Source organism: Hoplias malabaricus, chromosome 12 (genome assembly GCF_029633855.1).
Source record: "Hoplias malabaricus isolate fHopMal1 chromosome 12, fHopMal1.hap1, whole genome shotgun sequence".
Taxonomy (NCBI): Eukaryota; Metazoa; Chordata; class Actinopteri; order Characiformes; family Erythrinidae; genus Hoplias; species Hoplias malabaricus.
In genome coordinates, this window is record NC_089811.1 from 22,236,538 (window position 1) to 22,307,557 (window position 71,020).

Below are 71,020 nucleotides of genomic sequence, written 5' to 3' on the forward strand. Positions count from 1 at the left end.
AAGATAGTCTGGTTCAACGCAGAACAGAATGAAAATGTAAGGCTCCCTCGGATCTTTACACCAAAGGGTCGCTGATTCGCTCATTTCGCTGTCAATCAAAAAGGGATTCAGCCTCAGACAGATCATCCAATCATCATGCAGAAGCTGAGCGTCCGGGCCAGCCGAGGCCAGCCCAGTGCCTCATAGACCCCCAGAGACGCTGAGCGTTCGATGGGCGGGACAAAGCCCAGCCTTTATCCAATCACTCGTCTCGTTTCGCTGCACTTAGCTGCTTCCCCATTGAACTCTGTGGACGGTCAGCGTCCGCACTGTTTAAATCACTGTGAATCTACGCGAATGATTGAGAGGAAAGCCGCGTCTTTACCAGTGATAAGAAGCTGATTCTGAACAAAGTTTGAGTGCGTTGTAGTGCATATTTATTCAATGACATGTACACACAACAGTATATATTTGATCACTTATTTTTGACATTTTAGGGGAAGCTGAGCTTCCCTTGCAGTCTTAGAGCAATCGCCACTGATACAAACATACATACTGTGGCGTGCTGGGTGAGGAAGGAGGCTTAGAAGGATTCAGCATAACGCAGAACTGTTGTTTATTCCTTTTTCAGTGAATAACATAACACGTATTGAATAAAAGAAAAACCCTCCTTACAGAGCCAGAGTGGCTGACCACACCAAAGCATTACCACAACACGAAAATGGTAAGTCACATAATTAATCAAATTAACCAAATACAACAAAACAGAATGAAAGCCAAAAAAGACGATGCACAAGACCCATAAACTACTACATAAATTGAAACACTCAAGGAATTATTACAATGAAACATGACTATATACAACCCAGGTGTTTATGGGTAGTGACATTGTATGTAGCCCACTCAATCCACATAGCCCCCCCCCCAAAAGGTCAGCCGTCCCGGCGACCAAATTACCCACACGGGTCCAAAACAAAGTCCCGCATGTGACTCGGAGGCCTTCGCACCCGTTGCGGTCTAGCCAACACAGTCCTGGGCGAAACCGAGGTGGATGGAGGTGCCGGAGGATCCATACACTGTGCAGAGCCCGAGAGTCTTGGCCTGTATGGGGCCAAGCGGTCACGATGCACAATGAGTCGCCGACGGCCCCAGCGAACCCTGTATACCACCTCCCCCAAAAGTGAAAGCACAGAGCAGGGTCCCACCCAGGCAGACTGCAGTTTCGGACACAGTCCTTTCTTTCGCTGTGGGTTGTACAACCAGACGTTCGAACCCACAGATAGAGGCTCACCATAGCAGTGCATGTCATACGCTCGCTTCTGTTTTGTCCCCGCCCCGGTCTGGTTCAATCTGGCCAGTTCATAAACTCCATGGATTTGTGACAATAGTTCAGAAACAAAAACAGGTCCGGGCTCGGTGTCCCCACGCTCGTTCGGAGGTGCGCCGAAAACCAAATCCACTGGTGTCCGTAACTCGCGGCCGAACATGAGCATGGCCGGTGTAAATCCATTAGTTTCCTGAACTGCAGAGCGGCATGCCAACAAAACAATCGGCAAATGTTTGTCCCAATTATGCTGGTGTCCCTGCGTAATCATGGCCAGTTGCGTTGCCAACGTCCGGTTAAAACGTTCGACAAGTCCGTCACTTTGCGGGTGAAGAGGGGTCGTCCTGGTCTTATGGATGCCCATCAATCGGCACACCTCACTCAAGACCTCAGATTCAAAGTTGCGACCTTGGTCGCTGTGCAGTTCCTCTGGTACCCCGAACCGGCAGAAAAACTCTCTCACAAGCACGTCAGCTGTTGTAACTGCGCTCTGGTCGGGCACAGCATAAGCCTCAGGCCACTTGGTAAAATAATCCATAGCGACCAGCACGTAGCGGTTACCCAAGTCGGTCAATGGAAAGGGACCCAGTATGTCCAAGGCCACCCGCTCCATTGGACTGCCAGACTGCAACGGTTGAAGTGGTGCCCGCGCTTGTCTCGATGGTCCTTTCTTCGCCGCACAACAGTGCACGTAAAGTTCCACATCCGAGCGGAAGCCGGGCCAGTAGAATCGTTGCCGTATCTCGCAGAGCTCGCGGAACCACCGTTTGTGTAATTCTACGCCCATTAGACGGGTCTTCCCAGACGCGACACAAAACGCCCCGCACCAGCTTTAAACTGTCCCAATTGGACCGCAGTGCCTTAGCCACAGGGCCAAACGGCAGCACGGCGGTCCAATCCGGCTGATTAGATGACTCTAGCCCATGCAACGCCCACGCGATCTCCCGGTCCGCCATTTGTGCTTCACTGAATGTTTCAATTGGCACGCATGCCAATCCAGTAGGTTCGGGAGCAGTGGGTGTGACCACCGCACACTGTCCGATCTCGACAGATTTCTCCTCAACACGCCAACAATACTTGCAATCCGAACTTACACACGGTCGGCGCGACAGAGCATTGGCATTTCCATGGCTGCGAGCCGAGCAGTGTTCAATAACAAAATTAAACTCCTGGAGCCTAGCAATCCATCGCGCAAGTTGGCCCTCGGGTTCACGGAACCGCATCAACCATTGTAACGAGGCATGATCGGTGCGCAGCAAAAATGGAACCCCATACACGTATGGCCGGAAATGGTCCAAGCCTGTTACCACAGCCAACAATTCCCGTCACGTGACGCAGTAGTTACGCTCTGCCTTGTCTAAGCGCCGGCTGAAGTATGAGATTACACGTTCGTTCCCGTCCTGAATTTGTGACAACACGACCCCTAACCCATGGTCACTCGCCTCCGTGTCCACAATGAAACGCTCGTCCAGTCTAGGGTATGCCAGAATTGGAGCACTGCATAGCCGTTGCTTTAGTGCACAAAATGCCCGTTCGGCATCGTTGGACCATCGAAACTTAATGCCTCCACCCGTTAGGCGGTGCAACGGGGCTGCAATATCTGCAAACCCCTTAACAAAACGGCGGTAGTAGGATGCGAAACCAAGAAAACTGCGTACCTGTTTTACATTACATGGAGTTGGCCATTTACGAACTGCATCTGTCTTTCTTGGGTCGGTTTCTATGCCTGCACCGCTCACAATGTGCCCGAGAAAAGCCACGCGCTGCTGCAGAAAATTACACTTGTCTGGGTTCAATTTTAGGTTCGCTTTCCTGATTAGGTCCAAAACTAACTCCAAATTGGACAGGGCGGTCTCGAAATCGGGCGCATGGACCAAAACATCATCTAAATACACAACGCACTTGTTTTTTTGAACCCCGGTTAAAACACGCTCCATCAGACGCTCAAATGTGTCCGGCGCATTACAAAGCCCGAACGGAAGAACAGTGAATTGCCACAACTCAGTGCCAATGGTAAACGCAGTTTTCTCCTTACCTGAGTCTGCTAACGGTACCTGCCAATAACCACTGCGCAGATCCAACGAACTGAACCATGCAGACCCAGATAATTGTTCCAATGTATCGTCAACGCGCGGGAGAGGGTACGAGTCCACCCTGGTAACAGCATTTAACCGTCGGTAGTCAACACAAAACCTCCAATTTCCATCTTTTTTCTTTACGAGAACTACGGGCGCGGTCCATGGACTACTCGATGGCTCGATGATGCCAGCGGCCGCCATTTCGCGAATTTGTTGCTCCGCTACTACACGCTTTGAAAATGGGAGACGGTGCGGCCTGAGCCGGACCGGTAGAGCATCTCCCGTGTCAATTGAATGGGTAGAAAGCCCCGTTCTGGTGCAGTCCCTTTCCGAAGCAGCAAACACACCCCTGAATCTAACAGGTCCCAAAGCCGACTTTTTTGCGGTTCAGACAGCCCCTGGCTGCTACGCTGCCACAATTCATGTAATGGACTGACGCTTGTCACAGCAATTGCTCCCCCAGGTGTAACACTCACGTCCGCTACGCATGATTCCACAACCGTTTGCTCGCGCATTAAAGTTTCATCACAAACCTCGACAGAACGCCCATTTAGCAACAAAGTCCCACGCTCGAAGTCGATGACGGCCCCAACACGCCTCAAAAAATCCGACCCCAAAATGCACGGGTCCTTAATCTGCCCAACCCAAAACATGTGTAAAAAACGTCCTTGCCCAAAGTTGATGGTGATATTTCTGCGCCCCAGCAGCCTAATACACTCGCAGCTGACCGTGGCCAATTCAACATGCTCGGGCGTTACATCAGAAAGCTCACCAAAGGCCTCGGTAAGCAACCTAGGTTGAACCAGAGACACAGATGAGCCCGTATCTATAAGTGCCCTTACCGAAGTCTCGCCGAAGCAACATCTGATGTAGTGTTCACTGTGCCCGACGACTCTTGAAGAAAACTTAGAGGGTAGAATTTCACCAACGGGAGCCACCGCGCCCCTCACCGGGCGGCTCCGGTCACTTAAAGTGTATATAGGGGGTTGTACAGGATAATTTTTTTCCAACAGTGATGACAATATACAACTCAATATATACAATGTGTCAGGACATTAAGAATGTCCAGCTCACTCAGTGAGCCTGTAGTGGTTCAGTACTAAATAATGTTACCCTGCACTGCCTCCTCATCAAGACATTTACACATATGGTACAGGTATTAATATATTTATAGGACACTGTTTACAATGCACAGCCAGTTTATCTATACATTATTCTCATTATTTTCAGCTTACAGTGTGCTCTCATGTGTGTATATAAACATTCAACCTGGTTGTGGTTTATTCATGCACTCTAGTCATAAATTTTAAAATAACATGACATGTACCTGTCAATAACCTTGTCATTGTTAGAGTGGATGTAACTTGATCACTATATAACGATAATAAAGAGGATGTCTCTATACATCCTCTCTACAAAGCCACCTACAGTATTTGTGACTTACTGCACACTGTGTTTTATTTTTGTCTCACTATATCTACACGGTTATCTATATATTTGTGCAACTTAATGAACATTGTGGTTTACTTTTAATATTTTTATTTTAGTTATTTTTATATTATTATTGGAGCTCATTTTATTGTATTTATATTTCAGATTTATTCTATAGCTATTTTGCTGTATCTAAATTCTACTTCATTATACATCTGTAAAAATGTTGTTTTACTATTTCTCTACTGCACTGCTGTAATTGTTTACCTCTCCTCTCGTATCAATTTATCAGTAGTGATTTATCCATATTTCTATAAAATGAATAGGGCTGAAAATTAAAGTTTATATATATATATAGATATATAAATTTATTTACTTGCAATAATAAGGGTTGTGGAAAAATGCACCAATTATCTAAGGCTTGCAACTATGTTATACAAAATGAGAGTACTTCTACACCGCTATTTGAATAGTAATTTGACACATTTTAAATAGTTATTGTTTCCGTAGTGCATCGTTACAACTGAAAAAACTCAACACAAGACACGACACGGAGCTGATGTGTTATCACACAAATTGGGACACGTGTTCTGAACACATTCTGCAGATGAAAACACAGACATTTAGGGACACAAGGGAGTGAAGGTATAGGCACAACTTTGACCCTGGCGGGACTCCTTACCTTTGCTCTCCAGCTCTGACTCTGACCCACAGCAATGTATGTGCGTGTGGAATTGTCAGACCCTGAGAAAGTGTGTCTGTGAACTCACTGTGAGTTAAATGAGAGGAATATATATATATATATATATATGTGTGTGTGTGTGTGTGTGTGTGTGTGTACCAGAGGCGATTGCTCTAAGACTGCAAGGGAAGCCCAGCTTCCCCTAAAATATCAAAAAATAAGTGATCAAATATGTACTGTTGTGTGTACATGTCAGTGAATAAATATGCACTACAACACGCTCAACTTTTGTTCAGAATCAGCTTCTTATCACTGGCAAAGACACGGTTATCCCACAGGTTCGCAGTGATTTAAACAGTGAGGACGCTGAGCGTCCACAGAATTCAATTGCGAAGCAGCGAAGTGCAGCGAAACGAGACGAGTCATTGGATAAATGCTGGGCTTTGTCCCGCCCATCGGACGCTCAGCGTCTCTGGGGGTCTATGGAGCAGTGGGCTGGCCTCGGCTGGTCCGGAGAGCTCAGTTTCTGCATGATGATTGGATGATCTGTCTGAGGCTGAATGCCTTTTTGATTGACAGTGAAATGAGCGAATCAGCGATCCTTGATGTAAAGATCCGTGGGAGCATTACATTTTCATTCTGTTCTGAGTTGAACCAGACTTTCTTTAACCTCTTAGCGGCATTTTCTTTGTTAAAAATGACTAGCGACAAATCGAGCTTCTATTTCTGGTGGGGTTTTTTTTGTAGATGCTTGTGTTTGGAGACTGACTTCTATCACTCTTTCTGACTTCTATCGCAGTTTAGCCCCTCCACCGTCACAAAGCACTCACAGGTGGACACACTTCACATGGGCCAAGGCCGTTTAAGCAGCCTAGCTCTGCTGGCCATTGAGAGGACACTAGTCAAGTCCCTGGGTCAAGGTCAAAGATCATTTTCTTGGGAAGAATTTACGTATATAAATAAACCAACACATTTTAAAAAGTGAAGTGAAAGAAAGTGAGCTTCCCCTCCTTGAAAGACCAGCATCCACCACTGATATGTATGTGTGTGTGTGTGTTTATATATATATATATATATATATATATATATATATATATATATATATATATATATATATATATATATATATATATATATATATATATATATATAATATAATATATATATAGTGCAAACAATTATCTTCAGAAGAATGAATTCCACCTGTGTGCAAACCAAGTGTCAGTATACACAGGCCCCAGAGGCTGCAATACAATTAAGTAAGAGGCACCACTAACCAAGCAAAACCACCTCCAAACATGTCAGGGTTGGTTTAAAAAAAATCCAAATCTGTTCTGATCCCCCGGCGCACCATCAAATCCATTTGGAATCCATTATCATCAAGTAGAAAGAACATGGTACCACAAACCTGCCGCCTACCAAATTTCTCAGACTGGGCAATGATGGCATTAATCAAAGAGGCAGCACAGAGACCAAAAGTAACCCTGAAAGAGCTGCAGAGTTCCCAGGCAGAGACTGGAGTATCTGTCCATATGACCACAATAAGCCGCACACTCCATAGAGTTGGCCTTTATAGAAGAGTGGCCAGAAAAAAGCCTTTACTTACAGACAAAATAGGATGTCTCATTTTGAGTTGGCCAGAAGGCATGTGGGAGACTCCCCAAATGTATGGAGGAAGGTGATCTGGTCAGATGAGACAGAAATTGAACTTTTCTGCCACCGAGGAAAACGCTATGTCTGGCCAAAACCAACACATCTCACATCTCATCACCTCAGGAACACCATCCCCACAGTGAAACATGGTGGTGGTAGCATCATGCTGTGGGGATGTTTTTCCAACAGCAGGGACTGGGAAACTGGTCTGAGTCAACGGGAAGATGGATGGTGCTAAATACAGGGATATTCTTGTTTCAGTCTGTCAGTGATTTGAAAAGTGGGATGGATGTTCACCTTCCAACAGGACAATGACCCAAAGCATAGTGCTAAAGCAACGCCTGAATGGTTTAAGGGGAAATGTGTAAATGTATTGCAATGGCCTAGTCAAAGCCCAGACTTTAATCCAATTGAGAATCTGTATTCAGACTTGAAGATGGCTGTTCTCCAGCAGAAATCATCTGAGTTTAAGGAACTGGAGCAGTTGCAAAATGTGGAGACTTATCCAAAGCAATTTGCAGCTGTAATCGCCACAAAAGGTGGCTCTACAAAGTACAGAGTTTAGGGAGGTGAACAGTTTGCTTTACAATGGAAAGAAAATCAAATGTTCAAAATTTTAGACATGTTCTGTAAATGAAATGATGCAAACCCTCAAATAATCCATTTTAATTCCAGGCTGTGAGGTAGCAAAATACGAAAAATGCCAAGGGGGTGAATACATTTTCAAGACACTGTATACACAAAGTTCATTCAAAGTATCACTTTTTCTTGTATATATTCCATGTACTTTCTGTTGTCCGCCCCATGTTGATGTCCCTTTAATTCATTGTATTGAAATCCTAGTATCTGTGATCTATGCAACACTAATGAACACTCTGTGGCATATAACTGCTTAATTATGGCATGCACTACATCTTTCTGGAGCACTGTTTCTCTACTCATGTTCAGGTGTCTCGTTTAAAGGGCAACTGTTCAAATATTTCATAGTCTCTGTGTAATTAAATGGCTAGATTGTAGACAAAGTGGTTCAGAGCACCAATCTAGAGATTCTTAAAGCAGGACTGTTCAGAGTAGTGATTGATATGCACCACTAATGTTTCTGTAGAATTTCATGCTTCCAAAAGCTAGATTGAATGAAATAGTTGCAAACTTCATGCCATAAAATTAGCATGTGCCAGAGGTCAACCCATTAATCCACATATTTTCTCACTCACTCTGAGAATTTTCACATGCACTTACTTAAACATACACTCACTTAGTCAATGAATAAAAATAAAAAACTCAATCTCTCGTTCAGGCACAAATTCACTCACATATTCACTCAAGTGCCATCATTAATTTAGACATTAACTCAGACTTTCACTCAGACATTTACTCTCACCCATACACTTGCTTTTTCAGGCATTCTCACTCACTCAGACATTTACACAAAGAGATATTCGTGCACTTAAACATTCAGTCACTTATTTATTCTCTTTACTCCCTCATTTGCTGTGACATGTAAAAACTCAATCGTACTTTAAATGTTCCACAGTGAGCTATTAATATGGCGCCACATCAGTGTCAGTACTAGAGGGCGCAAAAACACCAGTTGAAAAAATTAATCTGCAAGTTGTAGCATTTTTCTTGTGTAAATATCCCCCTCTAGAGCGCAAACGTAAAATTCGGGAGCGCTATCGATTAATTAGTCTTTGTTAAACGTGACTGCATTTATTCATTTATTATGTGCTCCAGTTGTATAGGATAGTAACTGAATTTACTCTAAGATAATATTTGTCTTAATATTTTAAAATTCTGAAAACGCTTTGTTTACATCTCCACAATCTCAACCTACTCCACGAAGCTAGAAGTTTGCTTATTGGGCAATGTTCCCATTTGTCACCCAACAGGACTTTATTCCGACTCTGCAGTGTGGTATTGTCATTGCTGTTAGTAGTAAAATCATAATTATTAACTATTATTACTATTAACTGTTATTATGTAGCAAATATTGTAATTTCAACATAACTGAGAGGTGGAGAACTGGGGAACCCCCACCGTTTGATTAAAGGTTCTGTATAATTCAACTGTTAAGTAATAGAGTGAGTGTAGGTAGTATTGGGGGCCTGTAGGTTGCGCTGGTGGTGCGTTGGTGTGTGTTCTGCCCGGCGCTGCGGACTCTCCTCGTGTTTGTGGGAAACTGGAGGATCCGCTCGCTCTACAATGTCATGGCGACCAACGTCCAGCAAGTTTTGCGCGGTTTCGTAACTGTTATGGAATCGGGGAGCTGGAAATAGAGGTAAGTACATTTGCCTCATGTCACCGTGATGGGTTAAAGCAGTGAGATTTGCCTATAGTCAGCGTTAGTCAGGGGTATGTGCGGGTAAAATCTTAATAGTAAGTACTAGCGTGTTTAATGTTGAATTGCTAGCGCTGCTAGCTTCGGGGCCGGCGGTGCCTTTGTTAGAGACAAAACCGACAGTACTGTAATGCAATAGATTTTTATGCCAGATTATTATTGATTTGTTTTCAGTTCTTCTTTGCGCACGCTTCTAATAAAACATCGGACTTTTGTTTAGGGCGGGAAAACCTCAAAATGTGTCGCTGATGTGTTAGCCACGGTTGTGTGATTAGCCCGAGCTCAACCGAATGTGCTCTCAGGGCCTCATCAGATGTTTACAATCTCTGGATTCGAAATATACACATACCACAAACCGAAACGTTGCTATAAATGAAATCCTCTGTCTGTAATCGTTGTTTTGTGTTACAGTGTCGTCAAATGGAGGTGTAAATCAAATATGTGCAGATAACGGTCGAATGAAGCTCCAGATAGCTTCTAATTAGCTGGCTTCCTTTTCTAGTATTCCGTTCCACCTTAAATTGTGTAGAAGCGCTGTTGCATTTCGGGAACAGAACGCGCCACAATATAAATGCTGTGCCGTTTAAGGGGGATCGGATCATTTGAATGCTAACTTTAGCCTCGTTCCCGCTTAATGGGTAAAGCTAAGGGGTAAAGCTGAAGTGTGTGCGGATCTTTATCCGCATCCAGCCGCTTGCTAACACAGTTTGGAACGCAAATATGACCGTTTACTAACAACTTTTTTCAGTCGTTTTCTGTGTAGATAATTTTATGTAGAGTCGAGATTTGTTTTCTAGCCTCTGATTGTCTCGTCGAGTTACGCGAATTCAATCTTACTTTATGAAGTGCTTGTGAACGTGAAGAGCAAATTCACAACTAGAGACCAGCATTAAGGTTATCTGTCGTAAATCTGTACCCTGTGCGTTTTTAATGATCAGGGAAATTAAAATCAGTCGTGCGTTCGTTCTTAATTAGTTTGTAAATGTGTGTGCGTGTGTTTAAAATAACGTTTTTCGTAATGAAACACTCTGAATCAGAACATTTCTACTGATTCAAAGGTTAATGCCACCTACAATGCAAGTGTTGCTGATGTTACAGATAATTGATAGAAGAGGCTGTTTGTAACTATTGTAGTATATGAATGAGAGTTATGTAAAATAAATAATATAGGTAAAATTAGTAAGACAGATAGATAATAAAAAGGATAATGCAAGCAAGTTAGGTGTTACCGTAACTTGCTTTGACAATGACATATCAAGAGCTGCATTTTCTTCATGTAGGTGAACAGTAGTGTTACCATTCAAACCGATCAAACTTTGCATCAGTTCTAAGTGCCGTGCATGTATTTATATTTAAAGCTAAACAGAGTATGATTGTGACGTCAGACGAATTTAAATTGGGTTTGTAGAACACGACAGCTACCATAAAGTCTGACTAGTTAAATAGACGTTGTTGTAGGCTTATTAAATTATTCAACATGAAAACACTGAAATGGTGAATACTTCCTGTAATATCAACTGGTGGATTAATGTTGTGTGCTGTGCTTTGTCTAATATCTGCTTCTGAGTTATGAATTAATAAACCTTGTATAATATATGTAAAATGCATGTTACATTTAAAATAGTATTCGTGGGTTGCAGGGTTTTATTTTTTATTTATTTATTAATTTTTTTTTTTGGGGGGGGGGGGGTGGTTTCAGAGCACAGCACTAATGTAAACGAATGAGGAAGGAAGGTAAATTTATCTCATTCACAGCTCTGGAGCTCTTTGCAGTGGAGAGAGTCGTATAGCACCTAGAAGCATAAAAGTCTGCCTCGTCTTTGTGTTAGGGGGTAAAGGATCGCACTGTGTAGTGTAATGAGAAAAAGATTGAAAATTGGTTAGCCACATTAGCACTTTCATCACAGGATCTAATGGAAAGCTCTACTATTACTCTAATGCATTTCTATGCTCTTCTGCCTGAATCTGAGTGTGTTATTCATACAAAGGTATACATGGCCTAGTAATTGTCTTTTCATAAATTTAATTTGTGTGGTGTTTTAACGTGTGAGGGACTACAGACAAAAGCCACTTGTCTTGATTTATCTGATCCAGCTGTCCCTGCACTCTGAGAGATTTCTTGGACAGTAATGTTTTAGTGCAACTACCTAAATTATTCCTCTGGTTTGGCTTAATGTTAAATGAAGTAGTTCTGCATGTCTGAAAGTACGAATGATCAAGTAGAGGTTTCGTTGCCGCGGCAGAGTCAATGCTGAATCCTAAATACCTTCCCAAATGCTCCGTAGGGCACAATCGGTCTTACATTTTTTTTTCAAATGGGTCAGGGATCCCTGTTTATATTTATTTAAGTGTCTAAATTATCACTACAAGTGTTGACAAACAGTAAAAATGTAACTAACTAATAATAATTTTTATTAATTTTTTATTTTTTTTTAAGTTGTGTTTGAGTAATGAGTAGGATCCTAATATGAAAATATGAATCTCTGTTTTTGTGTATTTTTCATTTAATGCATCATTTGAGCACAGTATCTGGTCTTCAAATTATGTGAAAATATGATAACGAATGGATCAGTAGAAATGCTCGTAAATTATTTGTAATAAAATATTTTTTCATTGACTAGTGTTACATTGATTATTAAGAAGGTTATTTTCCTTCTGTGTGTGTATGTATATGTGTGTGTGTGTGTGTATATATATATATATATATATATATATATATATATATATATTCTCTCTCTCTCTATATATATATATATATGTTGCCTACCACATGTAGCCATAATATATGATGGAAGTCTGCTTAAGTAGCTAGTCTCTTTGTGTAGTAACATTAATGAGTGCTGTGCTGATGTAAATGTATCAAGTTCACCTTATAAATAAGTGAAATGAACTGCAAGCACATTAAGAAGCAGCAGTGTAACCTTCAAGGTAATGACAAGTCAAAATGCAAATAAAGCCAAATTGTATAAAAATCAGTAAATAATTTAACCAGTAAAACACAAAAACAAAGAGCCCACAGACTTATCACAAAAGTGATTACTCTGTGATAACTTTTTCTCAGTTTAAATTCAGCCAATGTTTGCACATCTAATTTCTCTATGGGTTTATAATATTGCTATAACTGCATAGAACACATTGAAGAAAGCATGTTGCAGCCCCAGTTTATTTCATGGCGGAGTGTTCAAGAAGCTCACAGTCTCAGTCTAATAACTGATGATAAAACCCAGTTCAAATCCTGCATTTGATTGATGAAACAAATTTGCTATTCAGTGAGTCTTCTCAACTTATGTCTGTGTCTAATAGAGAATGAGGCATGACCTAAAATACATTGCACACTACCCAGAATGCAATGCCTCATTACGTAGTTGCCCATTCTCTATGAAAAGGAGATAAAAGATATTTAAATAGAATTTTTTGAGTAACGTTTTTATTGTAACGCAAAATTAAAACATTCTCCTGCTCATTTGTCATTTTTCATCTTTTTTTTTGTCATTTGTCGTCATTGGGAGTTGCTGCTTAGCATTGAAATAACAATTCTCATTTTATTCATCAAAAAAAATAACCTAAAAATTAAATATTTTGAAGATGACAAATGAGAAGGATTTGTTCCTCACTGCATTCATTACGAGATCCATCAAGGAAAAAGCTCTGCAAAAGTGTGTGCAACATTTTGTTTTGTTTTGTTTCCTGTGGTAATATTATATCCAAATGTATGTGAATGTGTTGGTTTAGATGACTTTATTAGCTGAGTGCACAGAGCCACCAGCTGTAAAATGACAGTACTCTAAATTTATGTTGGAATTGTTATTATTATTGTTTTCATTTTAGTTATGACATTTTCTCTTTTTTTCCCCCCCACAGAGTGAACTTTGAGAATTCTGTTAACATCCCTCACCTCACAAAGTCAGGCTGAAGGATAATATTCTCGGTTTCAACCAGGGTCAAGTTGTTTCTTTCTGAGTTGCACAAATGGAATGTGCAGCAAATCCCAGTATTGGTATGTCTAACTTCAATATATAATCAGTAAAAGTATAAGAAATGTGAGCACCCCCTACCTGTAATTCACGTTTACGGTACTGTCATTAAATCAAGTCTCTCACATCTCTTGCTCGCTTGCCCACTCATTTATATATATGACGCAGGAAGAAAACAGATAGACAAATTCCTTGCAATGCATGACAAGTTATGGGAGTCCTCTATACACACCGGTGTTTAGCAAACATTACAATTTTTAGTTTACAAGACTTGCCCCAGATAATTGTTTGAAGTGGATTTGAATCAGCTGCAGTCTTAAGTAGGATCCTGCTGAATATGCAAAGATTTGTATTATTATGGTTTAGATTGTTTTAAAATCTATAAGCCTTTTGTGTTCCCTCCACAGAGGATCCATCTGAAACTACTCTACATGAAGATATTGCTCTCAGGGATGGTAGTGAGACACCGCGAAAGAAAAATAAGAAACATAAAAAACACAAAAGTAAGAAGAAGCGCAAGAAGAGAAAGGGTGAAAAGGAGAGCAGCTCTGAATCTGGAGTAGAATCGGATGGAGATTCTCAAGCAAAACTGAGGTAAGAATCTTCTGTGTACAAAAAGAAAATTGTTATAGCACATTTTTATTAACGTTATGGCAAAGCTAATTTTTGGAGGTAAAATAATTTTTTTTTTATTAATCTAGTGTGAAAAAACAAGGCTTGTCCAACTTGGAGACTCGCAGTCATGAAGATAATAAAGAAGCCACAAAAAATTCAGCTGCAGGTAATTTTTTTAAAAATATAATAATGTTTTAAATACAAAATATTGTGGTTTGATTTTGTGTGCCCTTATCATATTTGAGTTTTATTAAAATTCATCTTAAGAAATTCATTTCCATATATTGTGATATATGTTTCTTAGCAGAGCGTCATGACGCAGATGATGGTAAAATCAGAAAAACAAAGCGGCATGCAGGGAAAAAAAAGAAGAAAAAGAAGCGAAAAGAAGAAAAGCAAGAGAGAAATTCTCCTTCTCATTCACAGTCGACCAGTACATCCGAGTCTGGGTCAGAGTCAGAATCAGAATCAAAATTGACACAGGCATTGCCAGTAGGCTCACCAAGCTTGGGCAGGAAGTCTCCTATAGGTGCAGTGAAGCTTTCAAAGGACGATTATAAAGAGAAAACTTCACAACCTCATGAAGTAAAGGGAGATGTAAGTAGCAAACCTGATAAATGTGAAGAGAAACATGCAAAACCTGCATGGAAGAAACAGGAGTCTCCTGAGGTTACACACAGTCAAGCTGTAAGTAGGGAAACATACAGTGAGAAGAGCACACAAATGGAGAGCCGGGAGAAAAATGGAAGCTTTAGCAAAACCCAGGAACTTCCTGATATTATCCCGAAACAGGAGAATGTCCAAAAAGAGCAAGTTGACCAGAAAGAACCTAATGGAGATAAGAGAGGAAAAAGGAATGTTGAGAGGTCAAAGTCTAGATCAAGGTCCCGATCACTTTCATACAATAAAGGGAATAATTCAAGCCGTAGTCGATCCAGAACCCCAAAACAATCATCTTGTGTATTAGCACATCGAAAAGACAAATCACATTCAAGAGAAAGATCTGTGTCTAGCCCAAGAAAAAAAAGTGGCATGCAAAAACGAATCTCAAGGTCTCCTTCAGAAAATCATAGGTCTAGATCTAGATCAGTCACTAGAAAGAGACGCAAGTCAGCATCCCCCTCTGGAAAGAGAAGGAATCGTTCTGACTCTAGGTCCCGTGCCAAGACCAAAAGATCTAGAAGCAGATCTCCAAGGCGCAACCGTCGAACAAGGTCTAGGTCTATAGTAAAGACACGCAGATCAAGGTCAAAGTCTAAAGGATCAGTTTCTCGCAGAAAGATTCGTGTTTCCAAATCACGCTCCAGATCTGTCAGAAGAGTAAGACGCTCACGGTCACGTTCTCGAAGAAGGACACCAGTGTCTCGTATAAGAAGATCTCGCTCCAGGTCTGTTAGGAGAATGAGACGAACCCGTTCAAGGTCAGTCGTGATCCTCAGGAGGTCTAGGTCTCGCTTGAGGAGAAACAGAAGGTCTAGATCAAAGTCCATTCATAACAGATCAAGGTCTAGGCGAAGTAGATCTCCTTCTCCTTTACGTTCCAGGCGCTCAAAATCACGATCCCCTGCTGTTCGACAAAGGAAGTCAAAGTCTCCACGGAGGATAAGGTCAGAATCAAGGTCTCCTAAGCGGAGTAAGCGTTCAAAATCAAGGTCTCTCTCTCGTCATTCAAAGACTGGTTCATCTAGATTTGGTAGAGGAGCGAAGAAAATTAAAAGTAAGAGATCAAGATCTCTTTCACAAAGAGACACATCCAAATCAAGGTCTGTCTCTCGTCATTCGAAGACTGTTTCTCCTAGACGTAGTAGAGGAGCAAAGAAAACTAAAAGTAAGAGATCAAGATCTCTTTCACAGAGAGACACATCTAAATCAAGGTCTGTCTCTCGTCATTCGAAGACTGCTTCACCTAAACTTAGTAGAGGAGCAAAGAAACCTCAAAGTAAGAGATCAAGATCTCTTTCTCAAAGAGACACATCAAGATCCAGATCTAGATCCAATTCAAGAGAAAAACATTCCTCAGATAGAAGCCTGTCTCCAGCTAAGAGCAGGTCTAAATCTCCTGCGGAAGAAAGAGAGTCTTCAGTGGAACACCAGAAAGATTCTGAAAGTGATATTAAAGGAATATCAATGTCAAAAATTCAGAAATCTGCCTCTGGAGATGATCAGTCTATGACTACAAAAGGTTGGAAACCACTGTCACGTGAATGTGCATCCCCACTCAAAAGTGAGGGCTCAACACAATCAGATCTTGAATCAAAAAATGAAAATGCCAAAAAGGACTCAAAGACCACCTTGGAATCAACAGGGAGGCAAAACAGATCTAGATCAAGATCTTCTTCATCAGAACCATTACCTCAGGGTGACAGTACTGGCTCCGATGATAATGAGCAGTCTGATAACTCAAGATCACCATCACTTAGTCCAGCAAAAAAGGAATCAGGGTCAAAACCTAGGAGAAAATCCAAGTCGCCTATTCATAGAAAGCGTTCCAGGTCCATTTCATCTACCCATAGGACACGGTCCAAATCAAAGTCAGTTAGTGGTAGGGAAAGGTCCAAATCTCCTGTAAGAAAACGGAAGTCTAGATCTCCCTCACATAGCCAGAGGAAAAGGTCAAAGTCAAGGTCACCAGTCCGAAAAAGGAGGTCACGTTCAAGATCAGTCACTCGTAGGGGAAAATCAAGGTCTAAATCACACACAAGAACCAACCGCTCAAAGTCAAGATCACCCAAAAGAAAACGATCCAAGTCTCGATCTCCAGTCCGAAAAAGGAGGTCTAAATCACGCTCTCCTGCCCGAAGAAAAAGATCTAAAAGTCCAGAAAGAAGCAAAAAATCTAAATCCCGTTCCCCTGCCAGAAAAAGACGGTCGCGATCAAGGTCAAAATCGCGGCCACGACATTCACGTTCTAAAAGATCTCGCTCTCCTTCTCGTCGGAGAAGACCTGTGTTTCGAGGTCGTTCTTTTGATAGACGGGATAGATGGAAACGTGAACCAAGCCATTCACCCATTCTCATTCTCCGTAAAAGAAGGTCTACTTCAAGAACTCGTCGCAGCTCAAGCAAAACACCACCACGCTTGACTGAACTAGGTAAGGACAATCTTGCATTGAGTGCATGCAGTTTAAAATATTATGGACTTATTATTCATATGTATTTTCAAATTTCTTCTGTACAGACAAAGATCAGCTATTGGAAATTGCTAAAGCCAATGCTGCTGCAATGTGTGCTAAAGCAGGGATGCCCATCCCAGAAAGCCTCAGGCCTAAAGCCATCCTCCAGTTGCCTTTACCGACTCCTACTTCAGCCCCCCTATCTTTGCCTCTGCCCTTGCCCGTTCCTAGCTTGCCCATGAACCTGCCAATGGGCATACCTGGTATGCCTGCAATGCCAAACATGCCTATGAACGCTGCTATGGCTAGCATGACAGCAGCTACCATGACTGCAGCTCTATCCAACATGGGAGCCCTGGCAGCTATGCCCCCTATGCCTCCGCTGCCCACCATTACCAACAAACCTCCTCCAGCACCTACACCTAATCTGGCCAATATTGAAGAAGTGAAGAGAAAAGTGGCGCAGCAGGCTAACAGCATCAGTATCAAAGAATTAACAGAGGTGAGATCATTTTGAGTTCAACAGATGCATTTGAGTGGCAGTAACTGGAAGTTTGAAGTTTACCTAAACTATGCTACTTTAATACAAGTGAATGGACCAAGTTGTATCAATTTAAATTAGTAATTTACCATAAATGTGTCCATTTGTTTTGATTTTTAGAAATGTAAACAAATTGCTGAAAGTAAGGAGGAGATGAACACTGCAAGGCCACATATTTCGGATGATGAAAAACGGGTAAGAGATATTTTTCCAAACTGTTGATACTGTCAATGTAAAAGCAATTTCTAACTATTGTTTTAAATTTAGTTCATACTTATTTCCTTTTGGAATTTAAGCATTTTTAAAGACCCAGGGAATCTAAATCCATGATCACTTTCTAATATTTGTGTTGCAAGTTTGCCATTGTCAAATTTGCTCTGTGAATTAATTTCCAATGACCAATTACTTCTTTTTTAGAATTAACTCGCATTGTCCCTACTTGAGTTAAAGCTGCTGAAAGCACCACACACAAGGCTGATGATGCTCATTTCTTCTACAACTTTCTTCCACTCTTTTCAATTTGGAGGCGATTACCCCATGTTCAGTTTATAGGTTGAAGTGGCCAAGATCTTTGTATTGTGTGTGTGTGTGGGGGAGAGAGATATTGTTAAAAACAAATGTATTGGCTAAGATTATTTCATTTTCAATTTTGACCACTTCTGTGTAAATTATGAAGTAACATCCTGTCAGAAGTGGACTTACAAAATTACATCACTATATTGTGCACAAGAACACCTTACAGCAGCAGATCAATCAGTCATTTTCCTTATTTACATTCATATCAGAAAGAGCCAGAAATCAAAGAGAAAAAGTGTGCATATGCTGTTGCTTCTCCTGCCCCATGCTCTGCATTTAATTAACAGTTTTGTGTGCATCAGCTGCTAAAATGGCTGCCTTTTAAGATATTGCTTTACATCAGCAAATAAGTTAATAGCTACTAATTCAGGAAAGGTCTGCTGATTAAACCTTGCATTTGCAAGTTTCTCTTTTGTGACCTGAATTTATGGTCACCTTGTATAGTCACCTGAATATGTTACATACGTGATCAATGTAATCAATACGGCTATTACTAGGGTTGCACTTTGTTGTAATAATCGGCTTGGTGCTTTATAGTGAGGAATCAAGAAAAACATCTTTTAAAAATCATAATTAGTTCAAGTATGTTTTTGTAGCAATATAGCAAGATTAATGCTTAAAGTCAGGGAATAAAATTGATTCTCATTACAGCAATGAATCTCATTAATTAAAGTAAGGCCCTGCCCACGTGTATCTGGATCTTTTTAAAAGCTCAGGTTTTTGTCTACTTTTTTTCCCAAATAAAAGATTTAGTCCTCAACAGCATGTTTTACTTTTCTCTGAGTTTGCAAATTTTGTAAAATAAAGACAAATGAGTTGTTTCCATTCACTACACTACATATTTGTGGATATAAATGATAGGGGGTGTCATTGAAATTTTGCATTTTCTTAATTCACAAAACCTTTTCTTTATATTTCCTTTAGCGTGCTCCTCCACCTACCATCTCACATTCCTCTTTCCCGTACTGTATCTATCCTTCTTTAAACCTTCAATAGAACACTTACGATAGGACCGGCAGCAGACAGATTGATAATGGCCCTTAAGTCACTCACTGTTGTATGCATGTTATATGCAAAAACATCACATGTATTGTCTGTGCACCCCACTCCCCTCTACTGTACTTTGCAGTAGAGATGCAAAGTACATGCATCTCTACTTTTTTTTTTTTTAACAAATTTTAATTACTATGTAATTTGAAATGTAAACTGAAAGAGACATGCCCAAACAAGCATTTTCAAGAAGCACCTTTGAGTTTTCAAATTTCCAGCTTTTCAGTGACCTACAATGGCATTTTAATGTGTGTGGACAGAAGGCCAAAAATACACAAACATCCATTTTTAAAAATGTGGAGCAGGGCTCTTCACATTTTTTATTTTTAAAATTAACTGTATAAGTTGTACAATGTATTAATTGTCTGATCTCTCTTTTGCAGTAACCATCTATGCTGCTTTAATTACTGTATCCCTAACACGTAAATAACAAGAAGAGATATCAACATGGGATTGTAATTCAGGAGGCTGATTGCTGCTTCAAGTGGATATTTCAACCATCAAGACATTTTCCTTAGCCGGTGACATCGCTGTAGGCAAAAGATTTCTTTTTGCCTCAGGATGTAATCCACTAGACAAGATCATTTTGTGTCTTCAGGCGGAATAAGGGGCTTCCTCTTACAGTGAAGCAAAAGCACTGCTTGGTCAGATTCAAAGTGAAGTATTATTTGACTTTGGTGTGATCTCTCTCTATAGTTGAAAGAAGCAGCCTATTTCAAGTTGCTCTTTTGAACTTTCTGGTTAGAAAGTTAAGTTTGTCTTTTTACCCCACCCAGCCTCATGCCTCATCTCAAATGTAAATCTCATTTATATTAAGTAATTTTGTGATCAGGAGGATTTTTTTTTTAAGCAATTAAATTTTCAGGAAAACATGGCTTCATGGACAATATTTTCCTTAGTGTGCAGTTGTACCTGACAGAGTTGGCTTGTAAACATGGTTGGTCAGTGTCTGCTGGCTGTTGACAGATTAAGCCTGATTGAAAATACATCTGGGATTAACTATATTTGAAGACCTGTTGGGGGAGGAGTTGATTCAGGTGTTGATTTAAAAGGGGCATACTGTCAGTTTTAGCAGGTTAGGAAGTGTACAGTACTGTTTTATCTTGTAATTTGAGTTGTTTGAAAATTGTATGTGCTTTTGCCCAGTAGGCTTTGTGTTGGGGTGCTTTATGATAGCTGTGGAATTTTGCATCAACCTTAAAGGCAAGGGGTGATATGAACAATAAGAATGCATAATATTTACTGAGGACAAAAGCTGTTTCTTGTTGAGACACCTGTACTTTATGCTATACGCTTTCACATGTAACCTTGATGTTAATTTTCATTATTGTTATTTGTTAATTCAAAAAAAAATTTTTTTGCATTTATCCTGTTTGTTTTGTTACTGCTTCAGTAGTCTGAGCAGTGATGCTCATGTCCTGTTAGTTAAAGAAAATATTTGTTCTCGATAGGACTAGCCACTGAAAGATTTTAACCCTTAATATAAATCTCTCAAGCTGTCTCTTCAAGCTTCAGATTTATCCTAGTAACTGCAATCTCATAGATCAGTGTTATGTAAACAAAATGAATACACATGCACATGTGCTGTTTTCACTTGTCTGTCATCCCTAAAGGCAATAGCAGTGAAATGGTGTGTTTTACACTAAGGGCAAAATGCCCTTTGCCACTTTCAGCACTTCCTCCACATTGGTACAAAACTATACTTGTATTCACAAAAGATGGACTACAGATGCTAATCTTGTTTATTCCGTAACAGAAAATAAGACAGGATTTGTACAGTAAGGTTAAACCTGGATTTAAAGTGTTGGATATGGAAGTACAGAGACCATGGTTAGCAAAGGTTAACAGACGAATATCTTAGGTCTATAGACTACCCAAATCGGTGACCAAAATTGTTTCAGGTTTCTTTTTTTAATTGATTTGCCTTGCTTGATCTTATATAGAAAGATGGAAGATACTTCACCACAAATATGAAATTTGTTTTATCATTTAGGACACTGGGCAGAATGAGACGGGATTTCAAACATAAGGCAGTATACTTTTGTATTATTTGTATAGGCCCAAGTACCACCTTCCTAATGTGAAGTGTAGTATCCACAATTTTGATTAAACATTGCAGTTTTTCCTCTGCCATAAGATTGTCGCTTGCTTTGTATATAATGCAACCTTGATTGTTAAAATAAATTACCGTGATCACTTTGATGTTTGTTTTTCCAAGAAAATGGTTAACTATAATTTAACCATTTTCATTAATACATTTTTAGTAATTTTTAGTCCATTATATAGTTTTGCTAAATCTCCCTCAATCACATGATTCTACCAAGCACAGAAACAAAGCTCAGCACATGCTTTCAGCTACCCACCTCCTTTAACATCTCACGTTTTAAAATTTGATCAATTTAAAGATCTAAGAATAAACAATGAATATATATATACTAGAATTTTTAAGGCCACGGAATTAATTGTGATGCCATTTTCCCCATAGCATAATTACAGATGGATAAATTTCTAAATTCCCTAAAACAGAAGTTGTTTGAGAATATCATTGAAGCTGAAGTGTTTTCTAATTTGTTTGATTTCACAATCACAAAAAAAAAACAAAAAAACATTTATACTGGTGACATTGTGGCATGGCAGAACAGACCCTAAATTACTACACTCCTGATTAAGTTCAGAAGATGAACAGTACAGAGCTGACCTATGTCCAGGTGAGATTTGAGCTTGATGAGGATTTTCACAGCTAAAGAGTTAGGGGAAAACAGCTTTGTTAAAGGAACACTAAGATGCATGGTATTTTTGCTCCTGGGTTCCCCCTACAGTTGCAGAGTGTGATTCAGTTTTACAGTACTGTCCAGTAGTTGAGGGTGCACGAAGGGGTGGTTTTATACCCTCAAAATTGTCTGCAGTGCTGAGCATGGAGTAACCGTGACAGAGACTCTGTCCTCCCTAATTCAGGTGAGTGGAGCATCACATTGATCTGAAGTGGCAATTTTACAGTTAAAATGCTACCTAGTGTTCCTTTATTGGTGCGATTAGTCAGACACCTTGTGTCCAGGACGTATCCAAGGTTCTCTACTAGACATTTTAGAAATGGCTGTCCCTTTCTGGGACATTGACACCTTTACCAAATATGTACTGATCACTGCCTACAGGGACTTTTACAGCTTACAAAATATTTAATGATTTATTATCAGAAAAATAATTCTGTTCAGAAGCACAACACAAACTACTGCTACTCTTAATAATCGCATTAATAATAATAATACTGACATTGGTTTATAGGCATATATTGCTTACATATGTAATGAGCCAAACAATATAATTGCCCCTTATTAGCATTTTCAGTTATTTAAATAAGTGAAAATATAATCATTAAATAAACAGTAAAATGATTAAAATATGTAAATTGTTTCCGTAGATGAGGAGTCACATTTTATTTTAGTAAATCAATAAAAGCATGTACATTTGAGAGTTTGAGCATTTGTATATGCCTGATTGTGGGGGAAACGCAGCTCCGCATATTTTAAGGTGGAATGGTATTCATTCTTTGCCTGTAAAAGCTTATCGGATTTTGGGTTCGGAGACTACCTGGAATCAGTCTTGCACAGGGCGGTGGAACGGTAAGTTTGAGGGAAAATAACCGTTGATTGTACGTGGCTGAAGTACAAGTTTTTATTCACTGTTTGAATTACCACAGAAACTCATTATGTTGCGCCAGCTGCTTTAGCAGCGCACAATATATTGTTGTTCTTAAGTCATATTATTATTTTTATTATTCCGCGTTTCCTTGTCCGCTTAACTAGTCCCGCAGCTTTCGAGCTATCGCTCCACCTGGAAATCGTGCATCCTATAGCGACAATGTGGGCTTGTATACAGCTTTCCGATACCCGCACTCGTTCGTCCGCTACACTCGTTTTTCGCTCCGTTTTTCCCCTGTCATTTCTATGGAATTAATTTTTGAAGTGCTCTAACTCAGTCAATTTTCAAGCTACGGACACGAGATTTCAGATGGTCGGACCCGGGCGCACCGGGACCCGTCACTTCCGTTTTCGGACCTCTCGCACTCATCCTTCTCTTTCTATCCCTCCTTGAATATCCCTCCATTCACTTGTATGGAAGACATTTAGAGTGGGTGACGTCATAGCCACTGTAGGTTCACTGGCCAAAAAACGGTTTTTCACTTTTCAGCTGAACAATTCACCATAACATCCTAGAAACTTCATTTCAGAGGCAAATACTGAGGGGGAGAGCTGTGAAGGACATAGGCAGTCTCTAACACTTTAAAGGTTATTTTTAAGGGGGACTTCTTAATTATCCATGGTTTCTTAAGGTGGAATTTTTTAAGAATACCTCATTCACAATATACTGGCTGTCTTTTCAACATTTTAAGCTTCATTTCACGTGGTCATTTTTAAAGGTGGACGTCTCAATACAATTGTGGGTTTCTTAAGGTGGTATTTAAAATGTATTGGCCATCTTTTTTTGCTTTTAAGACTCTTTTAGCCTGCGATGTGGACATCTCAATACAATTCTGGGTTTCTTAAGGTGGAATTGTTTTTAAAGGTGGAATTCAAAATGTTTCGTTTTCCAATCACGGCCTACGGAGCTCCATGGAGTCCAATGCAAACTGCTGTGGAAGAGTGCTCTCTTAACATCCCACTACCAACAGCTTAGCAGTCAACTCCTTCACCATAGCGTCGCCTAGGACCCACGCGGGTTTTCCGTACCGACGGCCTCGCTTTAAGCGGGAAAGACGCGGATCGGGGGACGGGGGTTTCGGCGGCGCAACATCTCACGTTTCCTCCTGGAAATGCAGACCTCTAGTTTGTAACTTGACCTGTTTAGTTTTGTAGCACTTTCGATAATGCAGTTGGCCGATATATCCACCTTAAGTGTTCAGAAACAGCAAATTTAAGTCAATATTACCCACACATTGAGCAGGAATAGAGCATAATCCTCAATTCGATTTGTGCCTTTCAACGTTTGGAGTTCTGTCCATTAAAACATCTCCAGATGCCCCTGCCATGAGTAGAAATAGCATACCGCAAAGAGTCTGTTCGTTTTTTCATTCATTTATAGACACAGACTGGAGAGATATAGCAAATGGTAAGGAAACATCTGAATATGATATAAAAAAAATCGTGGACTATACATTTAAATGTTGTAGAAGTGATCATGCATTGAGTTGACTTTGAATGGAAAATACTGGAATGGATGTGGAAAATAGTAATAAAAGTAGTAACATTGCCTAAAGAGATACAGGAGCCTGTTAGAGAGCTATAGTTTTAGGGGGCTGTATTCCACTGCAGGTGGACATAGCTGCCCCTCATGGAGTGCCAGGAGAAGACAAGCGCCAGTGTGAGTGAACCTGAAGAATTTCATAATAGCAGTTCTCCCAAGGACTGAATAACGTTGAGGGATTTCAGAAGAGTACACACTCACAAATCCAGTGAAACATTGACATGTGCTGCTAAATATCTCCCATGGTTTCACACTGAGTGTTGTGTGGTGCTGCTCTGGTGTGTTTCTTTCCCTCTCTTTAGGTCTCAGCCCTGACTCCTGTATCTCACTGGGTCTTAGTTCAGTGGTCTCTGGACCCCAGTCCTGGTTTGGCTGCCAAGTGTCCCAGTTGAAGACAGAGGATTTTTATTATTTTGTTGTAAGTGTCTCTGGTGAAGTGTCCTCAAAAGGCTCTAATTGTAAATGAAGATACTTAAGAGGAGCTGCTCTTTGTTGTTTAAGGGTGTGTCTGCTGTTTGCTTCTCCCCTGTTTGGACTCTACTCTCTCCTCTCACCTGTTCTCCTGTCTCTCTCCTTGTCAGACTCCCCCCACTCCTACTACGTCTAATCCCTCCCTTCTATCGCACTCTCCTTCATTTTTTCCTCCTCCTCCCTACTCCTTTAGCTCTCTCCTCTTTTTATTTTCTTTCCTCCCTCTACTCCACTTCTGTTCCTCTTCTCTCTGCTAATTCCTCCTCTTGTACACCATCACCTCTCTCTTCTCTCTCCTCTCCTTCTCTATCCTGTTCCTTTTCTCTAGTCCCTGTTCTCTTCCTCTCTTCTCTCTCTCATCTCCATCTTCCTGTTCCTTTCTCATCTTCTTTTCCCACCCTGTCTCTGTCCCAATTTCTCATCTTCCTTTCTTCTTATTTTTCCCTCCTTCTATATTTTTCTCTCTCCTCCTCCCTCTTCTCCTATCTCCTCTTTCACTTCCTCTCACATCTCTCTTGTACACTCATTTTTTGTCCATTTCATCTTTTTCATCCCTCTCCTTCTCCCATTGACCTTGGCTTAACCCTCTGTTCCCGTCTCTCCTCCCACTCTTCCTGTTTTCTACCTCTCATATGTTACTCATTTTTCCCTCCTCTCCTCTTATATCTCCTCCTCCTCGTTTATCACATTTCTCCTCTATTCTCTCCTTTCTCTTCTCTATTTCATCCATTTCCTCACTTGCCTTTTTCTTCTTGCTCTCCTCCTCCCACTTCCCTCCTCTTCCCCTGCCCCGCTACTTCCTCCCTCTCTTTTATTCTTCATTCTCCTCTCTCCCAAAAGGGCAGCAGCAATCCTGCTTCATTCTGTGGTTGGTGTAAAGATGCATTCATGCTGCACTGTGGTCACTCTAGACATTGTTCAGAATTTACTGTCATCAGCAGAACGTCAGGATCCCAGTCCCATTCATTTTAAAGGAGTTTGCCACACTCAAGACTTAAACACAGTGTGTACTGACAAGTGACAGCCTTGTGGATGCAGTGTGTACTGACCAGCTCTGTGAATGCAGTGCAACCATCCTCGCTCAGGTATTTTAGCCAGATGTCCACCTGCCATGCTGTCCACTCCAGAAAGGTCAGTGATGGACTCTGCAAGGGTCTGGACTGGGGGTGGAATTTTGTTGTCTCGTCCTGTCTGATGTGTTTTTCACTCACCGATATGTCTGTCATATAGCTCCAGGATTTCAGTCACCCAGTCCTCCATCTGTACTTTGTAGCACAAATCCACCTTCTTGTTTCCTGAAAAAAACAAAGAGGACTGGACTATAAACTGTCCAATCCACAATCATCAATCTGTCCACTCAGCAGTCATCTTGGCAACCCCTCAACATAGTTATTAGAAGTCACACAAGGCCAGGCTTCCTTCCCTTTTAATAGGGAGAGACCTACAGACGCAAACCAGGGAGTTGAAAGTTGCTCAGGTTCTGTGCATCTGCCTAATCTGTGGGTGACTACAGGTGCTGGTCATAAAATTAGAATATCATGAAAATGTTGATTTATTTCAGTAATTCCATTCAAAAAGTGAAACTTGTATATTACACTCATTCATATGGAACCCAACATACTCTTAAATAATGTTCAGTTATCCTAGATTTATATAAACTATTTACAGGATAAAAGTCCAGAGCTTTAAAATGTAGAATTGAATTAGGATCATAAATATTTCATGAAAAAAAAATATTCACAGATGGTTTAACAATCTGTATTTGTGTGTATGTGGGGAAAAATGCATAGACTTATCTAAATGTGTGAACTTTTAAAGATACCGCTAAGGTTCTGCCTTATGTTCCACATTTTGAAACTACTACTTACTCCTTTGCTATTTGTTTGAACTTTCCTGATGGTGTGCAGCACCTGAACAAAGTTTAAAATGAACTAAGTTTAAAATGAAGGATTTTTGCAATATCAATAACTTATAGCTTGTAGACAGATAAAAATATGAGATAAAATATTAAAATAAAAATTAAATATAATAAAATTCTGACATCAGCACAATATTCCCCAAATTATTTATTTATATATATATATATATATATATATATATATATACACACACACTGAATTCTAAATTGTAATGTTGTAAACTGAATATAGTATTGAATTTGTAACATCTCAAATTGCGTATTACGTTTAAAATGGTTCTCTATCTGAAGAGTTGTTCGCGCTGAGACCTGCAGGCTGCGGTATTAACCCACAGCCCCGTATCGGAGACTTTAATTTTGAAAAAATAAAATGTCTCATGTAATACACTGCTATATTTTCATATACTACAAATATTTGTACTTATTAGAATGTTCTCCTCTATCCTAGACAACAGAACACAACTTCGGGGTTAAATAAATAAAATACTTAGCTATTTTATTGTACCTAGCTGTGTAGTTTGTTATTTAACGTGAGCAGCAGAAACTGAGCCTTAACGCATAGCAGAGTTGAACTTGTAGTGTAGCGCTCAGAAGCTCACGCTTCCAAAACTGCAGTGGTATTGTTGAATTCACTCGCTGTTAACAGTGTTTCGATACAAATATTTCCACTATGGAGCGTGTGGACGTCTTTGGAAACGGAGACACTGTAGGGGTCCATGTGATAGACCAGACAGACGCGCTTATCGCCTGGGAAGTTTCTGAAGAAGTGTTCAGACAACATCAGCTCAGAGTGAGTACCGAAGACTGTTTGCTTATCCAGTATAACAGCATTACCTCATCTTGACCAATTTTACTGAGGACAAAATCAGAAGACCATCCTCCAGGTCTTTAATTACCAATTAAAACAATCAAACATAATGTAATAATTTTCAGAAGCATTTTTCCATCTCAAAAATAGCTACTGACAACACTGGACGTTATATTATTTTTAAACAAATAAAGAAATGGGTCTCCTAGCAACTGTCCAAGAACTGACAGAACACCCAGCCTTCTTCCTCCATAAAATGAGGTCTTAAAGCTTTCATTTTTGACATATAGGAGAAAATCAAGCTAAAAAATCCACAGGTGGTTCTGTTTGACTACTGAGAGAAGACAGCACAACACTGAGAGACTAAAAGGATATGGCTCTGTCAAGATGACGTAGCTGAAAAATATATAATTTATAATCTATATTTATCAAAGTTGTAAAGAAGCAAGAGGACTGTGCAAATTGTTAACAATAACAAGTTAAAAACCAGGGTTGGCATAGTATGGGATTGTGTCAGAGGTAACTCACAATTCTATGATGGCACGATTAATGTTTAAATATACATACAACAGCATGCTTTCAAGTCAACTTTTTCATTGGCACCCATGCATACGTTTACAAGACAATGCAAAATGAACTGCAAAGTCATGGCTGTGGGGGGAAAAAGGGAATGTTGAAACACACAATGCAACAACAAAGACTTATCTGCCATCTTAAGACTCTTTTTAAATATGCTGCAGTCAGCAAAATTAAATTATTTTTAGATATGTCTTATGGACATTTGACTTTAAGTTCCTGTGGCATGCGTCATTATCTCTCCCTTCTGTCTGGAAAACACTGCCTTTCTAAAATCTACTGTCAATTTTCTGGTTTCTAAAAATTCAGAAAGTTCATTGCATGCTATTATTGTCAGCCATGAAAAAATTAATGTTGATAAAGAGAGAGATAGAATTGAAAGTTCATCAGTACAGGTCAGCAGATACCCCATTTGTGAAAATGTCATCGAGTGTTGCTGAATCTTTTGACCAATTGAATGACTGTTTTGTAGTTTCATCTTCTTTATGGCTGCTTTTAATGTTCAAACGTTCTTCTATTTGTCTTTATGGATTCCTTTTGTCAGTAGTCTAGACACTGTAAATTTACCTTTTTTTCCTTAGATTGTAGATATTCAGAATGAACTTATTTTTTGCAAGGTTCACAGGGCTTGCATACAATGTTTTCTACAGAAAAGACAAGGTGTTTATCTTGTTTTATATTTAAGAGAGATTCATCAGTACTGTGATTAATCTTGGCAGTTCTGTGGCCAATTGATTGGTGAATGTTTATTTTAAGTAAAGATGGACTTTTAGCAGCAGGACTTCTCAGCTCAGTTAATGTAGCTCAGTCTTGGCAATAACCAAGCCTACTCTGGCACATTTAAGTGGGGCAGGCATATCTGTTTTTTCCAAGTAGGACAGAAAATCTTGGCTGGTGGAAACTGTGTTTATGAGGAACAGGAAAATAATCTACTGACACAATGTGAGATATTTACATTCTGAATGGAGAAACAGGCAAATGTGTTCCAGTGAGTGTGGTGCTGTGGAAAGAAGAATGTCTGTACCCTGTCAACTGTGAAGGTGAATGTATTTTCCTGTAGATTACTCTATATTTTTGTCTCTTTCTCCTTTTGACAGGTAGATAACTGGATCAAGGCATAGGGCTAAAGGTTGAGGTATAAAGTTCGATTTTTATGAAGGCAGACATGTGAAGTACAAATTGATTGCATTTCATTGGTGAACACTTATTTGGATTATTTGACGTGTGACATTTGACGTAAAGTTGATACCAATCTGTTTTGGAGGGAAAAAATCTGGTCAAATACATTAAATAATGTAATGAGAAATAGTACACATTCAGTAATATGCTGTTAGCTATGTATTTATTTTTGTACATTATTTGGTGTGAGCACAATAGACAACTTTTAGATACTCAGCAGTGAAATGTTTAAACTAAAATAGCTGATTTTAAAGAATAAATGATGGGTCGGATGACAGTCAAGTTTTGAATGTTATTTTTACTATCTCTAAAGGATATGATTTATCAGTTGAGATATTAAAACAGTATGTAACGCAATACATTTTTGTTAATGGTCATTTGATGTATCCCATGTAGTGTCAAAATATGCAAATATGGCTACCAGGGCAGCCAGTGGGTCTGGATCCCACCCAGAACTGAAAGGCATCACGTAGGAAAACACACCAGACAGGGCAACAGTCTGTTTTCTGTGTATTATATATTTTTTTTATTTATCAGCTTTTCTGTTAGTGATGTTTGATAAGATTAGTTAATGAGACATCATTATCTCTACTTAGCACACATGGAACTGTAGCACATTACAGAAAGATATGAAAATATTTAATGATTAGACCATATTATCAAGACAGAACATTTTTATCTTGAATGAAATACTTTTGGTCATTTTGATAATAAAAATCTAAGTGAAGTAGGCCTTATGTTGAAAGATATGTGCTTAGGCTGGACTCAGCTGATTGCCTTGTGATGGAAGATTCCACTGCAGTGTCTTCCATGGAAAGTCTGGAATGCACAAATGGAAAGCTGAAGTTCACCTGATTTATGATTTGGGAATGTCCTGGGAGGGATGATGAGAATATGGGCTAGTAAGAGTAATTTAGACTTAAAACAGTGAGTCATAAAGGAACTTGACATTAATATGACGAAGCAAACTTTCCTATATGAGCTTAGTAGTTCTGCACTGACCAGTTGTAAGCAACATATTGTGGTTTATATGCTGAATGGGGGGCTTTAAATGACTTACAAAATGAGTCATCCCAGAACTCATTGTTATACCTAAAACACAAAAGCTATAATTATTTTGTGCTTGCCTGTGTTTCTGAAACATTTATCAACCACCCATATTTCTCTGTGTTTCTAAGACATGTAAATTATAGAACAGACTCTGTTGTTTTCCTGTGTTCATCATTTATGTGCCTAGAACACTCTAAGATTTTATTTAAGCATGGCATTTTCTTATTATCTTTCAGTATAGTTTTCTATGTTACTGAAAAATTGTTTTCAGACCATTATCTTTGTGTTAAATTTGATTTATTTGTCAAGCATTTACGTGCTTTACATTCCTTTCAATAAAAATGATGGGTCTACAAGAATCAGAAAATAGTGAAATTATATAATAGAAATATTTTAAATGATTTAAATCAAAATTCTGTTTCATTAAAAAAAACACATTTACATTAGGGCCAGTATCTCGACAAAATTATTGATAGATGTTTATGGTTGGATTTTTATTTTATTGCCAGGAAAAATAAATAATATTTTGTATCTAGACCATTTTCAGTTTTGCTAACATTACTACTTGGATCTTTTTTCCTCATCATCATCTAGGTGCTTTGTAAAAACATGCAAATGTTTGTAAAACAACGCTGTCAGAGACAAGATTAAGCTAACATTAAGAATGACGATGATGTTTCCATGTCTCACAAGCCTAACATGAGAGACTGTTCTGCGTTTTGTTGCTTAACAACCTAATTTAACAGACCAAACCACAGACATGTAGGAGCTACAAGCAAAAACAAGCAGCAGGGAACAAATGCATCTGCTAATACAAAAGAAAATCAAAAGCAGACGCAGGCATTTTTTTTTCAATTCAGGAATGATAAAATACTGAAAGAATCACATACAAGCAACTGCTTGCCATTGTTCCCAATTACACTGATAATACAGACTGCTTAGAAGTGCATTCACCGCCTGTGCAAATAGTCAATCAGAATGGAACCTACAAATCCTGATAGATCTGTGCATTTTAATATGCAACTAATAATTTGTTTGTGTGGAGCATCTGAGGATGACTAGAGTTTAAAATGACAGAAGCAACCAGAGAATTGTCACACATTTTAAAATGGAAATACAAGCTACTATTGGTACTAATGGATTATTACTATTGGTAATAACGGATAAGCTAATACAAGTGATCTTTTTTCACATTTAAAAAGCAATGTCTGCATTTGTGGGGAACTGTTGATGTTTCATTTGTTTACATTCCGTTTTGTTCCCTTGTACATCACATGATCTTCTCCAGAAGGAGAACTGAATATTAAGTTCTCAGTATAGTACTGTGCAAAATAAAGTAATAAATATAAATGCTCTGGAGATTAACAGCAGATTATGAAATCAACAGAACTTAAAAATCTACTGTCAATATATAACATAGTACTATTATGTTCCTTAAATAAATTTGTACCCGCCAGCTACCACCACAGTGGCTTCTTAGAGTGAGAGAAACAGCCCCAAAACATAATGTTGCCACCCTTGTTTCACTGTGGGTATTGTCATTTTTTGATTATGTGAATTTTTTTGACATATCTTTGGAATTATGGCCAACATGTTCAGCTGTGAGCACATCAGACCATAATACATTTTCCCACATGCTTTTGGAAGACTTGATGTAGGCTTTTGTAAAAATGTATCTTGCATTTTTCTTTGTAGGTAAAGACTTTTGTCTTGACACCCTACCCCGCAACCCAGACGTACACTATATTGCCAGTATTCACTATATTGCCAAGTATTAACTCACCCATCCAAACCATTCAATTCAGGTGTTTAAATCACATCTGTGGTCAAAGGTGTGTAAAACCAAGCATCGAGGCTAGCAGTCAGCTTCTACAAACATTTGTGAAACAATGGGTTGTTCTCAGAAGCTCAGTTAATTCCAGTGTGGTGCCACCTGTGCAGCAAATTCATTCATCAGATTTTCTCAATACTAAATATTTCACAGTCAACTGACAGTTGTTTTATAAAAAAGTGGAAGTGATTGTGAACAACAGCAACTCAGCTACGAAGTGGTAGGCCAAGTAAAATGACAAAGCAGGGTCAGCAAATGCTGAGGTGCATAGTGCGGCAAAGAGTCAACCGCTACAGACCTCCAAACTTCACTTGGCCTTCAGATTAGCTCAAGAACAGTGCATATAGTGTTTCATGGAATGGGTCCATGGCTAAGTAGTTGCATTCAAGTCTTGCATCTCTAAGTGCAATGCAAAGCATCAGATGCAGTGGTGTAAAGCATGCCGCCACTGGACTCTAGAGCAGTGGAGACATGTTCTCTAGAGTGACGAATCAAACTTCTCCATCTGGCAATGCAATGAACGAGTCTGGGTTTGGAAGTTGCCAGGAGTGGGGTTGTTTTTCAGGCATTGGGTTCAGCCCCTTAGTTCCAGTGAAAGGAACTCATAATGCTTCAGCATACCAACAGTTTGGGGGTGGACCCTACCTGTTCCAACATGACTGTGCACCAGTGCACAAAGTAAGGTCCATAAAGACATGAATGAGCAGTTTGGTGTGGAAGTATTTGACTGGCCCACACAGAGTCCTGGCCTCAACCTGATAGAAAACCTTTGGGATAAATTAGAGCAGAGACTGTGAGCCAGGCCTTCTCGTCCAACACCAGTGTCTTACCTCACAAATGAGCTTCTGGAAGAATGGTCACAAATTCCCATAAACACACTCCTAAACCTTCTGGCAAGCCTTCACAGATCAGTTGATTTGTTATAGCTGAAAAAGGTGGCCAGATATCATAATAAACCCTATGTATTAAGAATGGAGTGTCACTGAAGTCCATATGCTTGCGAGGGGCAGTTGAGCAAATACTTTTTGCAGTATAGTGTATGAAGTATACAGGGGATACTTCGATACAGGAGATTTTTACATGTAATATGCAACCAGTATTTGCCATAAATTTCTGCAGCTACTTTAATGTTGCTGTAGTCCTCCTGACAGCTTCCTGGACCAGTTTTCTTCTTGTGATTTCATCAGTTTTGGAGGGACGTCCAGTTCTTTGTAAAGTCACTGCCATATTTCATGCACTTGTTAATGATGGTCTTCACTGTGTTCCATGGTATATCTAATGACCTGGAAATATTTTCTGATCTTCTCCTGACCTTTTCCTTCTCTGAAGTCCCTTGATACCTTTTAACAGTGAGATCCCTTTGATGTTTTATAGGCTTTTTGTGGCCTATGGCTTTTGCTGTAAGATGCAATTAAGTAAAATCCTATAGGAAGAGCTGAACAAAATATAGGTTTAAAAAGTCACTTTAATCAATGGCAAGTGTTTAACATGAGTTTGAATAAGATTCGTTAATTCTGAACACATCCACATCTCTAAATATAAGTGGGTGTGTGCACTTATGCAACCACCTTATTTTAGTTATTTATTTTTAGTTGTCTACTCTGAATAATTTTTGTTTGTTTTTCAGTTGAATTGCACATATTATAGGTTACATTATAAATGGAAGTAAACAACTTTCTTAACATCACTAAAGCCTGACATTTTAACAGTGTTTTGTAGACTTTTAATATCCTCTCTCAGTGATCAGAGCTCACTGATTGTGTGCAGTATTCGCTTAGGACTGTGGGGTCACAAATTGCTACAAACAGTGGCAGAGCTTGCTGGGAAATATGTGGTTTTGTGCAAATCACCACCTGTTTAAGAAATGTCAGAGCCCTGCAGATCATTATTGCAGTGTCTCACACCACTACATTGTGCTCTACATTTTTCCGTTCCGCATTCTTTCCTTATGTTAGCTTTTGGTTTCACACTTCTGATTTTCCACTGCCTCATGAGAGGTTTGGCTTCACTGGAAGAATGGTTAACTTCAGCAAACACACACACACACACACTGAATCATGAACTAAATAAGAATTTGGATATACCTGTGTCATTTTAGTGGTTATGACATATGATTAGTGGTATTTAACCTGATAGTAAGTCCTCATTAAAAAGAAAGAGTGTGAGCAACAGAGGATAAGTTGTGTTTGTTAGGCTTGCCAGACATGTCCAGAGAGAAAGACGTCATAGTGTGTAAAAATAAGTCTGACGTCTTAGAGCTGAACGGCACTTAAAATGATGGAATGGCTGCACTGCAATAGAGCAGCAAATCCACCGGCTCTGTAATCAGACAAAGAGAATGAGGGGTAGAAGAGATGGACAGAGTAAAGTCAGAGAGACAGACAAGAAGGGAATTAACACCCATGGAAAGTATGCTGCAGGGAGCTCTTGATAACACAGCTGCCTCTTTGCACAGCTCAGCTGATTTAGATTTTCCATCCAGCTCCTCGTGAAGGGAGGGTGGGGTGGGACACTGTGTTTGTGAGAGAGAAAGATAATTGTGGGACAGATCGTGGTTTTCCAGTCCTACATGTCCAGTAGGAATGTGTGAGAACAGTGTGGAGACTGGCAGAATTGGGTTTAAGGTTGTATGGAAGGCAATGGCACATATTTTCCATTGCCAGGCCTCATATTCTCGATCTGATTACAGATTAGTCAGCACAGACAGCAGTCTCGGTGGAGAGCGGTTATGGTAGGCAGGGCTTGTAGCCTCAGTCTTTTCCTGAATGGGTGGAGACTGTTGCTGTGGTGCTGGGGGCGGCTCTTGTATAAAAAGCAGAGAACGGCTGCACTTGACTGAGCCTCCAGTAGGTTTAGCCAGTGGTACAGTAACACAGCACCTTCTAGAAGATTCTGCACAGACTGCAGTGTGCCTCTGTAGTATCCTGTTCTTTGTTGTTGTTTTTGTTTTTATTTCAATCCGAATTTCTTATTTTGGTTGTAATCGTTTTCTGGCGTCAAGCTCATAGACATCGATTGATGTGATATAAAAAAGAGGAAGAAAGCGGGGAGAACCGCTGCAGCTGCTCTTCAGGGAAGTATAGGATTTATTTCTGGCAGCAACTTTATTTGTATTGTCCTCACGCTGGGGAAGGTAAAACGGACCCCTCTTCTCCATCCCTCCTGCCCTCTACGGTCACTCACTCCTCAAGTTCTCCGGAGGATCCAGCAAGCGTCCATCATGCATTTGAAAACCATGAAGTGCAACCGATTTTGCCTTGTCGCCTCCCTGGAGGACCAGGATATGTTTAACAGACCTGAGGCCAGGGTATGGCTCCAATTTTGTGTTTGACTTTGACCATGACTGATGTTTTCTTTGCTTTAAATATCCAAGTATAAGCAAAGCCATTGTGTGGTTGACATGTGATTTTTTTTTTAAGTGTTTTTGCAGTTATGTTTCTAAATCTGTATCTGAATATCCCATGTATGTGACAAAACACCGATTACGTGGTTAAATTGTGCACTGTATGATAAGTGTTCATGTGGTAAATAGTTTAGATTCACCACGAATGTCCATAGTACATTGATTAGAAATGTACCACAGAATTCACTACTACAAGAGTACATTTCATTATATTCTAATTATGAAAGTACTAGACTAGAAGCTTATACAACAAATAAACATCATCATTATTTAAAATGTAACATTTTCTATTATGTTCACAACGAAGTCACGATTTGCAGTTTTCACTTTAACCAAGTGCAGTTATTCAGTTTTTTCCTGTCCACATTTTTGCTTCTTTAGCTTTACATTGGAGGTACCAGGTTAATATGGTCAACCTTTCATTTAAATCTGTCACCCAACATTATATTTATAAAGTTAGCCCAGTGACAATGCTTGAGCTAATGGGAAAGTTGTGTAATCTGATTTTTCCAGTGAAGTTAGTCCAGAAATAATGATGACCATAAATATTATGGTAGATTGTCCAGTTATGCTCAGCCAAAATATTTTTTCTGTTGAAGGTCTTGATGATACAGTCAGTGAGGTGGGTGTTAGCTGTGTGAGTAAGTCAATGACCAAGGGCCAGTTTTAGAAATTGTCAGACACCAATAGAAGCAATTCATGAGCTGAGGGAAAAAGGACAAAAATGGAATGGGGTCAATGATGAAATGGGTTGAGCTGTGATGATGGAGTTGCAGTACATGACATATTTCTAACCTGATTGGAGGAATAAATACAGTACTCAAACACAAACACACAGCAGTGAAAGGACTCTTGGTGGCTCAAATCCAGCCACCATGCAGTTTTGTCAGGATCCTGATCCACAATTCCATCATATATATATATATATATATATATATATATATATAATCTCGTTCGCTCTCTCCTCAGCGATGCTGTATCGTTACCCTGGTAACCCATATCTTGCAGAGCACTCTTGGATACAGTCACTTGTAGGCCTTGTATTGCATTAGCATTTTGTGCGTCACTGAGGATTAATATAGAAACTCTCAAACAATGTCAATTTGTCATAGCCATAGAAAGCAGGAATATTTTGTACCAGCTATATTAATTCCGATTTTGTTTCTTCCTCAGGCTAGTTTTGAGGAGCTCTTCCGTGCCTTTGACAGCGAGGCTACCTTCCAGTTCTTTAAGAGCTTCAGGCGAGTCAGAATTAACTTCACTAATGCTCTTGCTGCTGCAGAGGCAAGAGTCAAACTCCACAAGAGTGACTTCAATGGCAGAGAAATTCGTCTTTATTTTGCCCAGGTTTGTTGCTGCAGTTTGTCCAATTTTCCTATAATTATAATTTCACATAGAAACAAACCCAGAGATAAAATGCATGAATAATTCCAGTAAATGTTATTTCTAGCTATTTGAATTTGTTCTGAAGCTAGACATTTTAATCACTCCCCCTCTATGTTTCCATCCCTTCTCCTTCAGTCTGTGCATATAGGAAGTCCACGTCTGGAACCTCCTAAACCGGACAAGCAATTTCTCCTTTCTCCTCCGCCTTCTCCTCCTGTGGGCTGGGAACAGGCTCAGGATGCAACACCTGTCATAAACTATGACCTTCTGTGTGCCATTGCAAGACTTGGTCCAGGTGACAGACGCACACATGGAAAATTGTGCTGCATTTGAAATCAAATAAATACATCTTGACATTCTCTAAATCACATTGCTTCCGTCAAGTTTTTAAATTAAAAACAGATTTGTAAAAAAGGTTAAAGTATGTAAACACTTAAAGTTTCAGGTTTGTACCTTTGCTCCCCAAGGTATACAATCCATATGCAGTTGTATTAACAGCCAATTTAGAATTTTTGTCAGATGTTGAAAAACACATTTACATATATTGTCATTTTCAGCATTAAAGTATATTTCAGCCTGCACTGAATTTTTAACAGGACTGAATACTTTGTGTTCCTACATCTGTATTAAGGGCAAATATAGGAATTTTGACAGTTTGATCATAAACTGGAAGAAGTAAAAGGAAGCAAAATAGACAAGCAAAAGCATGAACATTATTGATACTTGTCTAAATTAATGAAGGTAACCACCCTCTCCATTTTCCTCTTTACAGGTGAGAAATATGAGCTCCATTCTGGAACCCCCACTACCCCTAGTGTGGTGGTGCATGTGTGTGAGAGTGACCAGGACAGCTCTGGGGCTGAAGATGATATGGATGGCTTCAGACGTCCTCGTCCTAAAATTGTGCAGACCCGGCGTCCTGATTATATCCCTGCCATCACACAGTGAGCTCGAGGAGATACTCCTTGTGCTGTTGTCTTCGCTTTAGCATCTTGGGGGCTGATGGTAGGCCAGCTATGGCATGCATTCTGTCTGCCCTTCTAGAGGAGGCCTTGAGTCTGTGCCCAGCCCCGTGGAGAAAGATATACTGTACATGTCCACTGTCTCGCAGGGGAAGGGGTTTCAATGCATGCATTTGTTGATAAAGTGGCTTTTTCTCCACACCTAAAGGTCAAAGGGTTTTGAGGAATTCAAATTCCATTGGTGTCTGTGACTACGGAGAACAGAAGTCTCCAGCAGTGAGTTTATTTATTTTGTTTATTTTGGGAAGCATGCTTTATCCCAGTACGAAGGTGTGGTGTTTGTAATGAAATTTATTATGGACTTAACATTTTTTTTATTTAATCGACAGTCTCAGTTTTGCATACAGTTCTTTTAAATGTTTCCATCAGCTGAAACAGGAGGCAATAGTATTCCTATGCCTTGTGTTGAATATTGATTAATTTTTGAAAGGTTAATATTATGGGCAATACATTTTGTACATGTGGGTTGTAAGGAATGCTCCATTTGAACTCAAACTCTGAATGACTGAGGATCTGAGGATGCAGATTGCTTTGCATCTAAAAAATGAACTTAAATCATTTTTCTTTGCCATGTGTTTTACATTTTGGTCAGTAAAATCAGTAAAATGATATCTGACATTTTATCTCTGTAATATTGACTGTTCTTTTGTATGGATGTACTTTTCTGTGTGTCTGAAATGTGCGATTTTACATTCATTTAATTCAGGACCACAACACTGTAAACAACAGGCTTTGATGATGAGTGAAGACTGTTATGCTCTTTACCAGGATTTGCACAACTTACATTTGTTACATGGTAAAATTGAGCCTAGCAATGTCTGTCCAATGCCTTTTCATGTTACTGTACATGTAAGGTTACCTCATTGTAATGTCTTAATCATCCGACATTTCACAAATTTGCTTGATTGTAATGTTGTTGACTTACTAATGGCTTGGCTGTGTGTATCAGAAAACTGCATAAACAGTTATAAGCAAATTAATAAAACAGGAACAAGATTTGATGACGGATGTTCAGTACTTGTCGTTATTTCTGTTCGTCTGGAACATTCTTCCTAACTAGTAAGAATCGTGATGTTGAGCCCACATACCACTTGAAGTGTTTCTATGGATTCAGCCATTTTCAAAGAGTGACTCAGCACTTCGGGTAATCGTGCATGCGGAGGACTTTTCAAGGTGAAGCGTGGATTTGTCTTGAAATAGAATCCTTGTGCCTCAAAAGCCATGGTATGTCCACACCAATGACTATTTCAATGCACACCATTGTTCCCTCTGTGTTGAGCAGCTATTCAGCAGCAAGGTCATAGAGAATGGTTCAGGAGTGATGTGTCATCACTCATTCCTGATTCTCCTCAATCACTTGTCTGTTTTCTGACATCACTCTATTTCTCATCTGGATGGGTATAAAATTAAGATTGTGCAAGTTGATCAGATTACTTTTAAGTTTCTGTCAATGTTCCGATGTATGTAAGTAATCAAGTTTATTTTCCCACAGCCCCCCTGGCTATTTACAGGGCAATTCCTATTCATTTTCATGGTTTCTGATGAATAATGATGTATGTACACAAAGTAATTTAGAGTGGTCTATGTCAAATGCTCTGTTCTTAGTCAGAATTGTTCAAACAGGTGGTAATAGGAACCAGAGGTCCTAAGTATTGAATACTTGTGAAAGTCACCTTACAAAAAAAGTTATTACATGACGCTATGAAAACACTATACACAACATTGCACACTATCAAACTGTTCAGTCTATTTATTTAATTAATAGAAATGCAGTTCCATGTCATTATCATTCTATATTTTTAGAATTAAGTAAGATCATGTTGCACCAGAGAAACCAGTTTGTCTTTGGCCCTTTATCAGACCAGTCATGAAGGCTGTGCAGTGATCAGGAGATTCTTTCCCCTCAGTAGACAGATGACCTTGACTTTTTATGCTCATTAAATGTGTTGATGTCCTGCAGTGTGTGTGCGCGCATGTCTTTCATATAGGTGGGTTAAACAGTGTATAGGGGTGGAACCGTGATCTTGAAGACCATCCCTGTGCCTTAGTTTTCAAGTAAGCCACAAAGAGCGTGTTTCTGCACACAGCAGAGAATTTCTCATGTGGAACTTTGAAAACTTTCTTCCAAATTGTATTCATTACTGAAGACTGAAAGGTAAGTTTGCTCTTTATGATGAATTCCCTGTTTAAATCTGATTTTCATTTTTAAATTATCAATCTGCCCAGGGATAGCATATGCATATGCTACATGATGATTGTAACATATATTGTCTTGTTTAAACAAACTAAATTAAGTGTAGCTTGCCTTTTTCCATGAATTTCATGGCATCCAAAATCTAACTGAACAAAACTGCTTAATTTCTTTAAGCTTGTGGCATGAGAGCAATACATAATTACACAGTATTTTAGGTATTCTAAATTATAATAAATATAATTCCAATACTGTCAAAACGAATTAAACTAAAATATCTAATATTGTGTAGGTTTTAATTGAGCAAGCCTGAAGTAGTCTTTTTATTTTTTTTGATTAATAGTGGTCATTAGGAATTTCCTCACATAATTAATCAATTTTAAGCTTAATATCTAGAAGCTGTTTGACATCTCACAGCATTAAAATAGAATGCCTGTGTACTTTCTACCACTTTACAATAATGACCTGGTACTTTGGTGTTTATCTCAAGCCACATACTTGTGTTTGTCAGTGTGGATTATATATAATATTACAAACTCGGTAAAGGTCACATGAATATGCACACAAATTGTGCATGCCCTTTTTCTTACCTGCCTGTGATTTCAGAAAGAATGTTGGTGCAGAACAGTACAGCTGTCCAGTCTTTCCTGTTCTGGTTCCAGCACTACTTCAACCAAACCTGGAGCTTCTCACCAGCTCCCATCACTTCCACTGTCCACCAGCCACCTGCCAATTTCAGTGCAGTCCAAATCAAAGGCCAAAGCCAAGGAATGTTCTATATTCTACTGGTGGTGGGGCTCTTCAGTTTCTTCACCTTTGGAATCATGTTCAGCTACATCCGCTCTAAAAAGCTGGAGAACTCGCAGGACCCTTATCACCAGTACATAGCCAGAGACTGGGCCAGTGTACTGTCACCTACTGCAGCTATCAGACAGACTCTTAGAGCCAAGAAAGAGCCTGTGGTTATCGGAAACCCAGCAGTACTGGAGCACCATCCTGAATAAGGTGCAAAACCAACAATGGCAATGATGGTACCTGGGGAACTTGTGATGATTACTGACTATACACAAAGTTTTGGAATGAGTCAAGGTCAAATGAACTAAATGAATTAGTATGGATATGTCATTTTAGAGCAGAATATAATATACACTGAAAGTCAGGGATTGAGTCTAGTTCTGACCACATTTGTCTTTCAATGTTGAATCAATGTAGTTTAGGAGACTGCTGCATCCCTCTCTTGAGAAATCTCCTCTATATGTCAAAAGGCTTTCAGACATTCAAATCAAAGTCATTTATAGTGAGTTAGTTTGATCTTTGATAAGATTTCATAAAGACAGAATCTGACCACAAGCTATTAGTGAAGTCTGGTACTGATATTAGATGTTATGTTCTGATTCACAAAAGGTCTACGCCAACTCATTCATGTTCCATGACACTAGAGAACGCTGTTCCTCTACCCACAGCTCAGTGCCGGGGGGTTTGGACTTGAGTATGGAAACATTAGGCTCACATGAGGCTGGTCCAGTAGATTTAGATTATATATGATGGCTTAAAGTAGTAGAATTCACTTATTTACAAAGGGTGTCCACATACTTTTGAACTTGTGGTTTAAGTTTAATTCATAAGAACTACTGCAATATATATGGTGTTACCTCATACCTCTACCCTAACATAATTTTCAGTTTATCACTAATTATTTAATTTGAAAAACTTTGCCTATAAATGTATCACTGTAATGGTTTTATCACTTTCATTTACAAGACAATGATTTTTGAAAGTGATAATCTGGAAATATCTTATAAGGGGTACTGCACATTTGTTTTCAACAGCGTATATAACATGAAAATGATAAAAGAAAAAAATATTTTTAAAGTGTAAGATGAACTTGTGCAACTTGTTCATTTTAGAATAGTGCTTTTCAAATCTGCATTTTTTGCTATACAGTAATAAAACACAAAATTTAACCTTAATTTCCTTTGAGAAGTCTCTGCATCCACAGAATGAGTGCTTGTCTAGTGTTTTGCTTTGATGTGTTTAATTCCTGAGTTTCTGCCATTCGACTCTCCTCCTCCTCCTTCTTTTTCTCCTTCTCCTTTCTGGATTCCTGGTCAGCTTTCAGTACTTTCTCAATTTCCTTGTTCATGTTAAAATGCACCATCTGCAAACTCATTAGAGGCACAATCAGGTTGAAATTGTCCACTACCTTATTGAGCTTCCTCAGTTCCTCAGCAAAATAACCACAGTGTTCTTTCCACCGCAGCTGTTCAGAGTGCCTCAAGGGGTTTCCCAGTTTGGATCGGACCTCCAGCAGCCTGTCCCGCATTTTCGTAATTGTCTCTCTGATCTCCTTCTGGGTCACTATCCATTCAGGCTGGTAACCGTTGTCGATGAGTATCCTGTTGAGGTTATGGGTCATGGGGTCAGCATAAGGGTTGTGGTCAAACTTGTTGAGGGGCTTGCCAGTGCCACTAAGGTTCTGGAAGTCACCACGTGCCATGGACTCCTGGATAAGGTCCTCCACCAGACGCTCCACAGCCTGTGTAATCTTGATCCGTTTGCTGCGTACACGTGCATCCCTAGTCACCATAGCCCCTTCCTCCGCTGCTGCCTGCTCCATACATTTACGCCGATATTCTAAGACCTGGTCCGTGGCGCGGTCCATACGGAACTGTTGATACTGCCGCTCCCGCTGGCTGGGGGTGCCAGATCCCACACCTTCAAAACTGAGGTACTGTCTGTGCTGAGGAGCCTGATTTTTACTCTTGTCTTCTTCATCCTCTTGTTTCTGAGAGTACAGTGATGTAGACCCCTGCCGAGACATGTGAGTCATTATGGCCCTGTAATTAGAAGTGTGGAGAGATATAAAATGTTTAGATGCATTGTAGTTCCCTCTTGAAAGATTCAAAAAACTGTAAAATAAATTCAAACACATGCAAAAGATGCTGTGTAAAAGCCTGACAAATGAGGACAAAAAATGAAGGAACTCAGTAATTAATGAATGTATACATTATTTTACTGAGCCATCTATATATATATATATTTGTTCTCTTTCTGTGGTCAACGCTGTGCCAATATAAAAAAATTTGGATCTAACCTTGATCTCTTGTTTAAATAAACCATGACTAGAGTAATCTGTAGCCTGTATTGTGAAATAGAATTCATCTTGCAGGCTACAGAAATCAAGACATGGTGGTACATGAAAATTGTAAAGTGCCTAGGTATTATCACTCCTACCTGTAAGCCTCCTCTATGTGGCAAAACAAAGCAGCATCTGCCGTTGGTGCTCCGGAATCTGGGTGGTACAGCTTGGCCATTCGTACATAGGCCTCCCTAACCTCTGCATAACTGCGGTCTCCATCCTCAGGCAGCTGCAGCAGGCGGTAGCTCTCTTTCAAACTGCGGCTGAGGCGAGTGCGTGAGCAAAATGTACGCAGGGTCTGGACACTGTAGACAGGCAGCAGGATTTTGTGGAGGTTCCCATGGTGCAGCACAAACAACACAGAGCAGCTCATACTGATTTAGTGAACAGGAGAGCTGCGGAAAATCAAGTAATTAATAAATAAATAAATAGGTCATGGATTTGAACAATAAGAGCCAGTGCAACACAAAATTAGTAAATGTACATAATTATGCTTAGTCCCCAAGCAGTTATTTTATTTATCTATTTTATTTAGATTCTTAAATAAATAAATAAAATAATATAATATAATATAGGCGGCACGGTGGCGCAGCAGGTAGTTGTCGCAGTCACACAGCTCCAGGGGCCTGGAGGTTGTGGGTTCGATTCCCGCGCCGGGGGACTGTCTGTGAGGAGTTGGTGTGTTCTCCCCGTGTCCGCGTGGGTTTCCTCCGGGTGCTCCGGTTTCCTCCCACAGTCCAAAAACACACATTGCAGGTGGATTGGCGACTCGAAAGTGTCCGTAGGTGTGAGTGAATGTGTGTGAGTGTGTGTTGCCCTGTGAAGGACTGGTGCCCCCTCCAGGGTGTATTCCCGCCTTGCGCCCGATGATTCCAGGTAGGCTCTGGACCCCCCGCGACCCTAAATTGGATAAGCGGTTACAGATAATGGATGGATAATATAATATAATAAATAACTGTTTTAGCATCAAGATCACAAATCAGTAAAAACTGGGTCATTGAATTAATTAATGTAATATTAAACAATCATCTCACGATTCCCAGAATTATTAACATTCATGCAAGTATTTTCTATATTTTTATATTGTATTTTCTTCCATTCAAGTAGAGAAACGTCTTCAGTTACACTTTTGCACATTGACATTCAGTTCCTAAATCCTTTGTCCAGTTTAATTTAAATCTGTTTTGTTGGTGTGGTGCTCTGATTGGCAACAGCACTGATTTTGGGGCATTTTTAGACCCAAAAGCGAATGAAGCCTGTGGTAGATGGCAGATGCATTTAGATGTTCCTCAGAACTCAAGTTAGTTTTGAGCTGATATTTTTTTGTATTAGTATTCGTGAGTTGTTTTGACTTGTTACATTTTTATTTCACAAAACGTTTTACTGGCTGTGGATTTAGTTTACTCTAGCTACCTCTGCTGGTACCTAGATTTGGAAAATATGACATCAGTTTTAATCAGTATTACTTTTTCCCTCAAGGCAGACAGTTTGGTACAAATATTGTGATTGGAGAGGTTTTTAAAAGGAAAAGTAAGGACGAATGATAATTTAAACATTTCAGACATACGTACTGTTAGCTCCAGTCAGACTAATAGTCATATCAAAGCTGACACATTCTGACCTAGATTTCTGAATGACGTCGGATGTGGGAGAAATTGTGAACTATGGGCTTGGTTCAGTTTAAATGTTTCTGGACAAGTTACTGTAATACAGCGACCAGTACACAGTACACATTGCAGCCGTGTATTACATGAGCCAAGTAGGTGCTAACAGGGAGATAGCATTGCCTGGTTACACACGTCGATAAATTTCTGGTTAATGTTAGTCTTTAAGTATTACAGCACATTAAAGGCGAATAGAAGATAGCGCTACATCTCACCTCAGCTCATTATATAATGCTTCCATTTGAATACAGGCACGGGGGCTTGTTTTTGTTCCAGAAGCAGAAGTACATGCTGGGATATGTAGTTTATGAGTTTAGAATAAAATACAAACTGTAATACTTAAACTAAACCCCAGAGGGCGCTTCAGCTACTCCCCCATTTATTTAATTGGGCATTCCACCTGTATTTCATGATTCCTATAAAATATAAAAGTTGAGGTTAAACAGTCCAAAGGGAGTCAAAAAGGCAAATTCAGACAGTAAGATTTTTCTAAATCATAAACCAGAAACATGTTTCATGCTTCTGTAGTAAAAAAATGTATAATAATAATAATAATAATAATAATAATAATAATAATAATAATAATAATAATAATAACAATATTAATAATATAATTATATGGATATTATCAGTTAAGGATGGCTTTTTTATGAAAGTAAAGATACCTTCTGGCTTATATGATGTTGCTGCATGTTTACAAAACTGCAAGCAGCAAATTATGTCCAAAGCATGATCAATGGTCATTTCATTTAAAATGATGGTTTAAAGCATTTTTTCAGCTACAATGTTTCCACTATTTCCACCATGATATTTTCTCAGACAGTACTGCCTGAAGGCTCAGTAATCACACACACACACCAAGTTTTACCCGTGACTCTCAGAAACTTTTCATGATATTGTGAACTATATATGCTGAAAGTTTTGAGACTCTGAAATCTGTTGCTTTATGGGTTACACCCTGTTTTTTCCCCTATTTTTCTACATTTGTCGGACATTTTGCACTACACACTGTGACTGTATTTCAAACTTAATTGAACAAAACAGTAAGCTCAAAAACACAGAATAAAATTTCCCATGGCAATTCATGTACATTCACCAGCATTAAATTAAAAATGATTTTACCTTCAACTAAAAAGTTACCATTGTGGGTGTACACACATTTTTAATAGACAGTCACAATATGTGTATTTATTTATATAATTTAAAACCTAAGTAAATTGATTATGCTGATAAGAATGACAAGAGTATATCATTCTGATGTAACTGAGCTCTTTCTGAATATTCCACTGTGACTGCTCATCAGATTCATCTGCTCTGATAGTTAATCTTCCACATGCTCAGTGAAATTACACATTCTCACCAGAGAAGTCTCTAAATCCCAAAACGGAACCAATGGTTTGTTAAGGTATCAACTAAGTTATATTAAACAGTTAACTTGTGTTAATGGGGATTTTCTCATGAGAATTTGTGACAGGGGCATAGTCTCTCCATATTTAGGTCACTTCCACAACTGTGCTCCCCTGGGTCCTAAATAACTTGACATGCACTCCAATAGTTACTCAACCAGCGCAATAAAGACTGTGAGTGTACCAGTGATGAAACTGGCTGCCCAGAGGACCATGGGAGCACTTTACTGTCTGAAAAAAAATATCAATGCAGTTAAATCAATCCGTTAAAGTGCTTTTCCACAAGTTCTGTCTGTGTTACATGGATCGAGAGACAAATACACACACTCACGCACAAACCACAGGAGCTCAGCATCAACACGGTTGTAATATAAACACAAAGGAACAGAAAGCCAAGAAATAACAAGACTGTGAAATGACAAGCCTTGCAGAGGAAGACCTGGACCATTACTTACAAAATCAGGTACAAAAAGGCTCTGCGTATCTCAATGTATCTCATCAATGTACCAAGAGTACTTGTACTGAGAGATGTGTAGTAATTAGATTTATTTATTCATTTGTGCATATGTTTAGGTACCACTGTGCTCTGTTTTTATATGTATTTTAAATTGTTATATATCTACTGGACTATATGAGGGAGTAAGAGTCTACCAGACTAAAGTTTTTATGCTTATGCTTATTTTATGCATATTTCAAGAATGAATGGATTAATTTTTTTTTGTTACAGTCCTGGAAATCACTCAGTACCTAAGCAGTCTTTAGGCTGCTACTTATGAACTTCTTAAATTATTTTTCCCAAGTAATGAAAATTTTACTTGAGTATGGCAATAGACTAACAGACTCTGGAAATTTGAGTACAGCAGGTTCAGGATGTTGTATTTTCTCCAGGTGGACCTCAGGCATCGACAGGTTTCTAAGTCAGTGGAGGATGTGCAGAAAATAATCAAAGACCTCACTGCTGAGGTCAGCTCTAAAGATCCTCGCTTCCAGTCCATTGTCAACTCTGGAGTCCAAAATGACAGCTTCAAAGTAACACATTTTCCTCATCTGTTTATTGTACGTGTATTCATTTATTGCAGGTTATGTATAGTTTAGTTTGTTTCCTCTAGGATCAGCCTGATTTAGCATCAAAATGGGTTGCGTTACTTCGAGGAAGGTGTACATATAATCCTGCCATTCAGGTAAAACTGAAAATAATATATATATACGGTCTCATCTAACAGTTACTTTGAAGTCATGTTACATCTTGGTATTGTATAATGGCTACAATTAATACTGCTACTGATTTTGTGTATTTATGTATTTTCAGGTTCTGACTCCGAGTCTGTTCCTGATTTCTGTGCCTGTGAGGGGTCTAATGGGTTATAAAGAGAAACGAACGAGGCAATGGAGGTATTACACACTGAGTGGATCTCGTCTCCTCTCTCCGGTGCGAGAACCAGAAAAGCTCCACCAGTGGTTGGAGCTGGAGAGCTTCTCAAACGTCTCGCAGGAGTGGCATGATGCCCGCATGGCAATGGAGGGAGACATCGTACCCGCCAAGGTGGTCACTCTTTTTAAGGAGCAGGTAGAGGATGCTATTAAGAACTGTAGACTGACAGGTAAGATGATATTCCTCAGTTCCCTTGTGAAAAGAAATAATCTAAACTGTCTTTGGAGCTCCGCCCTTCGAAAGTACATTTTACACGGGCATGTCAAAAGTTACGGCATTGCTGTATGAAAATTGATGGTGAAGTACTGTTACCTCAGAGGACAGCTTGGAAATGCCCCATCCCCCTGCTGCTCCCCAGGTCTAGTCCAGCTAAACTCTTTGGAGTAATAGAGTAAGATCCAGTTACACTGAGATGAGCTGGAATGGCATATGTGATCTGGTGCTAAATGTCCATAATCTGTGATGTTATTCACTAACATTCAAATACTTACAACAGTGTTTCAATAGCGTGTAAAATCTTTCTGAAAAAGTACAGGCTCCCTGTTGATACCTTTGATTTCAATTACATTTTGGGATATCTACATATATTGTGACCAAATATTTAAGCTAGGAATTAGATAGGAGATAAAGGCACACATATAACAATGTGGATGTTAACCACACAGTTTTAGATATATTGTCCACTCTGTTAATGATATGCCCTACTGTTTTCAAATTAGTTTATCATGCTTAATGCTTAATATTAAATTTTGCTGGTTTTGGAGTACAGACAGAAACTCTGGAATAATACATGGAATATATAGAATGGAGGTCACTAGGGCCTGTGCTTTTAGGATTACCATTTGTGCCTACAGGCTATGTGTGTGAGTGGTAAGCACACATGCAAACACTCACACACACTCGTAACATCAATACACTTCAGTATTCACGACCTTTCCATTCAACATTACTCTCGACCGATGCAAAAAATTTGTAGGACTAATTCCATGCCCTTGGCTCTGTGTTTCTGTCGTCCTCTTGCTGTGACAGAGAAAGTGAGCGTGCTGGAGTCAGTGGGCTCAGTGGTCCGCGTTGCCGTGGAGACGTCTGAAGTTCAGGTTGAGGTGGAGTTGGTACCCACAGTGGAGTTGATGAACTACTGGCCAAAGAGGGCCCGCTGGCCCCGTTTACTGCAGAGATGGCCTTCTACTGAATGTACACGTTGCACTAAGGTATGTGAGCGGCTGATGTCAGTTCAGATAAAAAATAATTTGCTCCGCATTTATATCCTATCTCTTATTCGTATCTCTCCTCCTCTGCACATTTAAAGGTTTTCCCTGTGCTCACACATTGCAGTCTATTTTATTGGATTTCAGCTGGTAGAAAAAAAACAACAAACAATGCAGGGCAAGGGTAATGTTAGGTGATGTTCTGTTTTTTATTTATAGAAGGATGTAAGTATAATACAACAAAACCTATTTTATATTAGAATTTTATGATCCATCCATCCATTCATTATCTGTAACCGCTTATCCAGTTCAGGGTCACGGTGGGTCCAGAGCCTACCTGGAATCATTGGGCGCAAGGCAGGAATACCCCCTGGAGGGGGCGCCAGTCCTTTACAGGGCAACACACACACTCACACATTCACTCACACACACGGTCACTTTTGAGTCGCCAATCAATCTACCAACATGTGTTTTTGGACTGTGGGAGGAAACCGGAGCACCCGGAGGAAACCTCCAGACACGGGGAGAACACACCAAACTCCTCACAGACGTCACCCGGAGCGGGAATCGAACCCACAACCTCCAGGTCCCTGGAGCTGTGTGACTGCGACGCTCCCTGCTGCACCACCTAAATAATATAACACATAAATAATAAAACTAATATAATTTAAAAAATGCACAGACTCACACATATGTATCTAATGTGAACAGCTCTTAAGTGAATAATATTTTAGAGGTAGAGCACAGAATATTCGTATAGAGTATTTTTTTTCCCTTAAACTCAGTCTGTATAATTTTGGATGCTGCGGGTCTAAAAAAACGGAAGAATTTGATTCATTTAAGCAAACCATTCCAAAAAACTGGTTTAGAGTTAACTGAACTTCCAAACAACACTACATTCTTCAGCCGCACTCTCAGTTTATTTATGATCCTTGCTCTGAGCACAGATCTCTTAAAAACAACACATTTAAATTTCTCCTCTAATCACATATGAATATAATGAAAATCAGGCATGTATTTGCTGCTCTATTTCATATTGCAACCTCCACAAAATGATGCAATTAATGGCTTTTTTTTTTTAACCACATGACACTCTCATATTTAAAATGACACTGAATTCATATTTAAACTGAACAACAATGACTCTCTTTGCAGTCCTTCGGTTTCAATCTTATGGCTACGTCCAGTTACCACTGGCTGCTGTCGTTCTCTCGGGCAGAACAGGTGCTGATGGGCAGTATAGATGAGGATGGGGGCTGTCGTAAGAAGTGTTATAAGGTGGTCCGGCAGCTGAAGGAGGATGTATGGTGTCCTGGGAGCAAACCTGTCATCACTGCCCATCATTTACAGGTACCAGACTTAGCTGCCTTATGTTCCTGTCCAGCTTATTAGTACTGAGCTGTACTGTATCATGCAAATTGCATTCTTCAGTTGAACTTTTTGTAATACTAAGGATTTACCAGTGTGTAATTCCTAGAATAACCACTTTTACTTTATGTAAAATGGTACATTATTCACCAGGAATAAAAAAAACATATCAATGTATGGATGTGGCAAAAATAAAATAGATCATTATGTTATTGTTATAACATATAGCTTTCCCAGTTTATCAGCAACTGTCAGTTGCTGATGTATCATTTGTGCTTATTGTGCACTTGGTGCGCTTTAGAACCTGCTGTTCTGGACGTGTGAGAAGAACCCAAGCCCTCAAGACTGGAGGAACCTCAGGGAGTGTGTGCTGCGTCTGGTGCAGAAGCTCCATAAGTGTGTGTCCCAACACTACCTCAGACACTACTTTGTGCCTACATATAACCTGCTGAAATATACCAACACCAACGAGCTAGACGACATGGCCAAGAAGATCTCAGAATTCCTTGAAAACCCACACGCATATATTCATTAGGAGCTCACTATGTTGTACACCATATTCTATTTTATTCATTATTCTACATACTTTGTTGGCCTTCTTTTACCCTCTTCTTTTAACTATTCAGGGTCCAAACTGGACAACAACAGAGCAGGTGCATTTTGGATGGTGGATAATTCTCAGAACTGCTGTAACACTAATGCTATGTTATAATAATGATGAGTTTCAATGTGTTGCACTGGACACAGCAGCATCAGGAACTGATCAAATATACAGAGGCTATTTTAATGTCATTGCTGATCTGGGCATTTTAGAATGACACATTACAGAGGTACAGAATTATACACCAGCACCACTGCTTCTGATACAGACTCACAGTTAATATAACATTCAGAACAGCACTATGTACCTGTGTGCTTCATACTTTGATACTGTATATTTCACTTATATCAGTTAGACTGACCTGAACATAAAAAATTAGAGGCAAGTAATCCACAGAGCATTTTATTACTATTATTATCATTATTTGATTGAATTTTTTAATTGTATCATATTATTATATAATTATAAGTCAATAGTTTTATTCAGTGTTCACCCTATAGAAAATACTTGGTATATTTTAATTTATAAACTGTATGTGTTTTGCTGCAATGGTTTTAGTAACTGGACATTCATTCATTCATTCATTCATTCATTATCTGTAACCGCTTATCCAATTCAGGGTAGTGGTGGGTCCGGAGCCTACCCTGAATCATTGGGCGCAAGTCAGAATCACACCGTGGAGAGAGCATTAGTCCTTCACAGGGCAACACACAAACACACACACATTCACTCCCACCTACGGACACTATTGAGTCGCCAGTTCATTTACCAACGTGTGTTTTTGGACCAAGGCAGGAAACCGGAGCACCTGGAGGAAACCCACGCGTGAGCTGTAACTGGACAATATTTTATAATATTCTGGTCTGAGTAAAAAAAAAAATAAAATACTGTGGAAGCTTCTGAACTGGACAGTGCTCTCTTAGAAATCATTAGATTGTGCCCTCCAAGTTATTATGTTTTTATTTTTTCGTTTATTAACTTTTCATGGGCTTTTTTAACCAACATTAAACAACGCTGAGCAATTATGATTCAGTAAGCTTCTCTACAATGCACTTCTAAGGCCTCAGTGGGATCCTTTTTATTATGATGTGTCTTCCTCTTACCATTTTGCATTTAGAATATTTCCTGTTGTTTCAGGACATTATAACTAGTAGCCTGCAAAATATCCGGGAACGCCATGGTCAATTATATGTACTAAAAATAAGTTTATATATATATATATATATATATATATATATTTCATATTTCATATATATTTCATCCACTAGAGGTCCCTGTTACTTAACATACTTAACAGCAGCTCTGACCTACACCATCTGGATCTACTCAAAACGCAGATTATTACAGCGTTTTTTGGGCGGACCACTGGCGATTAAACAGAATTTTAAACAAAATGCCACATTTTAGCACTTTTCCATTCACAGTCCAATTTAATTTTTTTCCCTTCATTAGGTTCTTTTGTTATTCTTTTAAATAAGATTAGTAAATAATTATAATCCAGTACCATTTTTACCATAATAATTTTATATCTGGCTTATACTCATTATTATATCTCTCATAGTTGTTGGTAATATTTGTATTCGTTTGTTTTCTAGAGTAAAATCTCTGTGAATGTAAAGTCTGTTTGAGGAGATTATAAATGAGTTATATCCTGTACAGGACAATGTTGGACCAGCAGTGCTCTACAGTCAGTGGTGTGACAGCCTTTTTATGACTGTGGACCGATTATATGTTTGGTGTCTGGGTTCATTTATTCACTCATTTTTTACGTATTTGTGTTTATTATGACCAATAATATAAATTATATATAATTATGTAATAATAATAATAATAATAATAATACAAATAAAAACGTTTGTGGCTTAAAGTGGATTTGGTTTTTTGTTTGTTTGTTTTTTTTAAAGTTCAAACTGTTTTTGCTGTGGTAATGTTATTATTATTATTATTATTATTATTGTTGTTGTTGTTGTTGTTGTTGTTGTTGATGATTATAATTATTTTTATGTCTGTGTAAATAGGTAGGCCTAACAACAGTTGTTTGATTTTACACCATCCAATGAGAGAAGTGACAGTAAGGGTAGCTTTGTTCCTTTTGGCACCAGTATCGCGAAGCCCTGGTCACAATGTTGAATTAGGAATTTCTCCTTTACTGATTCATGCTGTATTTGAAAATCTTGGGACAATTCATGCTAACCAATCAGGTTCATTCCCGCCTGTTGACTAATAACCATTTACATTCTTTCTAACTCTCTGTTCCATTGGTAGCCACTCAGCTTAAACCTTAACAAGCTTAGGATATGTTTTCATTTAAATTTGATGGTTTAGCTACTAAAAGCATGATGAACCTGACCTAGCTAGACAACAAGTATGACCAAGCTGGACCATGCTGGTTGACCCCCATGACCAGCAAGACCAGGCTGGTTGAGCAGCATAATCAAGCTTGATGACCAGCACCACCAAAATCAAATGCAACATACGCTATGCTGGTGAAGAGATGATTTGCTTAAATGACCAGCTTTCCAACCACCTTGACCATCAAAGACCAGCGAGACATCTAAGACCAGCTATGCTGGATTTTTCAGTCTATCCTTGTGTTCGCTCATTCTCCGTGGCAACTTTGCAAGGGTGGTGGCAAAGCTCTTACAACACTCTCGTCCTCTATCCTGTTTCTTCTTCTGAGTCCTATGCCGTTATAGTGCCCCCCCCCCCCCCACCCTGGTTGCCTATGTTAACCTTTTAGATGGACACCCACTCATCTCCTTGGTGACTTCAAACCTCAGCTAACAATCTGCAGTCATCCTGTCTCCTCCTCCCACAGTTGTCGTCATTTGTCTTCACTCCTTTTTTCTCTCTCCTCAAATCTCCCTCTCCCACTTCCTCGCTTACTTTGGATGATTTTTGTCACCTTCTTGAGGAGATGGTTGTGAGAATACACCAGTCCTTTTATTTTCTTTCCAACCCTCCCTCCAGTCTTCACACTCCTACATCTAACTCTATGGCTTGTTTTCTCCTCTCCACAGACAACATCTTTTAGCTTCTATAACATCCAGCAATCTGACCACCTGCCTGCTTCCATTCAGCATTACAATCATCATTAGCTCCCAGTAGCTGGGAAATGTGCCAGCTACATTCAAGGCTGCCAGAGTTGTACTCATCCTGAAGAAGCTCATACTCAAGACCAGTTTCAGTCTTCTTCCTTTTAAAAATTGTTGCGCAAGCAACCAGCACCTGTTTACAGAATTAAACCGAAGACTCGCGTGTTGATGTGACTCACTAATCCAGCAACTTTCTTTAATTGCAATGATTATTACATTGCAGTTATGTTTATTTTGTTTTTCTCTCTTTAGGGTTCAACACTGACTCCTTTAGCCCATGTAGCGCAGATGTAGTTCCATATTTGGGATTCTTACTGGAACTGTACTGGAGAGGATAATATATATAATTTATAATAATTATTAGTATTTATTTATTAAAAAAATTATTTATTCATTTATAAGAACATCTCTAGAAATGAGCTCCTAGCAGGCATGGTCATCCAGCACAATGCCAAATTACCTCTCTTGACTGACCATAAAGTAAGTGTGGTTCAGGTGTTTTTAATCTGTGAGTACACAGTGCTTACTGTAACTAGAGGGAAACAACATGGAGCAGGCTGGATTATGAAATTTACACTCTTCTCCTGTTATTACTCTGTAAATACACAGAACAAACATGGTTTGTGCTCTTGTCCCACTGTTGGTGTATACTGTGCAGTAAAAACAAGTGATCACAGCAAAACAAACATTGTAAAACGTTATAGGACCTATACCCATCTAACGTCTAACATCTAATGGAGACAAGCTGTTCTGTTACCTTTCATATAAAAAACACCCATGCAAAACAAACCTTTAAAAACATAGTAAGAATGTTTATTTTAACATGATTAAATAGAAAATCTAATAGATATGGAAATAGAATTTTCTTTTTTTATTCTTAACAAGACAATAACTACACATTTTTGCACTGTTGCTGATGTCTCAGGTCATCTTGTAAGCCTTTGGCAGTACTTTTTTTTCTCTGTTTTCCTAATGATATTTTCACTATATTAAAAGCACAATATTTTCACATCTATGGTTCCCTCGCAAGTAAGAAGCAAGTATTTGTTTTGACTGAGAGACAGACCACTAAATTCTTAAGAACGGCATCAACATTTATGAGCCTGCTTACAGGCTAAAAAAATATCTGTTGAGTCAAACTAGGCTATAATTGTCATAGGGGTGCAAGGGAGATGAGACAGTAGAACCATGTGCAGAAATCAGTAAAGTTTAAACAATACAAAAGGAACACACATAAAAAAAAACACTAAAGCACACTGGATAAACACAGAACCACTGAACGCTTATCCAGTTCAGGGTCACTGTGGGTCCAGAGCCTACCTGGAATCATAGGGCACAAGGCAGGAACACACCCTGGAGGGGACGTCAGTCCTTGACAGGGCAACACACACACGCACTCAGTCCATCTACCAACATGTGTTTTTGGACTGTGGGAGGAAACCCACGCAGACACAGGGAGAACACACTACACTCCTCACAGACAGTCACCCGGAGGAAACCCACGCAGACACAGAGACAACACACCACACTCCTCACAGACAGTCACCCGGAGGAAACCCATGCAGACACAGGGAGAACACACCAAACTCCTCACAGACAGTCACCCGGAGGAAACCCACGCAGACACAGGGAGAACACACCACACTCCTCACAGACAGTCACCCGGAGGAAACCCACGCAGACACAGGGAGAACACACCACACTCCTCACAGACAGTCACCCGGAGTGGGATTTGAACCAACAACCTCCAGGTCCCTGGAGCTGTGTGAGTACCTTCTGCAATAATGGAGCCCAATAATAATAATAATAATAATAATAATATATTGCAAGCAAAAATGCTTCTCTTTTTCATTTATGCTTCTCTTTTTTAAATGTTATTTTATGCTCCACTCTGCTGCACTCATTCCAGTCTAGGGTTTGTTCCTGCCTTGCCCCTAATGATTCCATGTAGGCTCCAGACCCAGACCAACAATTAAAATAAATTAAGTATTTATCTGGATGTACCCCGTTATGTGCTTTGATCCTTCTGTCTTATTCCCTCAGGTAGACCTTGGTCGCGCCTATGAGCCAGTACTGGTCATGTGACCAGATTCACAGTGATCCCATTGTGTCTCATTAATTAAGTCTGTCTTGTTGTCTGTATCTTCACAGTTCATTGTCTTTCCCGTTCACCCTGCTCACGGTTCATGTCTTTTGTTATTGTTTTTCTGTAATGTGTATTAAAGGTTTAAGAATCTTAGCATGTTTCTGTTTCTCCTATTGGATTTCACAAAACTCTTCCTTATGAAATCTTGATTTGGTGTATTTATTTAGTAACCTTTTAGTGTTCATTTTGGTATACAATCTCTATTCTCCAAGTTCATTCAAATAGTTCCAGTCAAGAGAGTCGTGTAACACTGCTGGGTCCAATTCTGTCCACGTTGCTACAGGCAGTCTTGGGAAAACCTGCTTCCTTTCAACACTACAATCATCAGCTACTTGTCCTTGGGAAATGTGCCAGCTGCATTCAAGACTGCCAGAGTTGTACTCACTGTGAAGAAGTTCATACTTGACAGACTATCAGCGACTATAGACCAGTATCAGTCCTCTTCCTTTTAAACTTTATTAAGCAAGCATTCTATCATCAGTTGTCTCTTTCTCTCACAGAACCAGCTCAAGGATCCAGTTAGTTTGACTTTAACCAGCACCTTCCACAGAACTGCCCATAGAGCAGCGAGTGAAAAGCTCCCAAAGCAGTCAAACTGCCATTGGTCCTGATTCTTCTGAATCCTGTTGTCATGGTTAACAACAAAATAATTCTCTCTGCTCTCTCCAACCTAGGAACAGCATGGAAACATTCCCAGTCCCATCTGGAGGGCTGGTCTTATCAGGTAACACTGAGAAAATCCACATACACTCCATATATATCCCTCAGGACTCTTAGTCTTCTACTCTTCTCTATGCTCATTGTTTTGATGATAAAATGGCTTCTCAATGTTTCTCCTACTAATGCTACACTGGCAACACTCAAGTAATCCTTTCTTTTGCATCTTCTGCCTTTCCAATTATATCTCAGTAGGCCTGGCAGACATTGCTTTATGGACGGCCCACCATTTAATGGGGTTTTTATATGACATAAATTCAGAACAAGTAAGATTATATTATATATTATATTATATTAAGATTTTAATATGACAAATATATATATAAAGATATTTTAAATAACAAAACAAACAATTATCAAATAATTTTTATATTTTTATCTTAATTTTTTATTATGTATTTCTATTATATATTTATTTAGATGTTAATTAATTCTAGCTCTTGCTTTGTGTATTGTTGAGTCTGGCCATGAAATCCTTGGTTTAATTAAGTTTATATTGTTTATACCTACACATAAGATTTTATGTAGCAAGTGACTGAAAACATCATGCTGTTAATGGAATATTTGGCTGTTTTGCCGCTAACATTATCCGCTGAGTAAAAGAATGTAAGAAACAAGTTTTCTAAACCACTAATTTCTTAACAACTAAAACAAAATATATGAGCCTGCTAAAAGGCTAAAAGACAACCATTGGGTCACATTGGGCTCTTTAATAATAATAATAATAATAATAATAATAATAATAATAATGATAATAATAATAATAATAATAATAATAGCATATTGCAAGCAAAAACTCTTCTCTTTTTCATTTATGCTTCTCCTGTTTTTTCTTTTATGCTCCACTTTGCTGTTTTTTTTTTCAGGGATTGTTCCTGTCTTTCCCCCCAGTGATAAAAGTAGCCTCCAGGACAAGAGCAACCATTAAGGTAAATGAAGTGATTACAGAAGATGAAAGAATGAACATTGTATTTCTCAGGATGTACCACGTTATGTGTTTTGATCTCATGTCTTATTCCCTCATGCTGCCCTTGGTTACGCCCTGCACCTATGAGCCAGCATTAGTCACGTGACCAGATTCACAGGTGATCCCATTGTGTATCATTAATTATGGTCTGTCTTGTTGTCTGTATTTTCATGGTTCAAAGTCTTTCCCCTTTTCCCTGCTCATGGTTCATGTCTTTTGTTATTGTTTATCTGTATTGTGTATTAAAGTTTTAATCATCTCAGCATGCTTCTGCTTCTCCGTTTGTCCTGCACTGTTTGATTAAAGCCAATCAAAACATACAGATGAGAAATGAGCAAATCCAGGGAAAACTTATAGGATATTAATTCATTAATTCGTTCATTCATTCATTATCTGTAACCTTTATCCAGTTCAGGGTAGCGGTGGGTCCGGAGCCTACCTGGAATCATTGGGCGCAAGGCAGGAACACACCCTGGAGGGGGCACCAGTCCTTCAAAGGGCATTTATTATTTTTATTTATTTATTTATTTAATATTAAAATGTTGGATTTCTCCAAAATTTTCTTTTTGGTACCCTAATTTGGTGTGAATATTTTTGTACTGCATAGTTATATAATCTCAATTCTCTCAGTTCATTAAAATAGTTCCAGCCAAGAGACCTTTTAGACAAAACAGAGGAGCAAGAAGGGAAGATAGCATTTGTTGTATTTTGTCTGCACATACTTTCAGATTGTGAGTGGAGTGGTTGTAAATATAGGAGGGAGAGAGAGGTGACAGGTTGTGACAGTGAGTTGTGACTGCATGCAACAAATGGACTGCTGGCTGTACAATCCAATTTCAGCCTGATGTGTTTCTGGGTAAAAGTTGAATTCACTGGGGTTTGCCATCAGAGACTTGACTGTTTGAATTATATAAAGAAGAGTGGGTTTCCTAAAGCACAAGCCATTATAGCTTAGACAAACACAGACTGGAGTTTGTTCAGCAGTTAAATTCACTGCAATGATTAAACATACACAAATCCTAAGCCTCCTGGATGTAGCATAACTCTCCACAGCTGGCTGTGTGGCTTAAAGTACATGTTGCCTAGCAACAGTAAAGTAGGTTCAGGGGGGCTACTGTCTTCTCTATCATACTCTCCCAGTGCTCTAGTGGGACATGCCAAAGACAACTGCCTCATCAGCTCAAGACTGAGAGTGGTTTACTTTCAACATCATACAATTTACAATAATCAGCCAAAAATTACCTCCGGGTTTGTACATTGATTTTCCTTTTTATCAGCTCAGACCATACAGGAGCGCCTTGTAGCTCTCCAATTAGACAACCTTTCATTGTTCCACATTGGTCATGATTCCAAGAAAACAGCTACGATTTTATGCACTTTGTAAACTCACTGACCACTGTAATAGACAAATCTACCTTGTTGGTCCAAATTTTAGATGCAAACTCAGAGAGAGTACCACATCTACTGCTGCACAGTTTGTGTAAACCATCCTCTAGTCCATCATCAGTAATCACGGGATGCCGTTGCACTGACATCTGTGTTTAAAAACTCTAGTAGTAATGCTGTATCTGATCCATCCGTACCAGCACAACAAACATTAACATATTACCACCACATCAATATCTCTGCAGTGCTGTTAATAATCCACCACTACACTGTGGTGGTCCAAGGGACAATGAGTGTAGAATTAAGGAGGTAATTTGAATGTTTTTTATTGATCGTTGTATACGGACATCAATATGTTAAAATATGATAGTTAACTATGGTAATATTTGCCCATTTTGAGCAGTAACGCTATTGTCTTTGGCATATCTCACTAGAGCACACGGGTATGAAAGGGATAGAAAATTTGTATTCACCCTGAACTTATTCTTCTGTTGCATATTGTTCTGTTTTCCCTTATCATACTAAATTAGGTCAGGAATGAGTTAAAATGGATTTTTAACCATTTCTTCTATAATGGACATTACAGAGAAGCAACATAATTACTTCAGTTGAAGTCGCAAAAGCCAGGATTATATCTGCAAAGCATTTGGGACATTCTGTTGGGAGATTTTGCCTTATGACCTGCATGTTAGTCCCAATCCCTACTGCTACAATCATCACAAGGAACAAAAAATAATGGACAACTTTTCTCTAGAACTGAGAATTTCACAACAATTTAACACTGGCCCTACATTGCAGCCATTCTGAAATTCTGAAAGTTACTATTGAGCTCACTTATTCCAGATTATAAAAGAAACATTAAAATCCTTGATGTGACCATATCTTAGGGTAAAATATGGAGGTTTATGAAAGATTTGGTCATTATATTTTGAGACATGATTGCTGTTCCCAAAGGAACTGGATTTCCTCTCAGTGTAATTCCCTCATGGCTTACATACCCTGCACCTTTTCTCTGTTGGAAAGAGTTGCCCTTTGGGGTCTCTGCAGTTGGGTTCAAAGAGTTTGGGTTGTGGACACCAATCACTATGTAACTCTGAGGCACTGTTTATAACCTTCTCTTGATATAGTGCATATATACAGTAGAATATCCACAGCATAATTACTAATGTTAATCTGCCATTTGCCAATGCAGCCTTTTGCATAGTAGTACATTTAAAACACCAGCATATCAGTGTTTCTGTTTCAAATCATCGAGCGCATGCGTGCGTGCGTGTGTGTTTGTGTGTGTGTGTGTGTGTCTCATTGAGTGTACAAACACAAGGATTTCATTGTCGTGGGTGCCAGGCTCAGTGTGAGAATTGCAGTATTCTGTCAGTCTATTCAGTGACTCACTATCCCTTCAACCCTCCTCTATCGCTCTTTATTTTTTGCCACTCTCACTATATTTTTCTGTATCTTTTTTCTATCTCTCTTACTCACTCTCTTTGCTGACTCTCAGTCTTACATGTCTAGAATTATTCGATTTGCTGCATTATATGAATGAAATTACATAATTTAATAATTACCTATTATGTAGTTTCTTCTTACTTATTACATACTAAGTGGTTATATAGTGAAGTAAAGTAGGTTTACATTAGATTTATGCAGTTCATTGTTGCACTTCCATTTGTCTCCAAAAAATGGGACAGAAATGTAAAGGTCTACAGAAATGTATATGTTTTTTTTTTCACAGTATCTATTCAAGAAATTGGAATAATAAGAGAATAATATCTTAATCAGTGCACATAGAAGGGAAGAGAAAAGAGTAGAGTAGAGTAGCGTAGAGTAGAGTAGAGTAGAGTAGAGTAGAGTAGAGAACACCAGAGAACTACCTGGTAACATCAACAGCAGTTCATGGAAAATTCTGCTGCAAGACCAAATAGTAGGGACCCACTATGTCAATCTTTGTTATTCTCTCTTTCTCTCAGGTGATGAAAAGCAACTATTGTGGATCACATCCTGCTGGGACCGGACATAATGGGCCTAGTGTTGAACGGCTTTTTCTGGGCATTCTGTCAACTGGCTGCCAGGAGGAATTTCAGGGAGACATGTGGAACAGCCCCATTTCCCACAGTCATGATAGACCCTTGCAGACCGTTGTAGCCATATCTCAGTCAGATACAACACATTCAGAGCATTTGCTCAGGTACCTAAATGAATGATGTGACCAGTAAAACAAAAATGAAGGTAATTATGCATTAAAATGCACAGAAGTGTGTTCTCTATTCTTTAAAAATCAACCCATCATGGGTCATGTCATCTGAGCAAAAGTGACAGACTTTTGCACACAATGTTTTTTTTTTACTTTTACTGTGAAATATGTATCATTTTCTTTTCAAAGAGTTTCTTCTCTGTTTCAGTGAAGAAATCAGAGTTGGATGAAGGCCCCAGCAGCTTTGTTAAGTTAGGAGTGAACAAGATGGAGACACATCTACTTGACAGTGATAAAGAAATGGAAGCAGGACAAAGGGAAAGTGCAGGAAAAACAGGAGACAGAGAGAGCAGGCATTCCAGATGATAGGAGAGACTGAAAGATGAAGTGTTACCAGAAGAGAAACAGTAAGAGACAGTCCCAGACTGACAGCTACTAATATGCAGGGACACTGTAAGGAATGCAGACACAAAGTGAGTGACATGTGAGCTGAGAGACTCACAGATTCACACTCACGCACAAACACAAACACACAGTCTTGTTTCTGTGGTTTAACGGGATATTACCTAGACTTCCATCTTAACCCTAACTACTACCTTATCCCTACTCTAACATTATATCTCACTTGAACACCGGAGGAAACCGGAGCTCCCAGAGGAAACCCACGTGGACACGGGGAGAACACAGCAAACTACTCACAGACCGACACATGGAGCATGGCCCAAACCCTAAATCTCAGGACCCTGGAGCTGTGTAACAGTGACACAATGTGCTGCTCCACTGGGCCGCCCCAGAAAAAAAAAACTTTTAAGTGGAGGTCCTTGAAGTAAAGTAAGAAAGTATTTATTTGGAAAAGAGTCTTAAGGGTTTTTAATTAGTTAATTCTGATACCTTTTAGGATAGCTGCATTTAAGTACAAAATTCTAAAATCTTGCAATAATGTGGAGTCTTTGAAAACCTTGGAAAAGTTCTTTAGAAAATATCCAAGGTTTATTTTATTTTATTTATCTATTAATTTTAATGGAAACAAGCGATTTTCGTACTGTATGTCCCCAAAGAACACCTTTTGGCACCTTTATTTTTAAGTCTTTGTGTTGAATACTGTTTTCTTGTAGTTGTCCACCCCGACAGGCCTGTCCTCTCAGTCTGAATAAAGCTCCCTCTTATCTAAAGGCTGTGTCTGTAGCACACCAAGACACTTTCCATTTCACAACAGGAGCCATGAGAAGATATAGTGCCAGACAATGCATTGTTGTCCAAGCTGACACTTGAAATGTGGAATGTGCTTCACACTGCATCAGCACATAGATAATAAGTACAGACAATACGTTTGCATTCTAGCTGGTGTTCAACAGGAGGTTAAAAAAAAAGATTATTCCGGGATGCAGACTGAAAAAGGCTTTGGTTATAATGAGCCCATCAGGAGGTCTCTACTTAATGAGCATGTTTGAGAACAGGGAGACTGAGAATAGGAGAAATGCAGAACATTGGGCAGATTCTGCAGTTCTCTGTAGAGGGAAGCTTGTACTGTTCAGATACACTCGCAAATGCCTCTCTCTGCTTTTTCAGATTGCAATGGAATTAACTTTTCCTTTATTCAGATATTAGATATTAACCCTATGCTCTGACATTCAACAACTTACTTATTACTTTAATAAAAGTAAATAGGTCTATCTCCTGCAACCTTGTGTGCAGCTGAGTGTCACTGCCATACATAAATATTTTGCGTCTTGCACTGGTTTGGCAGTGCATAGTAAACATTGTAATTTATCAAAATAAATAAATAAATAAGACCATGGTGTTGGTAAATCTCAGCCTCTGCTTTATGTTTAGCTGGGAGCCCACTCACAAAATGATCGTCTTATGCTAGTACTGCTCAAATACACCTCATTCATTCGCCTTGCTTTCCCCCACAATAGAACCCCACTGCTCTAAACCTTTGCAAATGTATCTGTTTTATTTTCTGTCCTAACCAAGCAGTGAACCCATATCTATCATTTTTAAGTTACAATTTTTGCCTTTCTAAAAAGCTTTTTGTTTCTTTTCTTTTTTACTTTTTTAACATGTACAAATATTGTTTTTATGCTAGAAGACATATGAGGGAAATAAGCAGTGTGTCTACTGAGAAAACAGAAAGGGATACTGGGAGAGCCAGACTGTCTTACATCCTAACCTTAAGAAACCAATCCTGTCAGCTAGTGGGGCAGAGGGGTAAGTGGAGAGAGAGGCATGGCGACTAATTGTATCATTTTTCTTGAAAATAACTTGTGAACAAGGAGTGTGAGTCATTACATGATGCTTTTACACAGCGGACCTCGGAGTGGACCGCACAGTCCAGAGTTTCACTCATCATCATTTTTCTCCTCCTGCCAGCATCAGACTTTTAACACGGAGTAGGACACGCCCCTTCTCCCGCGTTACCATGGCGAGCAGGGCTCACGTCACCGCAGTGGTTGTTCTATATAAGTTGTAAGTATGTTATGAAGGAGTCGCCCAAGTGTGCAGCAGCGGCGTATTCTCTGGGTCAAGCTGAGCTCAGTCAGAGTGCACAGGCGATATTTACACTAGAATAAACCGGACTGCAGCGTGTGAAGCGAGCTGCGCGGATTTACACGTCAGAAATGGGACGCGGAGTGAGTAGAAAACTACATTCCATAATAAATTGGTCATGTGTGAAGTAGAAATGTATTTCATGGGATTTGTGCGATTAAAAAAAACACCAAAAAAAACTAACAAACAAAAACTAACTGGAGTATTGTCAGATAGCTGTAGTTTATAGTCAGTCGCAGAGAGATTTTATATGGAGTTTATTTATTTATTGCTTATTTTGAATACTGAAAGATACAATGATTTTCCCTCAGAGAAGAGTGAATTACGCAGTTAGTTGTAGCACTAGATAACTGATGAAATGGTAGTTACTTTCTTTGAACTTCAGATATTCTAAATTACTCAGACATAGCAGATATGTCTGTCTCCTAATTTTTGAGTTTTAAATAATAAAATAAAATAAAATTTAAAAAATCTCTTGTCTCTCTTGAAGAACGTAATTGCATAGACCTAAGAGGTTGCTCACAGATATCCGACATAAAAGTGTTTACATTAATCTGTACAATGTATTTGGCATTACAGTCTAGATTATGTTTTGAAAGGAGTTGTTGAGTAGTAGTAATTGAACCGTTTAGAACAGCGAATAATAGGTTCTAAATCTCCCTCAGTACTCAGGCTTATATCCTGAATAAATAGCTCTCTTAAATAAACTTTTGTCTAGTGTCCTCTGTACATTACTACCTACTAAATACAATTCCCAACGCCATTCTCTATTCCCGTATGCTCATTGTTTCTTTCCTTTATTATAATGAATATTCTATAAGATTGATTGTTTTTGACTTGATGTTCAGGCCAAAAACGTGTGGTGAATAATTCAGCTGGCCATTCAGCTGCCTCCAGGAATGGTCTTATCTCCCAGGGCAACAGATTTACCTCTCAGCGTGAGAGGGTTGCTGCTTGAGTGCTCAAATAAGTTCCGTCCTGTTTTGGAACACACACCAAGTACATTTTATTTCACCCCCTGAGGCACTTTTTGGGCCTCTGTAAAAGAGGGCTGGCTTTGTGATCCCTATCGCAGAGGCTCACTCACTGTAGTGTTAACAGGTTTTTGTAGCTGGTGTTGCCCTACGACTTGTACTGCATTTAGAAGAAAGTATGCTCTGTATATCATACTTATACCATTTATTCACCTTAGCACACAAAATCATAGGCTGAAGCTTCTCATGGCCTTCTCAAAAACAGACTGTTTGGATGAGGGAACAAGATAAATTATTCCAAATTATTATTTCTTCCACTAGTTATAAAACGGAAGTAATCTTCTGGACTATTATGGACTTCTAGACTATTATGAACAGTGAAAGGAGAGAGCTCTGACTTTTTTAAAGCTTTAGTCCTATTAATGTTTTTTGTCTTCTTTTAATCATGCTTCCAGAGTCAATTTCAGAGACAATTCTTTAGATTTCAGTCTAAATTGTCCATTTTTCTGTATCAGGAAAGTGCATGTATTGTACAGAAAATTCCTCAGAGCTGTTAATAACTGAAAGAGTATTACATATATCAGTATTTTTGTGTCTACCCTTGCCACTATTTCTTTTTTTTTTTTTTGTGAAAGTTGCTTCCAGTTTTTAAAGGAAATTTGTATCTGTATTTACCCATACTTCCTAAGTTCTGTTGTAGAGGTTGAATGCATATTCTGCTTCTCTCCTAATTTGAGTATCCTTCAATACTTCTTTCAATATGTAGTCTGTTTATTAAGGTCTGTTTTGGTTTAAGTAATGACGCAGGCTATTGTGTCGGTGTACCTTTATTTATGAATAATCAATATAGTGTATAGTATTCATTGTTCCAGTAGTTTTAATCTTAACAAGCCTATTTTAGTCTTTATGCAGTTCGGAGTTCCCTAGACAGCTGTAGACCGCACTGACATACATTTGTTTCAAGCACAATGTACCTAAAGCAACAATGGCTGTGAGCTCTGAATGAACACATTTGAATAAAACATGAGCACAAGGCCGTTCAGAAGTACTTTTTCTGTTCTATTTGGAGCATTGTAACCCTCCCAGGTGTTTAGAGAGAACTTGGATGATCACCTGTTAATGTATGCTGATGTTCTTCTCTGTCCTCTTGGAAATTCAGAAAAACTGAAAAGATGGAGATGACATCTATGTCCAGAGGGTTCCACTGCTGCTTGCACTCATTTGTTTCACACAGAGGGATCTCAGGTTGACATTGTTGTTGGACATGTACCTAGTATAACCTGCTCATGTGCTACAAAGCTGGCAGTGACAGAAATATTCATGCAAAGTGTGACTGCTAATGTGATGCACATTAGAAAAAAAGTCATTTTTTCAAATTCTGGATTTATAATCATAACATTTTACTGTATTTCTGATTTCAGCATACGTGAAGTCACATAGTCATTCATTAAATTTGTACACCTGCAGAATTTTGTACGTTGTGACATGTAGTTGACTGTTTGACACTTGTGATTACAGTGTAGATATCTGGCTTTATTATACTGTTGAGGTGTTGTAATCAAATTGTTGCATTAATCCTGTACATGTAACACACATGCTAGACAGATGTTCCTATATCTTTTCCACTGTCTGTATTGATACTGTATTCTTTAGTATTGGCTAATGCAAATATCAATGTAATCTTAAAAAACCATGAGCTTTAACAACTAAAGGTCCTAATAATCCTGCTCAAACATTGCGAACAAAAAGAAAGACAACTCTTAACATAGCATCACACACTGAGAGGTTACTATTAGAACCTAGCCTGTATATGCTATAGATTGTCTTGATTTTGTGTGAATCTACATTTGATTAATGTCAGTAATACATTTATAATACTACAGTAAGACCTGGTCCCAGAAAGCTTTTCTACAGTTTGTTAATGTTAACAAACATGGTAAATAAATTTTGTATTATTATTTAATGTTTAAAAACTAATTCACATAAAGAAATGTCTTCTAGAGTGATATTTCAAAAGATATGTGTTCTGTTGCAGGGGGGACAGGATCAATATGAGCTGGCAGCAACATCAGAGCAAGGGGAGAAGAAAAAGAATAAGAACAAAAAAAAGGAAAAGGACATGGATGAACTGAAAAAGGAAGTAGATTTGGTAAGCATTTTGACATTTGTGGCATAATATAACAAAAAAGGTAACAATACTGAGAAAAAACAATGAAGAAGATTAAGTTTAATTTGTAAAGTGCATTTGTCAAACTTAAAAAATCTTTGTAACAAATCTGAGGCAAATAAAGTATCAGATGTACAGAACATGAGGACATACAGCAAACATGATAATAAAAAATAAATCATAAATATTTAAATAATATTCCAAATTCGGTAAATAACTATCTATTGTCTAAATGTTAAAGTAGCTTGCAAAAAAAGAGAAGCAACATAAGACAAATGTTTATGTTCTTATTGATATTTTTTTAAAGGATGATCATAAGCTGAGTCTCGATGAGCTTCACCGCAAATACGGCACAGACTTGAACAGAGTAAGTGTTTGTTTTTTATATATAAAGAGGTTTAGAGAATCCTAAACCCTCCATTAATACTGAATTCTTAATCCATTTTACATTTGCTGTAATAAATATATATATATAGCAATAAAGCAAAACAAAGTTAATGTATTTTTATGCCTCTAGGGGATTACATCCGCCCGTGCACAGGAGATCCTTGCTCGTGATGGTCCAAATGCCCTTACCCCTCCTCCCACAACACCAGAGTGGGTGAAGTTCTGTAAACAGATGTTTGGAGGCTTCTCCATGCTGCTGTGGACTGGTGCTGTTCTCTGCTTCCTTGCCTATGGCATTCAAGCCGCAATGGAAGATGAGCCTGCAAATGATAACGTAAGCCCAAAATAATAAGACAGCTTTGGTTTTAGCCTGTTAACAATCCTGATAATTTTTTTCATGTCTAGCCTTTTTTGTTCCCCCAAACAGCTGTATCTGGGGGTTGTGTTATCTGCTGTCGTCATCATCACTGGTTGCTTCTCATACTACCAAGAGGCTAAAAGTTCTAAAATTATGGATTCCTTCAAGAACCTGGTGCCCCAGGTAAAACTGTTTAAATCTAACATACACAGGATTACACATTTTTAAAACATATATATATAGTCTGTATGTTTGTTTGTTTATTTGTTTATTTATTAATTTTCCCAGCAAGCTTTAGTCATCCGAGATGGTGAGAAAAAGCACATCAATGCTGAGGATGTGGTGATGGGAGATCTGGTGGAGGTAAAAGGTGGAGACAGAATACCTGCTGACTTACGCATTATTTCTGCACATGGCTGTAAGGTGGGTGCTAAATGTAAAATATGGAATTCAAATTGTACAGCTTCGATGCGGATTGTGTTTTACATGTATAAGATTCTATTCAATTAAATTGTATTTGTTTTGTTTTCTTTAATATATATTTATCATTTCTTCCTACATAACTCACTCAACATGAAAGCACATTAAAAAAAAGTAAAAAATGAAATAACAGCAACACAGGTTCACAGAAATATCTGTACTGATATAGGCGTTACTCACATTCAATAGGCTTTACTCACTTGTTCAGTAAATAATAAAAAATGCCCATGTTAGAATTCTTGAGAGATCTGAACCAGTATATACCAAAAATGGTTCCCAAACATCATGAAAAGTATTTTAAAATGCAGTAAGCAGGTCCAATAGTATAGAGACACATTCTAGAGGGTACTTTGTGTGTTATGCACTGTAATAATATAGCTTTCCTTGCAGAGAAAGTTAGGATATTACAGAGATTTTTCTTAGACTTGACAACAAAATAGTTATTAAAATAATTTCATGTGAAACTTCATCCCAGAATCCTTGGATTCTGTGACATTACTATAAACAATGAGTTAGGTGCCCTATGTCTACCTAAGACTAGTGTGAGCTCTAGAATATTCTTTTAATATGTTGTAAAAAAATTAATGAAATCGACCTGATAAGCCTAGACAGAAACATGTTTCTTTTAACAAATTATTCAAACTGTTGTCATCAGGATTTTCAATAATATATAAACAGCTTGGTTGCAGACTGATAATTTATAGATATATATTCAGAATGTTAACACTCTTGTTTCTACAGTCTTTGTTCATTTTATTGGCTGCATTGTCATTCTACAATCAGTCCACCATTTGAAAACGTGGTCAGTGGTTTTGACTACTGAAGGAAAGTGTGAAAGGGGACTTTTAAAAGTTAAAAGCCGTCTGTTGCTCTGCATGTCTGTTATTGTAAAACTAAAGAGCACCTATATGGTACACTGAGCTAATAAAATGGCGAGTGTAGAAAAAAGATCTGTTTGATGTTATAGCTGATCAGGGTACAAATGTAAATATAGTTATTATAGAAAAAAACATTATAGTATATTATTTGTCATTTTATTCACCTGTTCACAGAATTCTTAAAATTTTGAATGACATCGGAAAATATTTGTTTTTTGATGAACGGCTTTTAATATTAGTACATTGTTAAAAAATGCTATTTTTGGTTAACACTGTTCAGATATTCAAAAAAACACTAGATCTTTGCTTTAATTGAATCTTTTGCAAAAGTGAAGCGAAATGTGGTTTGTTTTTTCTTCCTCATGAACAATGTTTGTTGATTTAAAGGTGGACAACTCTTCTCTCACTGGAGAGTCTGAGCCCCAGACGCGTTCTCCAGATTTCTCCAATGATAACCCTCTAGAGACCAGGAATATTGCTTTCTTCTCTACAAACTGTGTAGAAGGTTTGTAGAAGTGTTATTGGCTACATCTGTATACTTCTTATGCCTTTATATCACATTAGATCAGCCTACTTCATATTTGTGCTATAGTTTCCAGTTCTCAGAGAGTGTTCTTAGTCCTCTTAAAGTTCTTGAAACTCAGTAGAAATAAGCTTGTTATATGTGTTATATTTTTATGATTTGTCTTCAGGTACTGCTCGTGGTATTGTTATCAGCACTGGGGATCGCACTGTAATGGGCCGAATTGCTACTCTTGCCTCTGGTCTTGAAGTGGGCCGCACACCCATCTCCCTCGAAATCGAGCACTTTATTCACATCATCACAGGTGTAGCTGTCTTTCTGGGACTCTCCTTCTTCATTCTCTCCCTTATCTTGGGCTATTCCTGGCTCGAAGCGGTCATTTTCCTCATTGGAATCATTGTTGCCAATGTGCCTGAAGGTCTTCTTGCTACAGTTACTGTAAGTTGAAAAAAACCCTTTTGCTGAAATCCCAAAATACTTTATTATTAAAATATTAACCTGCATTTTCTAGAGTGAACCTGTTACATTACACTGGTCATTAACTAATCTAACTTATCTGTCCTGAATATGGTCCAAGAACCTGCATTAAGGTTTTTGCACTCTTAACATGTAATTATATATGATTTAATAATTTAATATTATATAAAAAGTGTGCACAACAAAACATAATCATTCATTCATTCATTGTCTGAAACCGCTTATCCAATTCAGGGTCGTGATGGGTCCGGAGTCTATCCGGAATCACTGGGCGTAAGGCGGGAACACACCGTGAAGGGGGTGCCAGTCCTTCACAGGGCGAAACACACTCACACATTCACTCACACTCACACCTAGGGACACTTTTGAGTCGCCAGTCCACCTACCAATGTGTGATTTTGGACCATGGGAGGAAACCGGAGCACCCGGAGGAAACACATGCGAACACGGAGAGAACACATCAAAACATAATCAGAT

The 71,020-nt window shown here is 38.9% G+C and overlaps 6 protein-coding genes across 9 annotated transcripts in view; 5 read left to right on the top strand and 1 right to left on the bottom strand.

Annotated features, from left to right (window-relative positions):
- The first annotated feature begins 9,259 nt into the window (after positions 1-9,259).
- sona (SON DNA and RNA binding protein a) lies at positions 9,260-21,542 on the top strand. Of its 2 annotated transcripts, none has more exons than XM_066686635.1 (8): positions 9,260-9,425; positions 13,347-13,482; positions 13,867-14,053; positions 14,161-14,240; positions 14,379-17,165; positions 17,252-17,688; positions 17,848-17,922; positions 19,737-21,542. In XM_066686635.1, the coding sequence occupies exons 2-8, from the start codon at positions 13,455-13,457 to the stop codon at positions 19,737-19,739; spliced, it is 3,597 nt and encodes a 1,198-aa protein (XP_066542732.1). In that variant the 5' UTR covers positions 9,260-9,425; positions 13,347-13,454; the 3' UTR covers positions 19,740-21,542. The 2 variants fall into 2 exon arrangements, with proteins under 2 accessions (XP_066542732.1, XP_066542733.1); XM_066686636.1 differs by having other exon boundaries at positions 14,382-17,165.
- Positions 21,543-24,362: 2,820 nt separating this feature from the next.
- rcan1a (regulator of calcineurin 1a) lies at positions 24,363-39,262 on the top strand. 3 transcript variants are annotated; one of them, XM_066641323.1, is made up of 5 exons: positions 24,363-24,459; positions 24,897-25,012; positions 37,004-37,177; positions 37,352-37,511; positions 37,989-39,262. In XM_066641323.1, exons 1-5 carry the CDS (start codon positions 24,378-24,380, stop codon positions 38,162-38,164), a joined length of 708 nt encoding a protein of 235 aa, XP_066497420.1. In that variant the 5' UTR covers positions 24,363-24,377; the 3' UTR covers positions 38,165-39,262. The 3 variants fall into 3 exon arrangements, with proteins under 3 accessions (XP_066497420.1, XP_066497421.1, XP_066497422.1); XM_066641324.1 differs by lacking the exons at positions 24,363-24,459; positions 24,897-25,012 and adding an exon at positions 27,455-27,773 and having other exon boundaries at positions 37,989-39,261; XM_066641325.1 differs by lacking the exons at positions 24,363-24,459; positions 24,897-25,012 and adding an exon at positions 35,246-35,734 and having other exon boundaries at positions 37,989-39,261.
- Positions 39,263-41,040: 1,778 nt separating this feature from the next.
- On the top strand, positions 41,041-41,433 carry LOC136710418 (potassium voltage-gated channel subfamily E member 1). The gene has a single exon (XM_066685915.1). The coding sequence runs from the start codon at positions 41,041-41,043 to the stop codon at positions 41,431-41,433; it is 393 nt and encodes a 130-aa protein (XP_066542012.1).
- A 439-nt stretch (positions 41,434-41,872) lies between these two features.
- dnajc28 (DnaJ (Hsp40) homolog, subfamily C, member 28) lies at positions 41,873-45,563 on the bottom strand. The gene is made up of 3 exons (XM_066641179.1): positions 45,448-45,563; positions 43,664-43,963; positions 41,873-43,266 (listed from the first exon to the last, which is right to left on the bottom strand). Exons 2-3 carry the CDS (start codon positions 43,939-43,941, stop codon positions 42,396-42,398), a joined length of 1,149 nt encoding a protein of 382 aa, XP_066497276.1. The 5' UTR covers positions 43,942-43,963; positions 45,448-45,563; the 3' UTR covers positions 41,873-42,395.
- A 1,490-nt stretch (positions 45,564-47,053) lies between these two features.
- mab21l3 (mab-21-like 3) lies at positions 47,054-51,181 on the top strand. The gene is made up of 7 exons (XM_066685885.1): positions 47,054-47,101; positions 47,527-47,667; positions 47,748-47,819; positions 47,948-48,239; positions 49,100-49,281; positions 50,434-50,628; positions 50,948-51,181. Exons 1-7 carry the CDS (start codon positions 47,054-47,056, stop codon positions 51,179-51,181), a joined length of 1,164 nt encoding a protein of 387 aa, XP_066541982.1.
- Positions 51,182-64,226: 13,045 nt separating this feature from the next.
- Positions 64,227-71,020, top strand: part of atp1a1b (ATPase Na+/K+ transporting subunit alpha 1b) — a 15,881-nt gene continuing 9,087 nt past the window's right edge. The window contains exons 1-8 of the mRNA XM_066686024.1: positions 64,227-64,382; positions 67,309-67,422; positions 67,748-67,807; positions 67,958-68,161; positions 68,255-68,368; positions 68,474-68,608; positions 69,931-70,048; positions 70,236-70,504. Coding sequence (XP_066542121.1) covers positions 64,371-64,382; positions 67,309-67,422; positions 67,748-67,807; positions 67,958-68,161; positions 68,255-68,368; positions 68,474-68,608; positions 69,931-70,048; positions 70,236-70,504 — 1,026 coding nt within the window. The 5' untranslated portion in view covers positions 64,227-64,370. The remainder of the gene's footprint in view (positions 64,383-67,308; positions 67,423-67,747; positions 67,808-67,957; positions 68,162-68,254; positions 68,369-68,473; positions 68,609-69,930; positions 70,049-70,235; positions 70,505-71,020) is intronic.

Bases quoted from the DNA above. Each gene is read 5' to 3' on its own strand.
- mab21l3 (XM_066685885.1), top strand. From the start codon at position 47,054: ATGACAAGCCTTGCAGAGGAAGACCTGGACCATTACTTACAAAATCAG. The intron at 47,820-47,947 runs GTAAAACTGAAA...ATGTATTTTCAG, and splicing joins CATATAATCCTGCCATTCAG to GTTCTGACTCCGAGTCTGTT. The intron at 48,240-49,099 runs GTAAGATGATAT...TTGCTGTGACAG, and splicing joins TAAGAACTGTAGACTGACAG to AGAAAGTGAGCGTGCTGGAG.
- rcan1a (XM_066641323.1), top strand. From the start codon at position 24,378: ATGAGTAGAAATAGCATACCGCAAAGAGTCTGTTCGTTTTTTCATTCA. The intron at 24,460-24,896 runs GTAAGGAAACAT...CCCTCTCTTTAG, and splicing joins CTGGAGAGATATAGCAAATG to GTCTCAGCCCTGACTCCTGT. The intron at 37,178-37,351 runs GTTTGTTGCTGC...CTTCTCCTTCAG, and splicing joins TTCGTCTTTATTTTGCCCAG to TCTGTGCATATAGGAAGTCC.
- sona (XM_066686635.1), top strand. From the start codon at position 13,455: ATGGAATGTGCAGCAAATCCCAGTATTG. The intron at 17,166-17,251 runs GTAAGGACAATC...TCTTCTGTACAG, and splicing joins ACCACGCTTGACTGAACTAG to ACAAAGATCAGCTATTGGAA. The intron at 17,689-17,847 runs GTGAGATCATTT...TTTGATTTTTAG, and splicing joins GTATCAAAGAATTAACAGAG to AAATGTAAACAAATTGCTGA.
- LOC136710418 (XM_066685915.1), top strand. From the start codon at position 41,041: ATGTTGGTGCAGAACAGTACAGCTGTCCAGTCTTTCCTGTTCTGGTTC.
- dnajc28 (XM_066641179.1), bottom strand. From the start codon at position 43,941: ATGAGCTGCTCTGTGTTGTTTGTGCTGCACCATGGGAACCTCCACAAA. The intron at 43,267-43,663 runs GTAGGAGTGATA...TTCTAATTACAG, and splicing joins CACATAGAGGAGGCTTACAG to GGCCATAATGACTCACATGT.